The 72,089-nt window shown below is 46.6% G+C and overlaps 4 protein-coding genes across 4 annotated transcripts; 1 reads left to right on the top strand and 3 right to left on the bottom strand.

The window, feature by feature from the left end:
- Window positions 1-13,696: 13,696 nt before the first annotated feature.
- Window positions 13,697-13,867, bottom strand: PtA15_4A756 (uncharacterized protein; the record flags this gene model as incomplete). Its single annotated transcript, XM_053168672.1, has 1 exon — window positions 13,697-13,867. One exon carries the CDS (start codon window positions 13,865-13,867, stop codon window positions 13,697-13,699), a length of 171 nt encoding a protein of 56 aa, XP_053019858.1.
- Window positions 13,868-13,950: 83 nt separating this feature from the next.
- On the top strand, window positions 13,951-14,980 carry PtA15_4A755 (uncharacterized protein; the record flags this gene model as incomplete). The annotated part of the gene is made up of 2 exons (XM_053168671.1): window positions 13,951-14,577; window positions 14,654-14,980. 2 exons carry the CDS (start codon window positions 13,951-13,953, stop codon window positions 14,978-14,980), a joined length of 954 nt encoding a protein of 317 aa, XP_053019857.1.
- A 29,628-nt stretch (window positions 14,981-44,608) lies between these two features.
- PtA15_4A754 (uncharacterized protein) lies at window positions 44,609-46,007 on the bottom strand (the record flags this gene model as incomplete). Its single annotated transcript, XM_053168670.1, has 5 exons — window positions 44,609-44,905; window positions 44,976-45,040; window positions 45,118-45,187; window positions 45,525-45,839; window positions 45,930-46,007. The coding sequence occupies 5 exons, from the start codon at window positions 46,005-46,007 to the stop codon at window positions 44,609-44,611; spliced, it is 825 nt and encodes a 274-aa protein (XP_053019856.1).
- A 7,427-nt stretch (window positions 46,008-53,434) lies between these two features.
- Window positions 53,435-53,701, bottom strand: PtA15_4A753 (uncharacterized protein; the record flags this gene model as incomplete). Its single annotated transcript, XM_053168669.1, has 2 exons — window positions 53,435-53,467; window positions 53,561-53,701. 2 exons carry the CDS (start codon window positions 53,699-53,701, stop codon window positions 53,435-53,437), a joined length of 174 nt encoding a protein of 57 aa, XP_053019855.1.
- Window positions 53,702-72,089: the final 18,388 nt, after the last annotated feature.

The raw sequence follows: 72,089 nt of genomic DNA, 5'->3' as shown, positions 1-72,089 counted from the left end.
CTCGCGGGTCGATTTCACCGGTTCCAGAAACACCGAGAGAAGCAAGAGTCTTGTTTCCTGCAGGTTTAGTTTGCTTCCTCAAACATCAACCGGCGTGGGTGAGGAGGTTACTGCACAATGAGTCATATGCCGGTTGATTGATTGCTTTACCACATCTAGCAAGTATAAATTTAAGCTAGCTATGGTCAGTTTTTGTCACCCTACAAGACAAAAGGAAAATAAAGCTCACGTCTTACATGGCCACGCAATCATACAACGGTTATACTTATCTAATTGATTGGAAAGCTTGGGCATGTTGTACAAAGAGTAGGCTGAACTGATCTTATTCTGTGCAAGTTTCCTTGCATGTTCTAAGAGCACCAAGTTATAAAATGAGTGTTTTTTTAAACCAAAAAAATCAAAAAATCAAAAATAAGCTTTTATCAATCATCTTACCAAGACGCAGCTCATCGGTAGATTGGCTCCCCGCGGGTGTGTTACTTGGGTCAGTTGTCTTGCCATCTTTGGCTTTGTCGTTGGATGGGGATTTGTCTTCTTGTGCCGACTGCTGTCGGGCCCGCTTAAGTGATCGAGACATTGGTTGTTGGCTGAAGTCAATGAGTGCACGTATATATCGGATCCCATCTGATATGTACGAGCCCGGACTGCGTCGGAGGATGGGTGGTCCGCAGCCTGCACAGCTCAGCTATATCCATGAGCGGGTGTGGGAAAAAATACCCGGATACCCGCTTGGTTTTTGGCAGAATCTCACACATCCGCACCCGCACCCGCACCCGCTGGCGGGTATCCGCTCGCAGGCAGCTGGTACCCGCCAACGGATACAGGGTACCCGCAACGGGTTTGTTTTGACCAGCTCTAGAGATGGAGTTTGGTGAGAAGATGTCGTAGCCATAGTCATTCCTTGCATAAGTCTGACAAGGCTTTATATTTGGCTTTGGTGCTTGAAAGTGAAACCGTTGCTTGCTTTTGGGACTTCCATGAGATTGATCCATCACTGATGCAATATGTGTAGGCCGACGTTGACCGTTGATTGTTGCGGTCTTCAGCCCAGTCAGAATCAGAGTACCCAGAACATTTGAGAGATCTGCCCAGCCAAAGTTTCAGATCTTTGGTTGTTACTAGGTAGTTGAGAATGCGCACGGCGCCGTACCAATTAGACAGGGAGGGATCACGGAGATACTGAGACAGTTGGTTGACCGCAAAGGATATGTCGGGACGGGTGCATTGAGAGATCCAGAGCAGGGAACCAATGATTTGTGGATATGGGCCGGGTGACAATGGGTCAGAGGGAGATCGGTGAGTTAGGTTTTTGAAATAGGAGTCTGTGGGAGTAGAAACGGAATGGGGGTTACCCTCCAGAAAACAGTCACAAATTTCCTCGATGTAATGTGATTGGTTGAGGAAGACATGCTGGTTTGGTTTGTCGCGGGTGATTTTGATAGACAGCAAATGGTTTAGTTCCTCGTCTTCCCCAATAACAAACCGCTATCCAACTGCTGAGATAAGAGTGTTGACAAAGGAGGGATCACCAACAATGGCCAGATCATCGACATGGGTAGTAAGAGCACCAACCAGTTGGCCCGCTTGAATCTTAAAATAGAGTGTTGGATCATAGGCGGAATTGGTGAGTCCGAGATCAAGTAGTGCTTTGTGTAACTCAATGTTCCACTGACAGGGCGACTGTTTGAGACCGTAGAGTGATTGGTTGACCTCGCAAACCCAATCAGGATGCTGGGAATCCTCAAATTCCGGTGGTTGTTCCATGAACACGGGGGTTTTGAGGTGTCCCTTCAAGAAGGCGGTTTTGAAGTCGACTTGTTGGCCTTTCCAGTTGCAGCTGCCAAGTAGAGTGAGAATAAGTCGCAGTGTTTCAAGTCGGAGGGTTGGAGAGAAAACTTCGTCGTAATCAATGCCTTGCATTTGGGAGTATCCCATGGCAACTAGACAAGCTTTGAGTTTTTGAATTGTGTGGTCAGGGCGGCGTTTGATTTTAAACACCCATTTAGATTTAATGATTTTTTGTTTTGCGGGACGGGGAACCAACCTCCACGTTTGCATGCCCAGGAGCGAGGCAAATTTATCTTCAGCTGCTTTCAACCAGCGCGCCTTGCTGGGTGATTTCAGGACCTGTCACCAAGTTTTAGGAGTGTCAAGATCAGCCTCAACATTGATGGGTTTTGCCCATTGTCCAAGACAATCTGGAGGCTTACGCTGGCGAGAAGATTTACGTTGTGGAAGATTGGCAGGGGGAGAAGAAGCGGGAGGTGATTCTGGAAGGGGAGGAAGATCAGGGAGAGAGATAAAGGACAAGTCGTTGACAGATGATGAACCGGTGGTGACGGGGACGTGTCTTTATCCTCTTTGATCGGGGTGGGAGAAGGGGAGGGAGTGAGAGAAGGGGGATAGAGGGGAGTGAGAGGAGGTTGTGTCGCAATCGGCCAAGAGATTTCTATAGACAATTGTTTCGGAGAAGAAGACAGTGGCAAGCCGTACGGAAATACTTGTTTGACAAAAACAATGTCTCTTGATTTGATGACCGATTGCTTATCCAAGTCCCATAAGCGGTATCCATTCCCGTCTGTGAGGTGTGAGAGAAGAATGGAAGAACAAGCTTTAGGGTTGAGTTTGTTGCGGTCGGGTTCTGGGACTTTGTACCAGGTGAGGCATCCGAACGGGCAAATGATGGATAAGTTTGCGGGAGGGAGATTGAGGATGGAATTGGGGGATTTGAATCCTGCTGGAGTGTGGCAAGGAAAGGAATTGTATGCAAAAAGGGAATGGTGGTGGGCATCTACCCAGAAGGATTTGGGGAGGTGTGCGGTCAGTAGCGAGGATTGGACAAAGTTGTGGATGGTGCGGTTTGTCCGTTCAGCTACGCCGTTTAGTTGAGGGGAGTGTGGAGGGCCTGGATCATGCTTGATACCGGAAGCGGTGAGATAGGAGTTGAATTTGTGTGACATGTACTCGCCACCGTTGTCGGTCCGGTGAGCTTGGATCGTGTGTAGGCCGTTTTTTTCAAAGAATGCTCGATAGATTTTGAAGCAGGAAAAGGAGTTGGATTTGTTTTTCATTGGGTAGACGGTGAGGGATTTTGAGTAATCATCCACGAAAGTGATGAAGTATTTATATCCTTCACGTGAATTGACCTCGTACGAAGCAATGTCGCAGTGTATGAGTTCGCCAGGTTTAGAAGAACGGTAAAGAGAACGAGATCGGAAAGGTCGACGGTGCATCTTAGTTTGAACGCATATTGGGCATTGCTGGACGTCGATGTCGTTGGAAATAGAGGGGGTGATGTTGTTTAGTTTGAGAAGCAGCTTGAGTGCTTTAAGACCTAAGTGTGAGAATTGGATGTGATATCTGAGAAGAGAAGAGTCAGAATATGGAAGGGAAGTCGCAACAGATGAACAGCGGCTCACTGGGTTGGATGGGAGATAGTACAGGTTTCCCCGACGATATCCCCTGCCAGCCAGTGTGCCGGTGCATTCGAGATCTGTTGACCAAAAGATGTCGCACAAACATTTCTTGAAGATGACAGTTAATCCTTTGTTGCAGAGGTTCGCAATTGAGAGAAGGGGTTCGTGAAGTGATGGAACTACCAGCGCTTTAACGGACGTGGAACCGTCGATGGGAAGCTGCAACAAGCCTTTATGCGAGGATTCGACTACCGAGTCATCGGCTAGATGCACTGGCGTGTTGTCTGGAATCGGATTTTCAACTGACTTAAGATCGGGTGTCATCGACATAGAACATCCCGAATCCAGATTTGGGTCACCAGACGCTCGCGAGTTCGAAGGAATAGAGAGAGAGACTATGGCGCTCCTTGCGGTGACACCGTTCGATCCCAAGTAGTCCGATTCGTCTTCCCCAGCTTCAACTTTGGCATAAGTAGTCGGGGGAGCGGCAGTCGTTCGACCAGCGCGGGTGTGTGGTTTGGAAGGGGCCGGCGTATCCGGTTGGGAAGCCTTCCAGCGAGCCTTTTGGGCCGCTTTGTGCTTGAGTATTAGGTTTCTCGTGTTGTTACAGGAGTTGAGGTTGTGAGTGTCGCTGTTGCAAAGGAGGCACCGTTGTGGTTTGGATGTCTCGTCCTCGCGCGATTTGCCTTTGGCAAGGGGTTGGGTTGATTTGACCGGTTTGGGTTTTATCGAGGAAACCAAGATAATATTGTCCTGAGACTCTCGACGAATGGCTTCGTTTTTTAGAGCTTTGACGATTGTCTCGGTTTTTACTCCTTCTTGATTCATCAAAGCAGATACACAATGAATCCAATCAGGAGGGATGGAACTTAGGAGGGCAGCCGTGTGAACATCGTCCAGGGTGAGTGGTTTTTATGGCGTGACGAGGGAATTAAGTCGCTCGTGTGACTGAGCTAACGAGTCGATATGAGCATCGATGTTGTCGCCTTCCATCCGCGTATTGACGAGCTTTTGGATCCAGTAGACTCTACCACCGGTGGATGAGTCTTCATGCGCCGTGGAGAGTGCTCCCCACAAGCCTGCCGCATCGTCGGCGTGTTCACGAAAGTAGCGAAGATTGCTTCAATCGACAATTTGGACTAGGATGGCGCAAACGGTGTTGTTGTTGTCTTCCCAATTGGCCGGCCGAGCAGCCGGTTCCATGGCGGTAAGGACGTAGCGGACCTTAGCCGATTTGAACACTTGGTTCACCACAAGCTTCCAGTCGAGATAATTCGATTGTGGGCCTGGAGCTTCGAGTATCGGGAGTCGTGCCGTAGAGATTTTTGGGGAAGAGGTGGACATGGTCGGCTTAACGTCAAGGGTGAGATGAGCAGGAGGGTCTTTTGTTGGGTTGCTCCCGCGATCAGTTGACATGAGAACTGAGAGATTGTGAATAGGCGATCCAACCTAATTCACGTCGTGCCTGATTGACCTTGAAATTGCGTCTTATTAGCTGGAGGCTAAATGGAGCTCATAACCTGATGAGCGAGACAAGGGGTCTGAGGGACGAGTGAGTAGTGAGCAGAATGGATCATTATTGCATTAGTCAATGGAATACATGAGAGAGAACAGTCAGAGAGAATGAGAAAGGAAAAAGAGATGGGACTATGCCTGAGGGACAAGTGAGTAGTGAGCAGAATGGATGAGGAATCCATTCTGTCACCAGCAGTTCCTCAGGTATAGTCCACTATGTGTGACACCTGTGTAACAGGTATGTAGCATCTGTAGAGAGGGCTAGAGGTCTAGCTCAACAATACTAATAACTGTACTAGTATTGGCCCTTGCTGCAAGTGGCCAGTATAGTATTCTGTGGTTTTTCTCTGAAACAAAAAATACAGGTATAGTAACTTTTTTTGCCCCTGGTTACTGCAATAACGCACTTAACCAGGTGTAAACATAATGCAATGACATGTGGGCTCCTGATGATTGTACAGGCAAACCATGCTACGTACCTGGTCCTTGAGGTAATAGCAAGGGCTGATTTAGGAACACCGGGTAGGTCTTGTTCTGTTGAGAGATTGTTCTCTGTGGCTCCAGACGTGGTTGTCTGTTCCCTTCAACTACTTCAAAATCCTCCAGCAGCCTTATGTGGCTTTGTGAGGATTTTCCCCTCTCAGGGGACTTTGCTGAGGCCGGAAAGGCTTTGGGTGCTCTGATTCCAAAGCCCAAGAAATAGATAGAGTTTCATCCCTACTGATTAGTGGTACTGGCCACATCTGGCCAGTATAGTATTGAGATTTTTTTTATTTCTTCCTTCATTTGGATATAGTATTTTCAAAAAATAAAAAAACCTCATGCAATTGGATATATATAGTGTCAGCCTTAGAGTCAACACAGCTGACCTAAAAGCTGCCTTTTCTACCTTTTTACATATGAATTACTTCATATCTTTTTCATCTTAAGAGATAACTTTGTTTTGACTTCATATTCTGTTTTCCCATGCAATTTTAACCCTAGTTACAACTTATCACTTCTTTGTAACTCTACTCCTTCCCTGAGTTCTTGAGTTATGGCGCGCATGCGCAGTTGTGACGTGGCAGCGCTACCAGGCGCGCCAACCACTTGTACATATGTAATTATGTAAGCAAACTCTAAAAATTTTCGAATTCAGGATCCCCCACAGCCTGAGGAGGATCTACAGACTTCAGCACACCAGAACCATACCCCAGAGACACCCAGGATCACTAACCAGAGGCCACTTCACTCCCAGTATCACTACAGGATATTGACAGTAAGTACCCTCTTCTACTGACCTTGTTTATCTCAGAGGAAACTCTGTTGCTCTTGACTGCTCTCTCCCTGCTTCTGTTTCTCTCTTCTGCTACAAAAGATCCACAGGTTATCTCTTGTTAAGACCTTTAAAACCAGAGCAGAGTAGTCAACCTACTTCTGAATCCCACCACCGTTTCCTTGGTGTGAGTGGAGACTGTTGCATCTCTAGCACAGTTGGCAGCCTACTTTTCCAGGTAGAGCTTGGCCCATATTAAATCATAATTCAAACAGATCAAGTTTCTCTCTTCTCAGTTTCTCTCTTCTATTCCTCTTCTCTCCACTGCTTGTATTTCTTTATCCCAAGGAATTCAATCAGTGTCCCCCTTTTTCTTGTGTCCTGCTGTCACCTAAGAGACTCAGGCTCACATATAGTATTAAAAATTCATTACAAACAATGGAAATAACAGTACTGTTATTGGACCAAAAACAATACAATAACTATGCTATACCAATATCTGTATAGTAAAGGCCCATTGTTGTGGCTGGGGTTTCACTAGAATATTCTTCAGGCTAAACTATGTACTCTTCAGTTGGGGTGACTAGACTGGATGATGTAATAGTACTAATTATTCCAGATGCTGATGGGGTTATTTATCTAGAGTGATTTTAGCCTTCTTGATTATGTATTTATCTGTTGTCAGCCTTAGAGTCAACTCAGCTGACCTAAAGTCTGCCTTTTTCTACTTTTTACATATGAATTACTTCATATCCTTTTCATCTTAAGAGATAACTTTGTTTTGACTTCATATTCTGTTTCCTCATGCAATTTTGACCCTAGTTACAAATTACCAATTCTTTGTAAATCTACTCCTTCCCTGAGTTATTGAGTTGTAGCGCGTCTGCGCAGTTGTGACGTGTCAGCGCTACCAGGCGCGCCAAACCACATGTACATATGTAAATTTCATAAGCAAACTGTGAAAATTTTTTTAGTCAGGATCCCCCTTGCCTGAGTCGGATCTACAGACTTCAGCACACCAGAAACACACCCCAGATAACCCCAGGATCACCTCCAAAGAGTTTACAACACTCCCAGTATACCTACCGTCACAGGCGCCTAGGATATTGACAGTAAGTAACCTCTTTCACTGAACCTTGTTTATCTCAGAGGTACAACTCTGTTTCTTGCTTGATCTGCTCTTCTTCACTGGCCTTTGCCTCATCCTTGATCACAGGGCTGTCCCTGCTTAAAATCATTCTTTTTCTGTGGTTTTTGCAAGAAACAAACCACATAGGTTTCCCATTAAAGAACCTTGACTATCCAGAAGGAAGCTAAAAAATTGTGGCTGGATTAAACTTGTCTAATCCAGAAGCCCTCCATGTTTCTTTGGTGAGAGGAGGCTGTAGCACTCTCTAGCACAGCTTGGCAGCACTCTTCTGAAGAGGTAGCATTGCCAGTGGACGTGCATTCCCACCAGAATAACCTTGAATATCTGCTTATCTTGAATCTGCTCAGTTTCTCTCTCTCTTTCCCTCTCTCTCTCATATTTGTATTTTCTTTATCCAAAGAAATCCAAATATTCCCCTCTTCTTTCTTGTGTCCTGCTGTCACTATAGAGACTCAGGCTCACAGGAGAGGAGGATTCTCATTTACCTGGTGTTCTGCGCTTCCTGAGTGCAAAATAACATATTGAACTCTTTGATCACGTTGATCAATTCTAGAGTTTCCTGGCCCTCTGGTATCACTTCCATTGGGCCAGAAGTATCCTCCTGGCATGGGATTGGAATGAGCGGAACGAGGGCAATAGCTAGTGGAGCTGTGGGCCTTAATCCCTTGTGGTTGGTAGGCGGTGGGGGCTGTTGATTCTTTGCTGGCGTAGTGCCCGTTGGGCGCAGCTTCTCTCTGTTGGTTGGACAAGGGACAGGAGTAGACCGGTTCAAAGCTAGATCTATCAACTTCTCTATTGATTGGTAGAGAGCCAGTAGGATCCCTGTGTCCGGGGTCTAGGTCTCCCTCTCTGTTAGCTATAGGAAATTCTCTTCTTGCGGCGGCAACGCCGACTTGAGCTCTTGAAAGCCGCTCTTTGTCAGTGGGGCTAAGACAATGGAGGAGGTGTTGCTCTGCTGAGAGATTGCGTCCATTTCTGAGATGGGGAGGCATGGAGGGTAATAATGATCAGGTAGTTTCAGTTTCAAGCTTTGGATCTGTAGAGTTTAAAGTATGAGGTGCTTCAGGTCTTAGTAGGTTTTTCCCTTCTTTTTTTGGTTATATCTTCTTCTGCGCTGTCCTGCTGCACTCAATCAATTTTCTTGGTCAGTATTGGCAATTACAGATGAGAAGCAGAGGAATCTTTTGAGCAGACACCGATCTTTTCTATCTCTTCTTGATCAAAGGATATAGAGGGTTCAAGAGAGGATAAGTCCAACAATGGGATAAAGAGTTCCGTGGAAGAGTTGCAGTTCTGCACTTTCACGAGTACAAGGGACGTAAAAAAAAAATTCAGGGGTTCAGTTAGGGATTTTATCAATATAGAACCAATTTGGAGTTGTTTAGGAAGAATTTTGACGTTAGTAGGATATGTAGAAAGAATTTATTTTAAGTGATTTTTCTAATTTTGTGAATTTATTGTTTTATTTAATCAGGAGGATCAGTCCTTAGCTTTTAAGCAGTCTAGAAGTATGAAAAAGGGAGGATATTTCCCGATGAGGCCCCCAATTGTGAGCCTGTGTCTCTTATGTGACAGCAGGACACAAGAAAAAGAGGGGGGAATAGTTTGGATTTCTTGGGATAAAGAAATACAAACTGAGAGAGAGGAAGAGAAAGAGAGAGAAAGAGAAGATCAGGCCTAGACTTTAAGTCTTTATTAATTGATCTGGGCTATTCTCAACCTGGAAAAGTTGGATGCCAGCTGTGCCAGGCCAAAAAGAGTGCAACAGTCTCCACTCACAACAAGGAAACGTTGGTGGGATTCAGAAGTAGGGTTACTACTCTGCTCTGACTTTATAGGTCTTAATCAGAGACAACCTTTTGATCTTTGATGATTGAAAGAGTGAAAGAAAAGAAGAAACAATCAAGAGCAACAGAGTTTCACTCTGGATAAGCAAGTCTCAGTGAAAGAGTTTACTTACTGTCAATATCCTAGGCGCCTGTGACGGTAGGGGAGCATGGTAATCTCTTTGGTGATGATCCTGGGTTATCTGGGGTGTGGTTCTGGTCTGCTGAAGTCTGTGTATCCTCCAGCTGCAGCCTGCATGGGTGATCCTGACTTCAAAAATTTTCAAAGTTCGATGACATAATCACACATGTACATGTGGTTTGGAGCGCTCAGGTGCTCCTACATGGCGCTGCTGCGGATATGTGTGGCACAAATCACAAAATCTATGAAGGAGCAGAGATATTGAAAAGTAATCAGTGGACACTACGGTCAAAATTGCATGTGAAAGCAGAATCTGAAGTCAAAACAACCTTAAGTCTTAAGGTTGAAAAGATATAAACACATTTGGGTATAAAATGGAGATAAAAGGCAGTTTTAGGTCAACTGCATTGACTCTAAGGCTGACAGGTCCAATGAATAGCCCATGGGCCTTTGAATTCCCAGAAAACCCACCATGAGCCCCCACATAGCTAATGGGCTCTTGGTAGCCCATGAAGATATCCATGGGCCAACAGATACCCTCATGGGCTTTTGGTGGCCCATGAACACCTTAATGGGCCAACATATATCCTCATGGGCTATTGGTGGTCCAAAAAGCTCCCCATGGGCTTTTTGTGGCCCAGAAAGGAAGCAAAATTTTGCATACAATTCCTTTCCTTGCCACACTCCAGCAGGATTCAAATCCCCCAATTCCATCCTCAATCTCCCTCCCGCAAACTTATCCATCATTCTCCCGTTCGGATGCCTCACCTGGTACAAAGTCCCAGAACCCAACCGCAACAAACTCAACCCTAAAGCTTGTTCTTCCATTCTTTTCTCATACCTCATGGACGGGAACGGATACCGCTCATGGGACTTGGATAAGCAATTGGTCATCAAATCAAGAGACGTTGTGTTTGTCAAACAAGTATTTCCATACAGCTTGCCACTGTCTTCTTCTCCAAAACAATTGTCTGTAGAAATCTCTTGGCCGATTGCAACACAACCTCCTCTCACTCCCCTCTCTCCCCCTTCTCTCACTCCCTCCCCTTCTCCCACCCCAATCAAAGAGGATAAAGACACGTCCCCGTCACCAACTTCATCATCTGTCAACAACTTGTCCTTTATCTCTCTCCCTGATCTTCCTCCCCTTCCAGAATCACCTCCCGCTTCTTCTCCCCCTGCCAATCTTACACAACGTAAATCTTCTTGCCAGCGTAAGCCTCCAAATTGTCTTGGACAATGGGCAAAACCTGTCAATGTTGAGGCTGATCTCAACACTCCTAAAACTTGGCGACAGGTCCTGAAATCACCCAACAAGGCGCGCTGGTTGAAAGCAGCCAAAGATGAATTCGCCTCGCTCCTGGGCATGCAAACGTGGAGGTTGGTTCCCCGTCCCGCACACGAGATGGCCTTGTGAGTATAAATAGAGCTCTTCTCTGCATCAGCAACAGAAACCAGGCTAACCAGCTGCTCCGCTCTGCTACTTAGATCAATTTCTCACAGAATCACCTTGCTGCCGTTAGCCACTAGAATCAGTCTTAACAACATTAAGTAGGTGGTGGAGATTCATCCCTAGAACAAACTATTGGAGCACGGTCTGATGCAACTTTGTTGGATTTTCATCTCTTCCCTCTGCCTCCTTTTCCCAATTTCCTTATCCAGACCTCTCACAGAAGCTTGTCTCTCCATGTTATCTTTTAGTTTAGGTTATGCCCTTATCTTTTTCTAAGCCCAGTGACCTTGATCCTTGTCTAGAACTGTCTGTGTGCTCTCCTGTCTACTGATGACCTCGTGTGTGCGTGCTCTGTATGTGATATCTTGAATGTCACTTGTTCTCCTGTTTCTTCTTCCATCCGCTTCCACTCGCTTCCTTGCATATTTGATATGACACTTGACCACAACTTGATGCTTGTACTTAGTCTATATATACCGAGCCTTGTACAAGCAATCAAGAGATCATCGGTTCTTCTCTCTAAAAATCCGCTCCGTCCTTGAGCCGCATCCATTGAGCGTTGTGGTGATCCAGATCTGTTGCGTGCAACAAAACTGTCAAAACCTCAACTTACAGCCTACAATACTAGCATATGATAGAATATTATTAGAGAAATAGATTCTACATACAAACTTAACCCTAGTCACTCACTTCAACTACCCAGCTAGCTCTTTTAGTTTAGAAGTTAGTTACAATTATAGGTTTAGTACAGGCCATACCCAGGTGGAAAGTCATATAAATCATAAAAGGCATGCATATATAGAAGAGTATAGTTAGATTTACTAGTTAGGCAGGCCTCCACTATTAGCTACAGATCACCTCACGCAACCTGCGCGTTGGAAACTGCAGCAACTAGGCCTCCACTCAACAACTCAACAGATTTGTGCGGACCTTACATCGATGCATGCGGTCAGAAAGCCTCCACTTTGGCAGTGCAACCAACCTAGGCAGCCTTTGCCTTAAAAAGTACAAATCACACATTGTCATGCGGAACATCAGTTTAAGTTATGCACCCCTTGCAGAAGGCAGTGCAATCCACAGGGTCACCACCAGCAGAAATGCCTCGAGTGCAGCCCTCACCAGCAAAAATAACTCAGAAAAGAATATATAAGGAGGCCCTCCTCCCACCATTTTTCCATCATCACCCAGGCACCCCAGCTCAGTGGTCACCAGTCATCATTTTGCCATCATCACGGAAGACACAGTCATCATACATTAACATAGAAATCTCATACCACACTCCATCATCATTTCCCTCTGCTGACACCATTAAAAACCCAACAAAACATATTCTCACTTGATCATATTCTTTGCCCATCTTGCCATATAGAGGTTGTATACGCATCTTGTACTTGTTAAAAACTGATCTAGGTCTGATAGAGACTACTACATACAAGTTTTCTCCGTCATAAAAGTCACGCCACAACAATAAATAAATTTGTTGTCAGAATCCTGTAGTATAATAGAGGGGCAGGTCTTTCAAACCACCCGTAACAGTAGTATTACTTAGCTGGAATATCATATTGTTATTTCCCCCTCAAAGAACTGCCAACCCATCCCAAAGGAGTTCTCACAGCGTCCCCATCTCACTGCCCTCCTCTCAAGCCTCTTGGCTCTTCTCATCATGTCCTCCTGAGTGTCCGTGTCCTGAGTCATTACTTGAACAAACTTAATTGATAGGCATTGACTGAACCCATTGTCAAAAAAGGATAAATAGGTTGTACAAAAGAGTCCAGTTATTCTCGTCAACTAAGCAGGTAAGAGCAATCTCCTGCATAGATCTCCACAGAGGGCAGAGAATAGAGAGGACAGATAACAAGAAGCGACAAATGGCAGATCACCCCCAGATTGCTTGCTGTCCTCGGTCAAATTCATTAGCCTAGTCAAATCGGATCACAATTGACATTTTCTTTTTCTATTTTCTCTCTCTCATCAGACTAGTCAGGACCATTGAGGTTCTGCTCTTAGGTAAATTCCTATTTCATATTTCTCTCAGATCAATAATAATATTTCATTTTATTGTAAATAATTTTATAGATTTCTAATCATGGCAATACACTCTTAGTTGCATAAAAATTCACACTAATCACATGGGAGTGGGTGTGATAGGTGAGCTATAGAAAAAATCAAGAAAGTACCCCAAAATTACATTCTTGCTACGCGAGCTTGGGGCACTAGGGTCTAAGTCCCTCCTGCTTCGCGAGTTCAGCCCCGAAGTCTCGAGGGACTTTGTTAAGTTCGGAAGATGGCCATCATACTGGTTTCAACAGGACTGTGCAGGCGAGTTTGGTAGATACATAAATTCAAAACTGGGAATGCTGGCTATTCTACATGCCCTTAGATATATACACACATAGTCAAAGACTAGACTCTTTCCAGACAAACACACCCACTCTGTGAGGAAACACTCTGGAAGTGGCCCACTATGCTTGGGTAAGATGCTGGTATTTACAGTGTTTTTTCATGTCTTCTTTCGAATAGTGGCAATCAGCCCCAGCCTAGTGTGCAGCTTATTTATACTTCGAATCTCTGAGGCCAGCAACTGCCGTTAACCTTTGCATCCATGCCAATCGACAGACGTAACCCTGTAACTGGACGCTCAGCAACATATGCGCAATTAGTGGAGGACTTCCCGCTGATCTGGAAACCCAGATTTTCCCAGATTTCGCAGGGAAATCTGGGAAGATCTAGGATTTGGGAAGATCGAGCCCAGATTTCCCCGCAAAATCTGGAAAAATCTGGGTTCCCAGATCGACGGGAAGTCCTCCAGTGCTTCGTTGCTCGCCAACAGATAGCCCGTCTGGTTCTTTAATGTCTGTCTATTCTGGCCGTCCATAGGAACCGGGGTCCTCATGATGGGATCTGGCACTTCATTTTGCGCGTGCAGGGCTTCGGGGTCCTCAGGTGTCGCCACGATCCGACATCACTTGGACCTCGTGCACAACCCATGAAGCCTTGGCGCAGCGCCGGCCCGCATCCGTCGGCGAGACAGCCTGGGGGCGGTTCCTCTGGACCAAGCTCGCCCCAGGACAAGTGGCTGCCTCTTCCTCGGCCATGAGCCGCTCCTGCATGTTGCTGTGTGTTTTGGAGGCTGCCAGCCGGGAGTGTTGGCTGTCCGGGCGCGGGTTCCGTGCAGGCCCATCCACTCTTATCTATGAGGAGCGGTGGCCCGGTCCCAGCAGACCGAGCGCACCGCCCCTCGGCCCAGAAACTATCAACCCATCCCACACACCATCCCTTCCCTCCAAGCCGCACCCGCAAGCCTTCAGTCCTCGCCGAACACCGCCACGGAGCCCGGATAGCAGCCAGCGTCCTCTGCAGCCCTCCGCATGGTGGCCGTTTGTCGAGCACAGCCTGGCCCACCGGGCCACCCTCCCACTCCGCCCCGTCCCTCGCCCGCACTGCTCATCCCGCCTTCTGCCTCTCTCTCTGCTGCAGCTCGCTTATCACCCAGCCGCTCGACTGCCGGCTGCGCTTAAGGGCAGCCCGCCCCCCCTTCTCCTACAGACATCCACCGACCCACCCCCTGTTTGGTGCAGATGCGAGGCCGGCCAACGCCGACGGAGTCGCCGTCCGTCCGTCCCCCGCATCCGGCCCGCCGCCCAGCTCCGGCGCCCGCGTCCAGGCCGGGCCCGCCGCCGCCCCGTCGTGCGGCTTCCAAGCCCCCACGTCCGCCTGGTCTCAGTCCCCCGAAAATCGCCCGCAAACCTCTCGCTTCTGCGGCTTTTGGGGAACAGCAGACCGGGCCCTGCACCCCGAGCCGACCCACGCTCCGCGCGTGGTGCGGGTCGCGACATACACACGCTCCGAAAGAAAAAGATTTGATTGCTGATATGCTGCGATGGTGTCGCTTACAGTGCCCATGGCCGGGCCGGCTCGACGGCCGCCCCGCCGCCGCCCCCTCGTCCGTGCATCCTCATCATCCCGCCGCCCCTACGCCCGAAGCGAGCAGGAAGAGACCCGGTCCGGACTCCGCCCGATCAACGAGCTCCACAACCCTGAGAGCCCCGCCGGGCATTGCTCGTCTTCCCGCGCCTGCGGAGCCCCCGCCTCGCCCAAAGCCCCGAGTCGGCCGGCCGTCCAGCTTGGCAGTACGAAGACAACTTACCCAAAGTCGGAACCGATCTGCATCCGTGACAGAAGAAAAGGAGGGCTCTTCAGGTCCTCGAGGTCTTGGATCCTAAGGATGGGGAAGGGGGCCCGCGGGCCGGCGCGATAACCCTTCTACCCGGGTACAACTTCCGTCGTAATTGCCAGGTCGATCCTGTAAGAATTTAGACAACTAAGATTTATTTTGGTGATTAGAGACTATCTTGACTCATGTGAAACTATGTACAAAGAAGAAAAGATTTTGTAAACAATTTGATTTATGGAAACAGTAATCACCTAAGAGCAGGCGAGTTTGCCGTGCTATTTTTTTATGTCTGGGGTTATGAGAGTGGACTGTGAAGTCTAAGGAAAAGGGATTGGCTAGATGAGATAGAGAACAAAATGACAAGTGTCTGTTGCAACATGTTAGCTCGTTGCTCATGATCATGCATATGACTATGCTTAGAGGAAGTACCTCTTCTATTCTGCACGCTGGTGATAACGTCCTAAAGCTATGGAGACAACGAGTCGATGCCGTTGGATCTGGATAACATGCAACATCTGGATTTAGCTAATATTTGCAGTATATGCTATTGCCAGTTAGTTCTGACTGAATGACTTACTCGTAGTTTGGTGAAATTATGCAAGTGCTTAAGTCGTTTGGGATGTTTGATATTCTTTGAGCAAGAGAGCTATGAAGGCAAGTGGCGATTGGTTAGCTGTCTTTGCCTTCCAGCTCTTCACTGTCTCTTAAATACTCACAGATTGGAAGAACCGGAATCTGTGTCTGCTCTGATGTTTCTGGGAGTCTTGCTCTTGTATTGCGCCCTAGGAGTCTTGTCGCTTGTTTCACCTGTTGTAGAAGCAGTAAGACGACGGGGTTAGCAACTAGTGCCTGTTTCTAGGGAGATGAAACTCTGGGGCTTATGAGGCAGTGCATCAAAGCTAGAATCTTCCCTGTGCCTCTTTGCGCCTTGCGCTGCAGGTGCTGTAATCTGACAGATCCCCTGGAGTCCGCTCCAAAAGACACCACAAAGAGCTCAGACTTGTTCACAAGCTTCCGCCCAACACGTCTGAGCTCATCCAAGTGGCCGAGGAAAATGATCACATCCTCACGCCATGGCGGTGTCTTTTTTAGCTGACTCATCCGCCTTACAGCCGCTTGTGAGCCCCCTCCCAAGGTGTCACACACATATCACAAGATACAGATCTGGACCCATATAGTCCTGACTCCTCCTCACCTACCTAGCTCTGCAGAGATACTGATCTCTCATTGCTAGGTATGTACTCTCTTTCTTCCCTCTCTCTCTTTCCTCTCCTTCTCCCTTTTCCCCAGTTGTATATACTGAGAGATACTGATCTCTCATTGCTAGCTCTTCCCTTTTGAAATAAATATCACAGTTGGGCACTAGAAATCCTCAAGACGAGTTTCTCAGCGCCATCTTCAGTCTTTAGTGAAGAGTCCAAACGGGACTCTTACACCGCTCCACCAGGCAATGTCGCAAACTGATACCCTGGTAGATAGGTAATCTGCGCGGTCCACTTTTCCCCTTTCACATCCTCAAGATTCAATATTTTGAGGACCTGAACAGCCCTTCTTTTTCTGTCAAGGATGCAGATGGGCCAGCCTTGCTCAATGGGGATGAAAAATCCCTTGGTAGGTTTTCTTGCACAATACAGTGGTGGTATGGGGCGGTTTTGCGGATGTCTTGCATGTTGACTTTCCGCAAGTGATTCCATCTTCTGTCTGCCAGCCTTCCCACAGCTAATCCCGGTGGGTTCCAAGTTCTGCTGGATGTACTTGCCTGCCTCCAACACATTCTGCTTGTCCCAAAACCACCTTTTGACTGTTGGAATTTCAGGTTGCCAATATCAAGTAGTCAGCAGATGTGTCTTGCAGATCAATTCATGAAGGGTCAGCCTAAATGCACTCCAAACTTTTACTTCATGCACTCCACATTTTTGGCTTTGGGGGGCCAGCACTCCAAAAAATTTGGAGTGCCTTGATTTTGTACTCCCAAAACATGGAGTCCCCAGATGGGCACTCCATGTTTCTTGGAGTACACAACTGGGTACTCCAAAATTGACCAAAATAGGGGGAGTGCAGCTAGATGCACTCCAAAAAAAATGGAGTGCAAGCCCAAGCACTCCACCTTTTCAGTGAAGGATTTTGGCTTTGCACTCCAGCTAGCAAATACCCAATGGAGTGCATTGGGGTGCACTCCAAGTCTCCTTTTTTTTTGGAGTGCCCACAGCAATCACACCTCTTGATGACCGGTCTGGACCGGCCATTGAGGGGACTCACATGACCGGTCATCCAGAGGACTCATACCTCTCAATGACCGGCGCGGACCGGTCATCAGTCACACCTCTCAATGACCGGTGTGTACCGGTCAACGAGGGGAGGTGCTACTCTCGATGACCGGTCTTTACCGGTCATCGAGGGGACTCCCACCTCTTGATGACCGGCGCGGACCGGTCATCAGTCACACCTCCCGATGACCGGTCACCACCGGTCATCAGTCACACCTCCCGATGACCGGTCACCACCGGTCATCAGTCACACCTCCCGATGACCGGTCACCACTGGTCATCGAGAGGACTCACACCTCTCGATGATCGGTCAGACCGGTCATCGAGGGGACTCACACCTCTCAATGACCGGTCATCTCCGGTCATTGAGGTGAGTCACATGTCTTGATGACCGGTCAGACCGGTCATCCAGGGTAATACATAACACCTCTCGATGACCGGTGTACCAGTCATCGAGGGGAGGTGCTACTCTTGATGACCGGTTGGTCTGACCGGTCATCGAGAGGAGATGTTACTCCCCTCGATGACCGGCACAGACCGGTCATCGAGAGATGTAACTCACCTCAATGACCGGTCATCACCGGTCATCGAGTGTTATTACCCTTGATGACCGGTCTGACCGGTCATTGAGTGGTGTGAGCGGTGTGAGCCCTCTCGATGACCGACCGGTCATCGGGAGCATCGAGAGGTGTGAGTCCCTTTGATGACCGGTCTGTACCGGTCACCGAGGGGAGCAGCACCTCCTCTCAATGACCGGTCAGACCGACTGGTCATTGAGAGTAGCGCCTCCCCTCGGTGACTGGTACACACCGGTCATCGAGAGGAGGTGTTATTCCCCTCGATGACCGGTCTGACCGGTCATTGAGGGATGTGACTCACCTCGATGACCGGTCATCACCGGTCATTGAGAGGTGTTATTACCCTCAATGACCGGTCTGACCGGTCATCGAGAGATGTGACTCACCTTGATGACCGGTGATGACTGGTCATCGAGAGGAGGTGTTATTAGCCTCGATGACCGGTGTGACCAATTATCAAGGTGTGAGTCCCCTTGATTACCGGTCTGTGCCGGTCACCGGGAGGTGTGACCGGTCTGCGCCGGTCATCAAGAGGTGTGAGTCCCCTTGGTGACCGGCACAGACCGGTCATCAAGAGGAGATGTTACTCCCCTTGATGACCGGTCTGTACCGGTCATCAAGAGGTGTGATTTCTGTGATTTCCCTCAATGACCGGCGGTCCGGTACAAACTGGTCATTGAGAGGAGATGTTAATCCGCTCAATGCCGGTCTGTACCGGTCATGGATATCAGGAGGATCAAGTGGGGTGTGTTTGTACATAGCCCAGTTGAAGTTGTAGGCATCTGGCTGGAGTGCACAGTACTGCACTCCCCTTTTGAGGAGGAGAAATATCAGGAATGGAGTGCTGGGGGAATGCACTCCAATCTGATGGAGTGAGACTCATGGGCACTCATTACATTTCCTGGCCACTGGAGTTCTTTGTGGTGCACTCCAAAGAGTCTTGAGTCCCCGGTTCTGCACTCCAATTGACTTGGAGTACTCTAGTCTGTACTCCAACAATCATTGGAGTGCACACTCCATACACTCACTTTTGGAGTGCTTTTGGGATTTTTTTGGAGTGCATTTAGGCTGACCCTTCATGAATGTGTTTCACCCACCCTTGGGATCCATCTCAAGCACAACATCATCAGAGCTGGTATTGCCACCTAGCCTGGTGTAGAGATCATCTTTATCTTCAGTGGGTTTGTAAGCTATGACAGAATAAGAGGGGTGAGAAGGTCAGTTGTAAGGTACATATTTTGGCCAAGGTGATTTACTTGCATTTTTCTTCCCAATCTTATTCCAGCGTGGTGTTTTGATTGCACCCACTTTGTTATCTTCTGGATGATTGAGTTGAGCCAGAGAGAATCTGGATTTGAATTTCTCCTTCAAATCTTTTGTTTGTTTGATCATTGGTTCAATAAAAGTCTTAGGGTCAGCCTCAATGCACTCCAAAAAATTCCCAAAATTACTCCAAAAGTGGGTGTATATGGAGTGTGTACTCCAATTGTTATTGGAGTACAGACTGCAGTACTCCAAGTCAATTGGAGTGCAGAACCCAGGACTCACAAGTCTTTTGGAGTGCACAACCAAGAACTCCAATGGCCAGCAAATGTTATGAGTGCCCATGAGTCTCACTCACATAATATTGGAGTGCATACCCCCAGCACTCCATTCCTGATATTAGAGATGGCCCCGACAAACCCGTTGCGGGTACCTGCTATCCACTGGCGGGTACCCGCCCAGGGTTGGCGGGTACCTGCCAGCGTGTGCATGTTTGGGTGCGGATGTTGGGTTTCTGGGAGAAATCCAGCGGGTACCTGCCCTTATTTGGCCATGGGGCAGCTGCCACTGTCCACCACCCAAAGGAATTCCTTCCAATCAAAGAGGTTGTGTAGCCTCTTTGATCAGAAGGAACCCCTTTGGGCCAAGGAGTAACCTCTTTGATTGGAAGGAATGCCTTCCGGTCAAATAGGTTACACACCCTCCTTGGCCAGAAGGAGTCCTTCCAGTCAAAGAGGTTACCCAACCTCCTTGGCCAGAAGGGGTTCCTTCCGATCAAGGAGGCTACACAACCTCTTTGATCAGAAGGAATGCCTTCCGGTCAAAGAGGTTACACACCCTCCTTGGCCGCAAGGAGTCCTTCCAGTCAAAGATGTTACTCAACCTCCTCGGCTGGAAGGGGGTCCTTCCAATCAAAGAGGCTACACAACCTCTTCAATCGGAAGGAATGCCTTCCATTCGCAGAGGCTAAAACAACCTTCCTGGCCGGAACGAATGCCTTCCGGTCCATTTTGAGGGGCGGGTACCTGCAGATACCTGTGCCGGTACCTGCAGGTACCCGCTCTGACCCACTCTGCGGGTGCGGGTGTCCAATTTTTGGCAAAAAGGCTGGTGGGTACCCGCACCCAAACAGGTACCTGGGTTCACAGGGGCCATCTCTACCATATATTGCTCCTCCCCAAAAGGGGAGTGCAGTACAACACAAGAGCAATTTTGGCTCCCTTGGACCAACAACCCAATGCCAAAGGGGCACACGTTGGGCTACCGTGTGAATACAGGGTAGCCCGTTGTCAGGCACTTGCAACGGTCAGGCCGCCATACTTCTTTTGGTCAAGATGTACGGCAGACTGACCTAGGTCAAGCCACCGCCAGTCTGCTGGCCTGTTGCCGGCAGGACACTTGGTGGCTTGACCTGGGTCAATCTGTTGCCCGTCTGCCATGAGAGATTTTCAGCTCATGAGAAAATGAGAAAGTAGAGAATGGAGAGCTGAGAGCGGAGAGGATAGCTGAGGAGGAAAAGCAAGACTGTAAATCTGAGACATTTTCAGCTCATGAGAAAATGAGAAAGTAAGGAGGGGAAAATCCAGAAGGGACTTGGATTGGACCAAGGAGGCTCGAGGTGGTTTGAGTGAAGAAAATCTCTGACTTGATGATTTATTTCAAATCATAGGGGCAGAATATATGTAGTCACAACTAGAGAGCCCCCTTCAAGATCCAAAGGGGGCCTAGGAGACTAAAATAGACAAAACATCTCACATGAGATGGAAGGAAAAACAATACACATATGCTAAAGTAAACTTAACATATGGAAGGAGACATTAACACTTGTCAATGGAATGGAGGAGACATTACAACTAGTAATGGATTATAAGATCAAACATTATTGATGGACTGGAGATACATCACACACTAGTGATGGAAAATGATGGGATGGAAGCCTCTCCAAGGAGGCGCGAAGCGTCTCCGAAGGAGAGGCTTACCTCCAATGTTGCACCATTGGCCCTACAGACTTGAGAATTTCTTGTAAAAAACAGCATATTTCTTTTGAAAATGATTTGAAAAGTGTAGTTTATGGTTTAAAGAAAAACTGAATAGACATACTTGTAGCCTACCATCTCACCTTTCATTCCACATTTTTTTACCCTATTCCCCCCCATAATTACTGCTCCAATCCACTTTTACTGAAGTGGTGTTTCAGGAATTTTTGAACTCACAAAATTTGAAATTTTCTGAGCTCTTGGATCTCCAAACGTTGGATCATGTAGCATCTCACGGGTTTTATTATACATGCATAGTATCAGATAGTATCTGTTCCCCAATAAAAAGGGGCAGGCTAAATCCACACCAAAAAATTACTTCATCCACTCCAAAAATGGAGTGAACAGTAGTCCACTCCAACTTTCATTGGAGTGAAACATAGTCTACTCCAAATTTTGTTGGAGTGAACAAAATTACACTCCAAAAAAGCCTGTTTTTTGGAGTGGAACCATGATGCACTCCAAAAATTTTGGAGTAAACCCAATTCCACTCCAAAAATATTTTTTCCAAGCAATTTTTTTTTTCATTTTTTTTTTTTTTGGAGTGCACAGATGTTCATTCCAAATTTATTGAAGTGGATTAAGGTTTCTCAAATTTAAAAAAATGCAATTTTAAATCTGTACAATTGAAACTTGCATGTAACTTTGAAAAATGTATATTCCAAGTTCTTGGGGTGGAGTACCAGGAAAACTTTAGGGCAGTAGTAGGCAGGTGACATGAATTAACCAAATTTAATCCCCTTGAATTTATTTCTGGTTCAGGTTTTAGTCATTGTAGAAACTGAAAACATCTTACATACATCATTTTTGATGTATTTCAAATACACATATGATGCTGACATAAGGTTTCATTCCTCTTTAAGAACCCTGACTTCTTTTACTGCAATACTGTTGAAAAACACTCCAATAAATTTGGAGTGAAAATCTGTGCACTCCAAAAAAAATGAATCATTTTACCTTAGAGAAAATATTTTTGGAGTGGAATTGGGTTTACTCCAAAATTTTTGGAGTGCATCATGGTTCCACTCCAAAAAACAGGCTTTTTTGGAGTGTAATTTTGTTCACTCCAACAAAATTTGGAGTAGACTATGGGTCACTCCAACACTGCCAGCATATTTGACTGGGATGAAGACATCCCAGTTTAACTGGGATGCACTCAACCAATTTAAAATGGGTTGATCTCATCCAATGAAATATGAAACCAAGGGGGGTACCTTGGATTTATATTTCATCAGTTGAGATCAACCATGTTTAAATTGGTTGAGGTCATCCCAGTTTAACTGGGATAACCTCAACCTAGCCAATTATGTTGGCAGTGCAATGAAAGCTGGAGTGGACTACTGTTCACTCCATTTTTGGAGTGGATGTAGTAATTTTTTGGTGTGGATTTAGCCTGACCCAATAAAAAAAAATGATTGGCTTGCCGTATTATTTTTGTGTGACTGGTAAATCACAACTGTTTGAATCATTTTAAGCGTGGAAGGCCAGCCATCGCGAGTGCCCCAATAACGCCAGCGAAACGCAAGGGTATCATTATCCCCAGTCAGAAACGCCACGATGAACTTCTTTGGTGTCAAATTGTACTTTGACTTGAGGTGGTTACAACATTCCAAGGTTTTGGTTGCTAGCATTTTTGATGGCTCGGGTTCAGGTGATAGGGATTTCTGGGATGGACACAGAGATGAATCAGTGGATGATGATTGCATGTCGTTGTCATCAATTGTCATATTGGTTGATGATCTGCTTGGTGATGATTGAGGGAGGGGTTCGAGAACTTGTGTGTTTGTGTCAATGAAAGGGGTATTTCTGTAGGTACTTGTAAAAATTGTGCAACAATCATGATACTGGAGGGAGAGTATGCGCAAGCAAAGTATGTGCTTATGACCGGTTTTTTGTCCCAAAATATCTGGCCTAAAACGCGGCGGATTTTTTACAGAAATCCTGCACGGAAAAAAATTTACAAGTTGTTTGTTGCCAGAGGGGAGGGATAAAATGGATTTTGAAATGGAGGAAAATTAGCCAAGATCCTGGTGATTCTAATGGTGCCAAAGGCAAGGAGGGAATCAAAAGTCTAGAGGGTGATATTGGGGAAAATGGGGGAGCGTAGGGTCCTCCCTGCCATTTGTCTCAATCCTGTAGGGCGAGACATGCGACTTTAGAGGCAAGTCCCTCCTTCGGAGGTCGCTACGCTCCCTCGAGGAGGGTACTTGTGTTAAGTTCGGTCCCCCCTCCACAACGAGAGGGACTTAGTTAAGTTAGACTCCAACTCCATCGGACATTACCAGTTGGACTGACCGTAGCTTTCCTGACAACGGCGGTAGAGACTGTGTCAAACTTGTTCCAGCCTGTTTGTTGAGAAAGCGGGCCTTCCAGCTTGGTAAACTGAAACAAGTCATACAGCTTGCACATATACATCTTAAGCGCACCCAGAGAAAGATTCCCGATTGCCGCTCAAACTTGGAGTACACAAAACACGTTTAATGGGCATTGTGGTACCTTACCATCAGTCTTCCGACCATGAGGGCTTGAAACTGGCCCACTGTATGTCCAGACTTGCTGTCATTCTGGGAGGATCGGACTTGTGCATATTTAACACGCTGCGCTGCCATTGCGCTGCCATATCCCCGCGAAAAGACACATTTGTTTGAAACCTGAAAATCCTCTCTGACTGTTCGGCGTAGAGGAACCAGCTCGAGACAACAGCCTGGCGATTGCTCGACACTTTCTTTTCGACATCTTTTCCATCTATATTCATCTGCATCACCGCAATCGCGACATCAACATCCGCATCCCTGCAACCGGGACCTAAGCAATTGGCCTCGCTGGTGAGGTCTGTTTGGACGTCAGCTTCTATCACTACTGACATGTTGTGGTCTTCTTTTCTAGTCTTTGTTTGCTTACCGAGACCTAGTACTACCGAGACCGTAGACCCACGTTTTTCACCCGGCACGTAAGCTCAATGTGACAAATCACTCTAAAAGTCCATGTATTCAGCTGGTACAATAGTTAACACCTCTGTACCCCGGCGCGGCAGAAAATGTTATCCCGATCCTGGGCTGTTGCTCTGCTTTGCACCTCCACCCATGTCTGGGGGATGGGTATTAGCGTTGTTCCGATCGATTGCATCAGCCAGATCCGCGAGACCGACCGAATCGACCAATTCCCATTCATGGTTGTCAAGCCTTGCGATGGGGAAAATCTCGCCGTGTATTTCTCGAGGAGCAAGCCACAGGCCGACAGCCCTGACGTAAGGTACAAACGTTTGGACCTGGGCGATGTGAAAGCCGCCTTAATGTTGGAATCAGGCGGGCAACAAGCTATCAAAGCACTGGAACTCTCGCCAAATCGTGAGCTGATAGTGGATCAAAATTTGCGGCGCGATAATCATTGGAAGAATTACTACAAATCCGAGGATCCGATAGGCTGCAGCCAAACTCAAAAAATAGCAAGTCTTATCAATGCGGTCTGTACTCACCGAATACTCGCCGCCCAACCACCAATCATCCTCTTTCCCGTTGAGAACAAGGTCATGATCCAATATCCAGCAATTAACTCGGATCGGGAAGCAGCAACCTTCACACGAACAGAGATGACATTCACGGAGTTGAAGGACGAAATATACACAATAAAACAGGATGAGACAGCACGCGCTTTCCTCGAAATCAGTTCGACTCACGAAAAAAACAATGGCCAGCGTCAAGCGTCAAGCTGGCCTAGAGAATCCATAAACTGTCAGGATTCGGGCTTGTTCCCGAATCAGGGGAAGCGCAAGGCTTCTAAACCTAACCCTACTGGGGATCATGGTGAGCCAGCGCGACCCTCAGGCACATGCATTATGCATGTAGCTCCTAGGCAGAAGGAATACGCGAAAGCTAATTCCTCTGCTCCTTTTCCTGTAGCCACGTCATCAACCGACGCAGAGCCCAAGCGACCCAAATACGACAAGCCACCTACCAGGTAAGCATGCCGATTGGGATCGTCACAGCTAGGAGAAGAGTGGCTGATTAGAGATCCTCTAATATTACAGCTCACCTTCATCCGACGCCGAATCAGACCGACCCGGTTTCAGCCTTCGTGATAGGATTACCAACCCCGCTAGCGGTGGTAAGTCCATCATTGTTGAGCCTTAAGAGCAAGAGATACCGAACTGATAGGTCGTGTATGCTACCAGCATTCGACAGCTGCAGTTCCGGTACTCTCGCAGCTCGCATCGGCGATACTATCGCATCAGGCTCATTGAGCTAAAATCTCTTCAGTAGAACCTTAGGTTCCTCAGCTGCACAGCAGCCAGCTATCTTTAGACTCAAGTACCCGAGCGAATCTGCTCTTAGGTACTTTAATTGTTTCTATTCTTATCATGTTTTCATCTTCATTGTTTCCTAGTCTAATCAGATGAAATACATCTTAGTTGTGTCAATTCTAACAGATTTACAGTCTCGACTGTCTCGACCTCCGACCTCAGGATCAACTAAGAGCAGATCGCTATGGCTGGTACTCGTCAAACTCCCGCCGCTTCCACCTCTGCAACTGCCGTAGCCGCCGCAAACACCTCCTCTAGCAAAGAACGGGATCTCTTCAAATGCCCGATCTTCGATGGCGACAACTTCCCTATCTGGCAGAGGAAGGTTAAGACGTACTTAGCTGTGAAGAGCTTACTCAAATGCATTGAGCAGCCGCTGCCGCAGAACGCAACACAGGACCAGAAGCAAGAATACATTCGTGCCGCAGCCATACTCAGCGGCCATGTCGAGGATGATATCTATAATCACATTATTACCGATGCAAACATCCACGACGCCTTTGCTATCTGGAAGGAACTCAAGAATGAGTACGCCTCGTCATCCGTGCTCGCCATTTATCATGCGTGGCGAAAATGGGAGGATATTCAGTACGACAACGATATTAATCGGTACATTACTCAACTTGAGGCGATGCTCGCGGAATTTGCAGCCATGGGCCTTGATGTTCCAGCAACCATACTCAGTTGCACAATCATTGCTCGGATTTCAAGAAAGCTCCCCTCTCTAATGGAGACACTCATCAGTAACGCGGAACTCTTGGCGAACCCAAAGCATATTATCGCCAAATTGAGAGATATTGCTCACCATGACGCAGTCACCGCAACCATGGACCAAGGCGAGGCATCTTTCAGCAACTCAAACTCATCCACGGCTTTAGCAACTCAAGCTGCGCAATTTGCCAGCAGAGGCTATAATCCGAGAAAACGACGTCCTAATCCAAATGCGTGTCGAGACAACAAGCATAACCCTCTATCTGGTCATCCCGAGGAGGAGTGCTGGACTCTTCACCCGGGTCTGTTCAAGAAATCTCGCCAGAATGCTCCCACCGGCCTCGTTACAACAGCATCTACCGGAGAAAGACCTGCCGCCAACATTGTTCGCCCGGCTTTCGCATATCTGACAGGCGTCAAAGGCGATAGCGAGCGCTTGAGCATGGTCCTCGACTCAGGAGCAAGTCATCACATGCTGAATTCTTTTGAGCTTTTTGACACGTCCTCACCGGTACGAGTCAGTATTGCAACCGGCAATAAATGGGATCAGAATGAACTCTTCGCAGTGGCCAAGGGAAATGCAACCCTAAGATTCTCGAATGGTGCAAAACTTGTACTGAAGGATGCTCTCTACGTTTCAAATCTCACTCGAAGTCTAATCTCCTTCGCGCAGCTGCTGGAGAATCAAGCTACCATATCTCCTTTTCCAAACGGATTCGAAGTGAAGATTGACGATCTGAATGCCCTAACAGTCGACACTTCTAATCACATCTTCGAGATCGTTGGTTTGCGCGACTTGCAGGAGCAACCGATGGCGAACTTCACTCAGGCCGCGTCAGTCCCGAAGATGAGCGAGTTCAAGCTTTGGCATCGCCGCATGGGTCACGCCAGCAGAAAACGCATAGAAACCATGCTCGGTAAACCACTGGCCTCTGAAGAAACAAAGGCATGCGATGCATGTATGAAGGGTAAATTCACCCGTCTGCCCTTCAACAGCCACTTCAAGGCTGCCACTGCGCCCCTGGACACAGTGCACGCCGACTTGGTCGGGCCCATTACTCCAGCCACTAACAATGGAGCACGGTACTTTCTAACCATTGTTGATCAATTTTCCAGTTATATTCACACCAAAATTCTCAAAGAAAAGAGCGGAGCGACATCAGCGATAGTAGAGTACAAGAAATTCTTCGAGACTCAAACCGGCAAGCAAATCAAGAAATTGATTACGGATGGTGGAGGCGAGTTCGTGAGCAAGAATCTTAGCGAGATCTTGAAGGAGGCCGGCATTCAACATCATGTGTCGCCGCCTTACACCCCGCAACACAACGGATTCGCCGAACGTGCTAATCGCACTGTCATCGAGATGACTCGTACTCAGATGATGCAGGCCAACATGGCCCCGGAATGGTGGGGCGAAGCGGTCAAGTCAGCCACAGCGACAACAAACAGCCTGCCCTCGCTTTCTAAAAGTCGAGCATCACCTATTGAGATCATGTTTCAGATGAAGCCTAATCTGAAGTTCTTCCGACCATTTGGCTGTCGTGCGTGGATCGTAAAGCCCAAACAGAACAGAGGTCAGAAGTTTGGACCCATCGCTTGGGACGGGGTGATGCTCGGTTACAACAATGATTTCTCCTCCTATCGCATTTATCGACCCGAGGACAGATCAATCGTCACATCCAAGCAAGTTCATTTCGACGAAGGCACCTTTCCTCAATGTGCAGCAATGCACAAAAGTCTCAACGCCTATGGAGTTAACAAGCTACCCTCTTTTACCACCTCTGAACCGATGCCATTCGCGGAAGAAGATCAAATTGCTGAGCAGCAACGAGCTGAAGATGAAGAGCGGGAGGAGGAGGATGACATCAATCGCATTCTTGATGAAATTGCTCCCGGCCCGAGACTGGAGGATCGTGAGGACGATGAAGAGCAAGTGGACCAAGACCAAGTTGGTTCTCAGTCGGAACTACCACGGACGGCCAGAGTGATCAAGGTTATCGGACCAAGACACCCCACTCAAATCACCAGTGACATCGATCCGGCAAACATCCGTAACTACAGTCGCCGGCAACTGTTCCACACAACTGTCCCCGTGGATCCTGCTAACCATAAGCAGGCCATGCGATCCGGCAAGGCTCTCAACTGGAAGGAGGCTGAACTGAAGGAAGCAGCCAACATGATCCAACATGATGTGTGGCTCCAGCGACTTAGAGAACCGGCTGATGCGCCGATCCCGGCAACGTGGGCGTTTTGAAAGAAACTTGGACCGGACAACCAGGTTACGGAATTCAAAGCCCGGATTTGTGCCCAGGGCTTCCGGCAAACTCACGGCGTCGACTTCGAGTCACGTTTTGCTCCAACGGGTCGGCCGTGCGCGCTGCGACTGTTCATCTCTTTCGCAGTGGACAACAACCTGGCAATACACCAACTGGATGTGCGTAGTGCCTTCCTGACTTGTCCCCTTGAGGACAAAGTAACTCTCTTACCACCGCCGGGTCTCGACTTTCCACCGAACACGGTTCTCGAGCTCAAGAAAGCAATCTACGGATTGCGTCAAGCCCCTTTAGTCTGGTACAACCGGCTGTCGACTTACCTAAAGAAAATCGGATTCTCGATCTCGGTGGCTGACCCCTGCGTTTTCTATCGCCGCGGAGTAACTGGTCGTGAAGATACCTATGTCTTTGCCCATGTAGACGACCTTGTATTTGTCAGCAAGAATCCACTGAAATTCAAAGAAGAGATGGAGGCCGAATTCCGGATAAAATACATGGGTGAAGCGGAATTTTTGCTGGGTATGAACATCAAGCGCACCAATGGTGCAGTTCAAATCAATCAGTCGCAATTTATTCAACGTAAGCTGGAGGAATTCGGCTTCGATAAGCTACATCCGGCCAGCTGCCCGCTCAATCCAAAAGCCTACCTCAGAAAGGCCACTCAGCAAGAAATCGCTGACTTTCGCAAAACCGGGGTGAACTACCGTGCCCTAGTTGGCTCACTCAATTACCTGAGCGTCCTGACACGACCGGACATCGCCTACGCCGTTAGTTCTTTATCTCAATATCTCGAGTCGCCGGGAATCCTCCATTATCATGCGGCTGTTCAAGTGTATCGCTATCTGTCCGGCACCAAGAATCTTAGTCTCACGTACATTAAGAACACAGACAACTCTCTGAAGGCCTACGTTGACGCGGACTGGGGGAATTGTCCCGACACTCGACGCTCATCAACAGGATTCGCCATCATGTCAGGCACTCATTTACTTGCTTGGAAATCTTCCAAGCAGGCCACTGTCTCCTTGTCAACGACGGAGGCCGAGTACAAAGCACTCTCCGACCTCGGCCGAGAACTTGCGTGGCTGTCGAACTTGATTACTGAGGTGAAGACGCGCCCAGAAGTCAATCAAATCCAAGTGCTAGTGGACAACAAAGGCGCAATTGACTTGGCGAAGAGCAAAACGTCACAAAACAGTTTCAGAACCAAGCACATGTCAATCCGACTTCATTTCGTGCGAGAACTAGTGGCTCGAAAACTCATCCAGCTCAGTTACATTCGCTCCGAAGCCAACGCTGCTGATTTCCTCACAAAACCGGTTGGACGCGTTATCATTCGCAGAGCTCTGGATCTCATCGGCATCAAACCCTCGTTTCTAAGTGCTTCCAGCCTACCGGCTCGAAGCATGGCGGGATGTCAGGATTCGGGCTTGTTCCCGAATCAGGGGAAGCGCAAGGCTTCTAAACCTAACCCTACTGGGGATCATGGTGAGCCAGCGCGACCCTCAGGCACATGCATTATGCATGTAGCTCCTAGGCAGAAGGAATACGCGAAAGCTAATTCCTCTGCTCCTTTTCCTGTAGCCACGTCATCAACCGACGCAGAGCCCAAGCGACCCAAATACAACAAGCCACCTACCAGGTAAGCATGCCGATTGGGATCGTCACAGCTAGGAGAAGAGTGGCTGATTAGAGATCCTCTAATATTACAGCTCACCTTCATCCGACGCCGAATCAGACCGACCCGGTTTCAGCCTTCGTGATAGGATTACCAACCCCGCTAGCGGTGGTAAGTCCATCATTGTTGAGCCTTAAGAGCAAGAGATACCGAACTGATAGGTCGTGTATGCTACCAGCATTCGACAGCTGCAGTTCCGGTACTCTTGCAGCTCGCATCGGCGATACTATCGCATCAGGCTCATTGAGCTAAAATCTCTTCAGTAGAACCTTAGGTTCCTCAGCTGCACAGCAGCCAGCTATCTTTAGACTCAAGTACCCGAGCGAATCTGCTCTTAGGTACTTTAATTGTTTCCATTCTTATCATGTTTTCATCTTCATTGTTTCCTAGTCTAATCAGATGAAATACATCTTAGTTGTGTCAATTCTAACATAAACAAGGTTTGGTCACATCAGAACGCCGGGATAAAGCTGATTGAGATGCATCGTAAACATGCATCGATCGTCCGTAAAGCTCTGGGGCGAGTCTTGCGAACCAATCTTCCTGACATCCCTGTGCACCTCGGCCACGTAGTTCTAAAACCAACAGGTATATTTGGCTAATAGATTTCACAAGACTAAGAGATTTTATTTCTTGTGTGAGTATGCAATCTATCCTGACATGCTAGGAGATATGAATAAGAATAAAAACAAGCAAGTACCTTACAAGACTGGCTCTCTATGATGAATAAGATAGATAGATGAGAAATAAAGTCACTGCGGTGCAGGCGAGGACACGAGATCGTGCTGAGGGGCAGAATATTGGAGCGGCTGATGTCTTATCAGCGCCTGGACTCAATCACGAATGAGCTAGATAGTAAGGAAGTCCCTTGGGCTCAGTGGAGCTTTCTATTCAAGGACTCCTAATCCAAGCCGCTAAGGTACTGGAGCAGCTGCCGTCTAACACAAGAGTCTTGCGTGCAGTCAGCTACCAAGCATTCTATACGGTAAGGCTTTACAACAATCGACTTTCCTTCTATGGAGGGGTCTGATATGCAATCAATGAGGCTGGAACCAATACGGTCTAAGCTGGCTTCGGATGTGGGCGTGCTGTTACTAGTACATGAGGTGCTTGTTAAAAGAATGAGAATAACTGAAATATATTCCTTTGTTAGACTCTACAATTGGTCCTGAACCCTGAAAACCTCAGCACGAAGGGATTCCCAATTCATTGGGCCTCTAACCTATCAGTATAGTGAAGATCGTCTGTAAAAAGGACCGTCGTTCAGCCAAAGAGTTAACTCATTCATCCCATTTTTTTTTTGCCTTTCCCAACATTCCCAGCGCCTTCGCTCTACTCACTCCAGCATCTCTGCAATTCACAACCTTTAGAGCTAAAACATAAAAACATTGAAAACATCTTGTCTTCTCTCTATCTCGCCATCACAATCTTGTCTCTACTACTCTATTGGCATACTCTACAGCCTTGTTAATTCTCTGCCAAGGCATTACACTCTAAACTCACGAACTCGTGCTCCCCTAATTTTGATTACACTCAACCTCTTACTTTCATTTTCCATTCCATTGAAGCTACTTCTCATTTACTCTTTCGCCTTTAAAACCGTTCACCTTATTCCAAACTTTACTCATCTCAAGAAGTTCTCGGTTTTCTTACCCTTGCTCTTAGGTAAGAGCAACCGTTGTTTTCCTTTTCTGTTTCTTGCATTTGCACGATCAAAACTCTTATGAAATAAATAACTCTTAGTTCTTCTGATTCTTGCACTTTGGTGCTGCTGTTTGAGTGCCGTCTGATGCGAGGGTTCGAAGATCTATTTCTTCTGGTAGATCTTCGTAGCCCTGAAGGCGCTTCTTGTTGGGTCTCTCGCTCCACCTGAGCCTTGAGTTCCGTTCCAGATCTGGCCAATCCCAGACAACCTTTTTACGGCTGCGGTAGTTTCTGCAAAGAGGTTGGGGCAAAAAGGATTCCTCTCAGCAAAGATTCAGCGGCGAATCGTGGTCGGCGGTGTGTTAGCGGTTCCGAGCCGGTTGCTGTCAGCCGGCACTGGCTGCTCGCCGGCCCGAACTCGACTGCGGAACCCGGTTGTTTGTTTTGGGGAGGCGCACTCCCCTGCTCGCTGGTGTTTCCATCGCGCGCTGGTGCGGAGCGTCGCCTCTCACGTTCGCGCTGCTTGAACTGCAACAACCAAGCTCAAGCAACTGAGATGGGAAAAAATAAAAAGAAAAATTAAGAAAAGATAGAAAGGACCTGTGTTTTGTGTTGGAGAGATGTGAGCAGGGGCAAGCTGATGAAGATACTCTTGGCTAGAGAGCCTTACAAGCAAACAGGTGAGCTGTCTAAAAGTAGCAGCTAGTTACAACTACTGCGCATTACTACATAAAAGTATCAGTTCACCTAACTGTTGATAGAGAGGAAACCACCATATATGCCAATAGTATGAAACAAGAGAGACTGTTCCTAATGAAAAAGTTTAAGAAATTGGTTGCAAATTCCAGTTTTTGGTTTTGGAACTGCGTCCCCAAGGTACAGAGGGATGTCAGGAAGGTTGGTTTGCAAGACTTGATTCAGAGCTTGACGGACTATTGGTTCCGTGCCAGGATGCATCACAAACAGCTTCACCCTGCTTCACCCCAGCGTTTTGATGTGAACAAAGCTCATCAATAGATTCACTGGGCCAGCTTGCTCGTTGACTCTTGCAATTGTTTCCTTTGGCCATGACATAAACTTGATTGATAGCCGATTTTTTTTAACAAATTGCATTTTCGACATTTTGTCTATCATCTCTTTGAATGTTGTCTCTGTTCTTAGGAAGCTTGCTACTGACTGATTTGATTCAATCACGGGATATTGGATGTGTACCTTTTCGTCGACGGGAGAGATGATGATGCTGGGTGATTGGGCGTTGAGTAGCTGAGTACAGACCGCATTGATAAGATTTGCTATCTCTTTATTTTGACTGCGTACAGTGGGTGAGCTGAAATTTTCACCCTCAAACTTTTCATTGCAGAACCTCAGGCAAGTGACCTGAAGTCATGGGGTTGGCTACAGGGAGGGAAAATAAGTCACCAAGAATGATTATGAAAGAAAAAAAATGAACAGTGTGAAGAATTAACAATTTAATGCAAATTGCTCAGAATCTTTATTATTGTTCAAACCAAGAAGAGAAAATCAGAGAGCACAGTATGGCATGTGACAGGAATGATAAAAAAATGAAACCATTTTCAATGACATTTTGGTTGAATGGGATATCCACCAATTTGAAGTAGAATTCAGGTAGCTGTAGGCCAAATCAACACCAACTTGACCAAATGTATTTGACCCAATAAAAATCATTGAAAATGGTTTCAATTTTTTTCAATTTTTATCATTCCTGTCACATTCCATACTGTGCTCTCTGATTTTCTCTTCTTGGTTTGAACAATAATAAAAATTCTGAGCAATTTGCACTAAATTGCGGACTTAATTTGCACACTGCGGAAAACTCTTTGCGCACTGTTTGGGTCGTTGTCTCAACGTCCAGCCCCCAGTGCGCGCTTCTGCCACGGCTCTTCGCGCACGGCGTGTTCCCCCAAAAAAACTCCTCGCCTTTTGTGAGATATTTTTGGATGAATCAATAAAATGACTTTTTGTGATCCCCCAAAAAAATGATCAAGTCAGTTAGGAGTCTCCTTGAGCCTAGAAAAAATTGACATGAAAAAATCATATTTTGACGCGGAAAGCATTAAAAATGCCGCTTCCTGTGACCCAGTAGCCTCAAAAACTTCAAAGTATAATTATAATAGTGCATGTGCAATTTCACATCCTGATGATTTTTAGAATTATCACCCGCTTTCCTGTATGTCAAATAGTTATTGATGCAATTTAACCATGTTGGGGCAGTGATCAACTCCCTGGTCTCCTCAGTGATGGTTCTGATTTTTTTTAGCTTGATTAAAGCTGTGGAATCACTTATTGGCTGTAAGGATTAAAGCTGGGGCCCCTAAAAGAAGTAGATCATTGAAAATGCAAGTGTTTTTTTGGGGGAAAATAGTTTTTATCCAAAGGAGTGTGTATTTCTGAGGGAAATTTTAAAACAACACAAAGAGATCATGAGAAAATTATTTAATGAGTGGTGAAGCATTGGTTATCTAATCTAAGTTCACTAAAACCTGTAACTCATGGAACTGTTTATCAAGGGTTTCCCCTTATGATAAACAGGTTTGAGTATCTCAGATGAGATCCAAAATTTTTAGTGAGTATTAACTCAGTGGGGCTGGCGCGAATACCGCTAACCAGTACCCCAAGCCCCCTTTGCCTTTGACACACCCCCTTTGCGGGTGGTGTTAGTTGGTAAAAAGCATCACTCATGAAGTTTGAGGACATGGGTTTGAATCCCATAGTGCACACCTTACATTTTGGTTTCTGACAGTGCAAAGAGCCGTGGCGGAAGCGCGCACTGGGGCCTGGACATTGGCATGACAACTCCCACAGTGCCCAAAGAGTTTCCGGCAGTGCGCGAAGTAAGTCCGTTAAATTTTTAAATTTTGGGTCAGGCTTTAGGCACGCCAAAGAAATGCCGGATGCACGCCAAAAAAGGCGTGAACTCCGGACCACTCCAAAATTTCTGGAGTGGAGGATTGTTCACTCCAAAACCAGCCCCCATTTGGAGTGCCCAACCCGGCACTCCAGGCTGTTATGGACTGAATACCCTGCCACACCAAAACCAGCCCCCCCTTGATGGCCGGTCTGCGCCGGCCATTGAGGGCAGTATGTACACTTGATGACCGGCACAGGCCAGCCATCAAGGGCAGTACACTCAATGACCGGCACAGGCCGGTCATAGAGCAGACAAACCCCTCTTGATGACCGGCATAGACCGGTCATTGAGAGACACACTCCTCTTGATGACCGGCATAGACTGTTCATTGAGAGACACACTCCTCTTGATGACCGGCATAGACCCGTCATTGAGAGACACACTCCTCTCAATGACCAGCATAGACCGGTCATCAAGAGGGGTGTGTCCTCTTGATGACCGGTGCAAACCGGTCATCGAGAGGGATGGATCCTCTCAATGACTGGTCTATGCCGTTCATTGAGAGGAGTGTGTCTCTTGATGACTGGTCTATGACGGTCATCAAGAGGAGTGTGTCTCTCAATTACCGGTCTATGTCATTCATCAAGAGGAGTGTGTCTCTTGATGACCAGTCTATGCCGGTCATCAAGTGGAGTGTGTCTCTCAATGACCGGTCTATGCCGGTCATCAAGAGGAGTGTGTCCCTCAATGACCGGTCTATGCCGGTCATCAAGAGGAGTGTGTCTCTCAATGACCGGTCTATGCCGGTCATCAAGAGGAGTGTGTCTTTCAATGACCGGTCTATGCCAGGCATTGAGAGGGGTGTGTCTTCTCAATGACCGGCCTGTACTGGTCATTGAGTGTACTGCCCTCAATGGCTGGCCTGTGCCAGTCATTGAGTGTACTTCCCTCAATGGCCAGCCTGTGCTGGTCATTGAGTGTACTTCCCTCAATGGCCGGCCTGTGCCGTTCGTTGAGTGTACTGCCCTCAACGGCCGGCCTGTGCCAGTCATCAGATGTACATACTGCCCTTGATGGCCGGTGCAGACAGGCCATTGAGGAGGGGCTGTTTTTGGCGTGGCAGGGTGTTCACTCCATACCAGCCTGGAGTGCCGGGTCGGGAACTCCAAATGGGGGCTGGTTTTGGAGTGAACAATCCTCCACTCCAAAAATCTTGGAGTGGTCCAGAGTTCACACCTTTTTTGGCGTGCATCCGGCATCTTTTTGGCGTGCCTAAAGCCAGACCCTACATTTTCACACTGTTCATTTTTTCATTTTTTCATTTTTTTTCTTCCATAATCATTCTTGGTGATTTATTCTCCACCCCTTTAGCCAACCCCATGACTTCAGGTCACTTGCCTGAGGTTCTGCAATGAAAATTTTGAGGGTGAACATTTCAGCTCACCCACCGTACGGCTTGGACCGTAGTATTTCTCCCAGGCATTTTTGTCTGACCACTTATCATTTACTGCCAGGAGATTATTTGACAGGCATTTCAGTTCTTCAATAGCTTCTTCCCTGCCTTGTTTTTTCAGCGCTGTTTCCACATCTTCCAGGTCGAAGCGCATGCTCCTTGCGTCAATGTTCTTGACATCTGGTGGCCTCCTTGAAAAAACCATGTAGAGACCTCCATCACGGGAGGGTTTGACTACCATGAACGGGAATCAATTGATCCAATTGGTCTTATTGAACCAAATGATGTGTTGCATTGGAACAATCTAATGATTCATCTCCCAGAAATGGGTGGTGGTGCAAAGCAAAGCAACAACCAAGAATTGAGAAAACATTTTTTGCTGTGCTGTCCACCTGGAATTTCTGGCGGGTACAGAGGTGTTAACTATTGTACCAGCTGAATATATGGATTTTTAGACTAATTTGTCATTGAATTTACAGATTGGGTGGAATACGTGGGTCTTAGTGGGTTTTGGGAAGCAAACAAACACTAGAAAAGACAACCAGAATGTGTTAGTGGTGCTGGAATAATTACGTGTAAGCAACACTGGGTAATTACGTTGCCCTACGTTATCCACATTATCTCAGTAACGTAATGGTTTCAGTTGCCGCCCAGCTACGTTACTGTTATCCGTAATTTGTGATTTCCTGACGCGCCCGTAACGTAATTGTGTGCATGTTTTTTTTTGCATCCTGAAACAGATAATGTAACACTATGAAAAAAACTCGAGAAACTGGTGTCAGTTGACATGCAGCATACTTGAGTTCAGTCTCCCTTAGAACAAGCTTCATACAAAATGAATCCCAGGGTGGTGCACCCTGGAATATTTGGAATTTACTCAACGGTTCAGGCTAAGCAGTATGTTGAGACTCTGCTTAGCCACACTAACTTTGGAGATGCTCAGCTGGCACAGCAGTGGCACCTAAGTACATACACTACCAGTGCCCTTGTCAACTGGGAGGCATCCCTCCAGCAAACACACAAGGCCTTAAGCTCGACATACACCCGGGAGGGATCCCTCCTGGACAACTGCTTCATACACCAGTTGTCCGGGAGGAATCCCTCCCGGACAACAGATACATACAAGAGTCGCCCGGGAGGGATCCCTCCTGGCCAACTGCTTCATACACCAGCCGTCCGGGAGGGATCCCTCCCAGACAACGGCCCCATACAACATTTGCCCGGGAGGGATCCCTCCCGGACAACTGCTTCATACACCAGTTGTCCGGGAGGAATCCCTCCCGGACAACAGATACATACAAGAGTCGCCCGGGAGGGATCCCTCCTGGCCGACTGCTTCGTACAACAGTGGTTCAAGAGGGATCCCTCCCAGGAGACTCTTGCATGTATCTGTCGACCGGGAGGGATCCCTCCCGGGCGACTGCTGCATGGGACCGTCGCTCGGGAGGGATCCCTCCTGGACGGCTGGTGTATGAAGCAGTCGGCCAGGAGGGATCCCTCCCGGGCGACTCTTGTATGAATCTGTCGTCTGGGAGGGATTCCTCCCGGACAACTGGTGTATGAAGCAGTCGTCCGGGAGGGATCCCTCCCGGGGGACTGTTGTATGGGGCCGTTGTTTGGGAGGGATCCCTCCTGGACAACTGGTGTATGAAGCAGTCGGCCAGGAGGGATCCCTCCCGGACAACATTTGTATGAAGCAGTTGTCCGGCAGGTGACAACTGTTATGCAAGGCCATCGTCCTGGAGGGATCTCTCCCGGGCGACTGTTGGAGGGATTCCGCCCGGTCGACTGTTGTGTTATGTTGTCAACCGGGAGGGAGTCCTCCCAGGCAAGACAGTTGCATATAGCTGTTGACCGGGAGGTATTCCGCCCGGTTGACTGTGGTGTTGCGTTGTTGACCAGGGGCAGGAGGGATTCCTCCCGGTCGTGTTATGTTGTTGACCGGGAGGAATCCCTATTCCTCCTGGTCCACGTGGGTGGGTGTATGTGGCCTTGTGTGTAGGAGGGAGGGATGCCTCCCGCTTGAAAGGGTGCTTGTATGTATTCTGCTGTGCCAGCTGAGCAGCTCAAAAAGAACTGTGCACAAAGTTAGTGTGGTGGCTGGTGTGGTTAAGCAGAGTCTGAACATACTGCTTAGCCTGAGCTAATCCATAAAAATACATGGAATCAACCAGGAATAAAGCTGGACAAACTCAGGTATGTGGCATTGTATCAGCCCGGATCTGGCATGTCAACTGACACCAGTTTCTCAAGTTTTTTTCATAGTGTAATGGTAATTTTCCAGGATAGTGCGTTATTGCCGTGAAGCAGATGCTGTACGGTGCTCTGCTCCTGGATACTATGCTTATATAGCACTTCACCCCTGGATAATGTGTTATCTCAATTCCCAGGGGTGAAACAGCCCTAAACCAATGATAGTTTTCACAAGCTCTAGCACACACAGTCATTGTATTGGTCCAGGGGCAACTGTTTGCCTTCAAAAAAATCCCAGCCACATCCTTAGTCACAAATCTTTGCGCTTATCTGGGAGCTCCTGCGCTGTTGAGAGATTATTCTTGGCAGCGTCAGATGTTTGTAGCAGTCGCTGTGAGAGCCTACTCCCCTCAACCATGGCGCACTGTGTTATCAGCCTGATGTGGCTTCGCGAGGATATCCCTTTGACTGGGGAATTTGTGGAGGCTGGGAAGGCATTGAAGGTGATCCTCCCCTCAAAAACAATAATAATATTTATTTTTAACTACATTATCCATGGTATTACAAGTGATTTAATCTGTTCCTGCACTTAAGTAACGTAACGGCGGGCAAAGAATCCCCTCCCGCCGACAGGATGACGTAATTTAAACAAAAAAATAGTGCAAATGGATAATTATAACGTAAAAATTGTCCATTACAGATAACAGTAACGATAATGGTCAAAAAATTGTTACGTTACCATTACGCTACCATTACTGGTAGCGTAATTACCCAGTGTTGGTGTAAGGCACAAAATAGACCTTACCGGCAAGGTCAATTGCTCAGGTCCTGATTGCAGTGATGCAATTATGGAAGTAGAAATTGCAGGGAGATGAAAAAGATGTCAAAATGAAAGTGTTGAAAAATCACTAAGTTGAGAGTTCCCTGGCTATTGCCCAATGCTAGTTTCTTTGCATCAAAATTCAGAAGGTATTTTCAGGTTTGAAACAAATGTGTCTTTTTGTTCAGGGTGGGGGAATAATTTAACCAGGGACATCTTGGTAGCAGCGTGTTACAAGTCCCATGAGCAGGATCCTCCCAGGATGACAGCAAGTCAGGACATACTTTGGGCCAGTTTCAAGCCCTAATGGCTGGAATACTGATATTGATTATTTTGTACATGACACAAAGCCCAAAGGTTTTTCACTGTTATGTGTACATACAAAGGCCCAGGACAGCCCAGGACCAAGCCACTCCCTGACAAGTTTGAGAAGCAGTTAGGATTCTTTCTGGGTGCCCCTTATTAGAAGACAAACAGAACTCTCAGCTCTGCATGTTTCAAGTGTGGTTTTTGACTAACTTAACAAAGTACCACTATTTGAGGGGGGATACCATCCCGCAGGGACCCTCAAAAGGAGGGACTTACACCCAATGTCCAATTTTGGGCTGTCAGAATAGGAACTATGCCTTTTTTTAAACTTTTCTGGCTTCACCCTTTCCCATTGGGCAGCAAAGCTTTAGATTCCCAAGATCAAGGAGAATCTCTCCAAATTTATCTGAAATTTTCAGGCCCTTCAGAACCTCTCAGATCTGTTTTTTGTGACCATCTGTGGTCCGCTTCATGCTATATTACAAAGTTCAAACTGTACTGTCAGCCTGTATGTAACTAACCGTGTCTGAGAGGGTTGTTACTATCAAGATGATGGTGTAAGATGCCAAGGATGGGCCAATGGGTTCGTGGTAAGACCTGTAAAAGGTTTCACTCTATCAGTAATCTTGACTGAGAGGCGTGCTCAATTAAGGCGCATCCAGATCAACACAGAGTGTTAATAGGCATCCAAGGAATAACTCAACTTGGGTTCGTGGTTTTACCTACAGAAAGGTAAGGGTAATCAAGAGTTGAGAGTATTCCTGAATTGAATGATGGGTGAGAATGAAAGCACTGTTTAACTATAGTATGGGTTAAACTTTGCTGTAAATATATTCTAAGGGATAAACAGTCCTGGGGGGCGTGTTTATATAGAGGTGAAAAGAGCAGGAGGGAACATGAGGCGCTTGGAGGCGCTTCAGGACCAGGGGGGAACTGGAAGCGCTCAAGGGAAGCAGATCCTCATGAGGATAAACATTGGAAATGATCAGGGCAGTGTAATGATCAGTACTGATCCTAGATCAGTAGCTGTGCACACTAGCTGATCATAACCAATCAGTGATTCCATTCAGTGCTCTTTGAATTGGATTACATCATGTATTGTTTATGTATTTATATCATAACCAATATATTATGTAAATGGGGACTGAGGCGTAACAGGGGATAAATGAGTGATACGTGTCTTGGGGTGTTTCACGTGTACAGTAATATTAAAATGTATTGTAATCTTACTGTTGCACGTAACTTAACTCTCATAACAACATTACATTATGGTAACTGTATTTAACTATGGTTATCTGTAATGTAATGTATAACAGGAGTACATTCTTAAGCTTGTATCTAATGATATACATATGTAATAAAGGTGTAAAAAGGAATGTACTATATGTAATGTGAACAATTGCAGGTACTTGGTACGTGTAAGGTACTGTGACATGTACTCTGTGGCTGACATGTACAGAATTTAAAACTCATGATGTTACAAGAAACATTGCACATCAAGAAGACAGGGATAGTACATGGATAAAGAAGACTTTGGTCATCATGGAAATCCAAACAATAATCAAATTGGGCAGGAAATTGATGGGTGAGAGCAGTTTTAAAAAATTCCCCACCCACCAAAAAACAAAATTCTGTCAGCCAGTAAGTCCATTTAGCGCGTAAGTCCCTCCCTCCGGTCAGCGCAATGAAACCAGTGTTTTACTACTCCACATGTATAGAGGGTGGGACTTAGTTAAGTTAGGGTTTGATCTGCCTTACTTGACACAATTTTATGAGCTGCGCCCGCGCGCCATAGCCGTCTCAAGGGCATGTCACCAGTTGTACATACATGTCACAGCGCCCTTCCGTAAGGGGGAGCCGGGAGGAGATCCTCAAACTCTGCCCATCCAGCAATTCACTATTTACCTGGAAGACTCAGCGCAGAAGAGACAGAACCACCCCCTCCCCCACAGACAGACCCTTACACACAATTCCCTTGCTTTGGACAGCCTGGGCTGGCCCAAAGCGCAAGACTCCAGAGGAGGGACTTTTGACTAATGTCAAAATTTTGGCCTGAGAGCTTGAGGCGCTGTGGCAGGGAAAAACTTTGCCCACCATTTGCCCCACCTTCCTGGAGTAAATCCGTTCAGCCAAATGAACTGTCCAAAAGGCATGATTTTTCTTCATCTTTCTGCGCTAGACAGATAGCCAGAGGTTGTGTACTTCACTTTTGATAAATTAATGAAATTTCCATTTTTGCCAGCAACAACCCCAGGTTTCTTATTACTCATTCACCTATCTTCCACAATCTTTCCTTTCTAGGAATCTTTCCTTTCTATGCATTATTTAAATAAAGAATGTACCAAATTTTCAATCTGTAGGACTCATACTATAAAGTAAACTACTATTTATGGGATCACTCCAAAATCCAATCTCCAGTGGAGACTCTTGCTATCATCCAAGGATTAAATTGATATTATTTCTTCAAAATATGCAAAAAAATACATAGTTTGCCTATATGGGAAAGCTCAAGGCAGATTGATTGTATTTGTGGTTTGGAAGTTACAACCGCTTTGGTTTCAAAAAGTCCAAAAAAGTCACAAAAAGCCAAAGCTCTCAGGCCACAGCTTGTACTTTGCTCACAAGCCCCTCTTTCAGAGGCTTGCTTTGCAAGGCGCGCTTGGCATGCCGTTTTTGGCCCTGAAACAAGCAGATTGTGCTAAGCTAGTACGGAACAGAGGGTTAGAGGATTTGAATTTGCCGGGTTAAATTGCAGATTTCTGGCAACTTAACCCAACTGGAAATCTCATCAGTCTGGGCTCACTCCCAGGGCAACAAACCCAGGCATGATTTCAGGTTTGGGCTCAGACACCTACAAGAGAGGGATGGAATCTGTTGAAATCTGTTGTTTTCCTTTAATGGTTTGCGGTACGCAGGGGTTTCACAAGTCCTGTCACCCGCTTACATCAGCCCCGACCTGCCACGAGTACTTAGACTCACCTCCTCCCCCTCCTTCCTGGTCCAGCAGAGAGCTCTCCCTCTCTCCGGTCTAGGTAAGCCAGTCATGTTTTTCCTTCTCTTTTTTCTTTCCTAGTGGTACTTACAGAGAGAGCTCTCCCTCTCTGCGGTCTAGATACCTGCAACAAAGCCCCCTGACATTGGATCTAGAACGTTTCACGGCCCTTGTGCCACTCCCCGTGCCCCCTTCAACAATGTTCATGTTGAGGGTAACATAGGTGACACAAGATCTAAGAGAGATGACAAGATGTCATGGACATGGTCCAGCACATTGAGTCAAGGTGTAATTATCATTCAGTGAGAATTGCAGTGAGGGAAACAACTAGACTATATACATGCACAATATAGACTGAGTTGTGGGTGTATAGATGTAAACCCCTCCTCCTCCTTTGGGGTTCACAAGGAACCAAGGCATGTCACAAGGAGCTATGTAGTCTGGTCCCCCTCTCTTCCCTGGTTCAGTAGAGAACTGACCTGCAGTCTCTCTGGACCAGGTAAGCACCTTTCTTCCTTCTCTCTTGTTTTCATCTTCATTCTCACTTCCAGAGAGAACTGACCTGCAGTCTCTCTGGACCAGCGCAATCAAGACTCCCCCCGATTTTGGCCCTAGAATCCTTGTTCCGTGCCGTGCCTCTTCCCCTTTCCCTCCTTCCGCTCAGTGAAGGGATCAAACCCTTACAATAGATTAGAAGCATAATGCATAGTGAGATGCTAATACACTATCTCAACAGTTCAGTGAAGGACTTGACAGAGTCCTTACACAAGGTCCTTGGTCTAGGCAGCTCTTCAACAGGCCCTTATTTCTCTTGTTTCCAATCATCTTCATTCCTGTTGACCACATCAAAATCTAACTTTGTTCTGTTTCTTAGCCTTATAAGACCTAGTGTGTGTGGTGGTAGATAGTGCTCTCATTTGGTGTTCTCATTCACACTTGTTCCTGTTTCATTTTAGGTAACATCTTCTTCTCTCATATTGTTTTCTTTTATTTTTATTTTCAACTGAAATCTATTCTCATTTTAGCCTAAATCTATCAGAATCTTCAACTGCCTTGATAATTTTGGCATGGCTGTTTAGTTCCTCTATTCCCTCTTCAAATATGTCTTCTTCCTTTTGTTGGTCCTTAGATGATATCTGAAGATGGTCTGGAAACCGGCCGTTGGAGGTGTCTGGCAGGAATCAGGACTAAGCCCGGCGCGAAAGAAGCGCAAGGGGCTTCGCCTAAGCCCTATCAAGCAAGGTCAGTGATAGAACTCCTAGCCTATGCATCTGCATGAGGCGAAAAAACAGTTGGGTCAAGCAGGTAGGTGCTAAGAGAATCCACATTTGTTGGCTATATTCTTGGGTCAAGTAAGCCCGGGTTTGTGGGCAGGCTAGCTGACCAAGGCTCCGTTGAGCGGGCAGACGCATTCGTTGGGCCAGCTCCAGGCAAGCCGCGGCGAGCAATGCCGGAGCCTGCGCAGGATTCCAGGCTTAGGCTTGCTGAATATGGCGCTCAAGAAGTGCCAGATCAATCCCAAGATGGGTCCGCACTAAGTGAGAAAATCTGGCTCCCATTCCGGTGCAAGCTCGGACTCCTCGGATGAAAGCAATGCCGAGATCGAACACAGTCTGGTCCCCGCCCCCTCACCAACAACCGTGTCCTCCTCCAAGAGCGTACCTCACAAATCCAGCCGGCGATGGCTCGATGTGTTACAGGGATTATATTGGCACCACAGATTGATTTGCATCGGTACAGTACTGGCCCGGAGATGCTGTGCGCATAATTCCGCATGGTGTGCAAGCAAGCTACGCTGTGTCGATGGGGCTTCAGTATCAGAATGGACGTCGTGGGCTGTCTTCACTGTGGTCAACAACATCAAAGCACGGCAATATATCCGCACTGGATATGTGTTACACGCAACGTATGTTGGGCATGGTGATGCTGGAGATGGCCTGGAAAATCCAGGCTGTGGTCATTGTCAATGAGAAAGGGAGTCCACCCTGCCTGTACTATACCTGTCCATCGAACCATGCATCAATGCATTGCCCATATTATGTGTGCTGGTGCCAAATACGGCCTTGTCTATTTCTTGCTGGAAGGATTGGGTATTAAGCTTATACATATCTTCGAGCTTATGTGATTAGATCATGGAAACAAGAACCAAGAAACCAAAGTGTTGATTAGGATAACAAGCCCCAAGAAGGAAACCGGCTTGAGTGGGGCTGGAGGGCCGCGGCCGGCCATCCCGGCTTCCAAATCCGAAAGCAAGTGGTGATCCAGAAGAGCACGGGGGGAGGAGAGAGGCGATTTCAAGCCGGGGGCGGGGTGGGAGGAGCGGGCAAGAAGCGGTCGAGGGAGGCGCGGATGAGGAGCTCGAGCTCGGCGGCCGACCAGGCATGGTCGAGGTCGGCCATGCTGGAGAAGGCGAGGTTCTCGGGCGCGAAGAGGCCGAGGTCCTGCAGCTGCTGGAAGCCCCTCCGGGCGGCGGGCAGCGGGAAATAGCCGTCCTTGGCCCCGTGCAGCCAGTGCACTATCGTCCCCCGTCGTTCGCCGCCCTTCCGCCCGAAAAGCGCACCCAGATCGCCCGGCATGGGCAGGTACCCGGACTGGTTTTTTTTGGAATCCAGGATGAGGATTAGCGCGCGGTGGCCCAGAGGGAGACTTGGAGGCACGCACTAGCATTATTATCCCCGCTGGCGGCGGGTCCAGGGTCAGGCCGAGCAGCAGCGCCATCACTGCGCCTGCAAACATCGGTTGGGGAGGGTTTGATTGATTGAGTTTGCAGAATACCGTGCGGAGGATGGAGGGGGGGACAGACCCTGGCTGAATCCGGCGACGATAGTGCGGCTGAAGTCGACCCCGTTGCGGGCGAGGAGGTGGCGGAGTCTCTGGGTGTTGAGGCGCAAGCTGGGGACGTCTTCGTCGCGACGGGGGTCGGCCCAATCGCGGATGTCGAACCAGGCGGGGCGCGGGGCGCCGGGGAAGACGGCGACGGGGCGGATTGGCGCGGCGGGGACGACGAAGGCCATGGGCGCGAACAGCGCCGGCCGGGCGGCCAGCAGGGCCGTCCGCAGCCGGTAGGCGTCCGACGCGTGCCGCGCCCCCAGCCCGTGCAGCAGCACGCACGTCCAGTTGTTCGCCGGCGCCAGCGCGGCCAGGTGCTCGTACTCCAGCGCCGGCCCCGCGGGCGCTTCCGTCCGCCAGGCTGCCCGCTCGTCCGCCGACGGCCCTCCCGCTGGCCCGGCCCGCAGGTCGTGCCCGAGCAGAAGCAGCGAGGACTCGAGGTACACGTGGAACGCCAGCAGGGTCGTCGCCGCCGCCGTGATCGCCAGGGTCGTCCACAGCGAAGGCGGGGTGTGCAGTCGGGACATCATCGTTGTAGGGCTGGTCGGTCGAGGTGGGGAGATAGTGGTGTCGGGGGAGAGTGCGGGTTATGTGAGTCCAGGAATGGTGGGGGTTGTTCCCTGGATGCCGAGCGATCTCCTGGATGTGCGGCGGTCTATCTTGGACATGGTTGGGGGGGTGGCCGCCATCGACAAGCTTAGAACATAATCGATTTGGTAAATAAATATGTAGAGTTTGGAGGGTGCGAGACTAGCTGGGCTGTCTTTTCCCTGCAGCCGAGAACACAGTAACAGCAGCAGCAGTCGGCCAGGCCAGCTGCTCGTGCGTTTCGCCCTGGCTACATACCCTACTAGTATAAGGCATGTAGGGGCTGGTTAATGCACGCTTGAAGGTGTTTTTCCAGCAACTCCAACATCCCCAGAACTCCGGACTCCAAAAATCTGGTCACCCAAAAATCATCAAGTCACTGGGGTCATATGAGCCCCGTACACCAACCCATTCATGCACCTCTGAGGGGTTATGACATCATTTGTATCTACTCCCACCAGCTAAAATCCCTCACCCTGTTATCTAGATTAGCAGCTGAAACCCTAACCCACAAGCCCCTTTGGGGCTCCACTTTTGTCTATAAAAGGAGCTCTCTCCACCCCCAGTGGCCTGCTCCCCAGCTCCTCACCCAGAACTCACAAGTCACCCAACACTCATCCACACTCAAATCCTAAAACCCTTATAACAACAATTCAACCCTTATAACAAAGTAATTAAACACTTACACGTTGCCAATCAAACAGATTTCATCTGGAACAGACCAGACCTATCACTTAATAAAACTTGCCAAGCTGAGCTTGGTGGGTCTTGTAGACTGATAACAGAAGGGCAGAGCTTGCAACTCCATCATACCCTTCACCATTCAGCAAAAGGGTTTCATTACCACTTTTGAGTCTTACACCGGGAAGACTCGGAGGCACGCCAGAAAAGGTGTCATCCTGGAGAAGGGCTAGGGAAATGGCTTGCAGTGATTTCAAGAGTTCTGAAAAGAACCTCAGGTAACCATTTTCGAGTGATTGATTGCATGTGGAAAGATGACAATGGAAGAAAAAGGGGAGAGGGATGTGGGCAAAGGCAGGAGGGGAAAAGGAAATTAAATAACAGAGTCCAGCTTGAATTGAAGTATAGGGGAAAAGTACAAAAGGAGGCAGTGAGCCAATTATTGCTGGTAATCGCTTGGCTCTTGCTCGGCGCCAATTGCTTAAAGAGCCAAGCAATCCAGGTGCATTGGGACCTGCAATTTTTTTTTTTTTGGGTGGGGGAAGGGAGAAATGCTGCCATTTTTTTGTTGGTGGGCACGGTGGTCTGCTTAATGTTAAACTGTTAATTCATTGGATTCAAACAAACCAGCAATAAAATAACATTTTACACAGTGTAGCCTGCTAATACATTTATCTGATGTTTTATTTAGAGAGTGTGTTTGTGGGGAGAGAATGGTAGATAGAAAAGAGAGAGAATGGCTGAAAGTGCCACTCAGTATATATCCAAGTCTATTAAAGCCACAGAAATCATGGACCAAAAAAAAAAAAAATTCAAGGGTTCCCCCTACAATTGTACAAAATTTACAAAAAAAATTTAAAGGGTTGTGGCAATTTACTATAAAATTTACAAAAAAAAACCAAAAACTCCGCCAATTTTTGACAGACAAGACACCACATGCAAATCTCAAACAGCCTTCCAACATCAGCAGTGCTGTGCACAGGCTCAGCCCCCAGCCCGCGTCAATTGCACGGGTCAAAAGGACTGGACGTGAAGGCCCCCGGCCCGCAGCAAAAGCTACTTGCCAGTGGGGGGCCCACTCTTTGCAACTCAAACTGTGCAACTGCTACAGCGGAGAAGTCAAGCGCAACGGATATCTGGAATTACAGCATCTCCAACCGCACTGGGGGATAATCAACAAATCACCTCGCCTTTTAAGGAAATCACCCTTTGCCGTCGAACTCCAACCCGCAAGGTATCTAAATTTTGCCCGTGGCAACTCGGCGCTGACTCCCCCGCAAATTACCGCCAACAAAACACTACAACGGCATATTTCAACTCCTACATAGTGCTCCAATCAGATTTGACCAGACAAGCTGCACCCCTGACAACGGTGGAAACCACTACCTCGCTTTCCCCCGGCAAACCACACTCGCGGAAAACCCTGGACTGAACGGATTCCGCAAGTAACAAAGTCGACCAAACCAGCCGCCGCCAAAAGCATCTATCCAGTGCCAGTTGTCCCAGGCCCTTCCTTTCATCAAGGTTGCCTTCGCCAAGCCAAACACTAACGTGTGTGGCCTACTTTACCAAGGAGCCGTCGCTACCACCACTTGCCTTGGCAGTCGCATGACGGGTTGACCTTCTTGCCATCATTTGCCTCAATCCGCATAGCCCAGTCTATGGTTGCAATGCCACGGACATCTGGACTTGAAGTAATCCCTTTGTTCTTCAAGCCAACAACAGGTATGTCCCACAAAACCCATTTCGCAAGTACGGATCGAATGATGAAGATAATCCTGCATATGATGCTCCTTCAGAAAATTATGATATTCTTGGATTACATGTATGTGAAATGGAAGAAGAATTCTGGGATGAAATCAGAAAATCTTATGATACCAATAAGAATACTTCTACCATTAAGGAAATACTACAGAGTAAGTATAAGAATATGGATTTAATTAACTCACTAGAAGAACCCTGGGCTACAGCATTTAAAGAAGACAGATTTTCCATTCTTGATGAATCACTTTACCATAGAACCAAACATACTAGTGTGGTAGTACTGGTGCAAAGAGAACATATCAATTTTTTTCTTAGAGAATGCCATGATAATATCACTGCTGGGCATTTCTCTGTAGAGCGCACTACAGAGAGAGTAAAGCACATTGCATGGTGGCCAAACTTTAAGAATGAAACCAAGGACTACTGTGAATCTTGTGAAAAGTGCCAAAAAGCCAACAAAGCTACAGGAAAGAGATATGGACTATTACAGGAAATTGAAGAACCTACTGAAAGATGGTCTGTCATTAATATGGATTTTGTTACAGGATTACCTCCTGCAGGACAAGATAACTATAATTCAGGACTAGTGGTAGTAGACAGATTTTCCAAAAGAACCAAATTCCTTCCATGTCATAAAGAGAATACAGCCTTTGATATAGCTATGTTGTTTTGGCAAAAGATAATTGCTGATGTAGGATGCCCAAGATACATCATTACAGACAGAGATCCTAAATTTACGTCAGAATTCTGGAGAGGACTTTATGATCGATGTGGTACACAATTAAATTTCTCCACAGCTTACCACCCACAGACTGATGGATTGGCTGAAAGGATGATTCAAACTCTTGAAGATATGATCAGAAGATATTGTGCCTATGGATTGGAATTTAAGGACAAAGATAATTATACTCATGATTGGTGCTCACTCTTACCAGCCCTTGAGTTTGCCTACAATTCCGGCAAACATAGCTCTACAAATATTACGCCTTTTGAATTGGAAAGAGGATGGATTCCATGGTTCCCCAGAGACTTAGTTTTATCTAAATTTGTAACAATACATCCTAATGCAGCAGACTTCCATCAAATGATGACTAAGACAGCTAATTACGCCGCAGAATGTATTAAAAAATCTTTTGAATACAATAAGACTAGATGGGACAAGACTCATAAACCTCACCAGTTCAAAGTTGGAGAAGAAGTTCTTATTTCTACATTTAACTTTACCAACCTTACTGGCCCTAGAAAATTGAGAGACTCATTTGTAGGACAATTTGTTATCAAAGCCTTACACGGAATGAATGCTGTTGAATTTATACTGACAGGTGAATTAGAAAGAAAACATCCTACTTTTCCTGTTAGCTTAATCAAACCTTACGTACCTAGTAACAATGAAAATTTCCCTTTGAGGAAAGACAATATTAAAGTTGTAATTCCAAGACTAGAGAAAGAAGTTGTGAAAATCAAGAAGGTTCTGCAACACAGAAAAATCAGAAAAAACAATGTGAACATTAAAAAATATCTAGTTAGATACAGTGGTTCTAAAGAAGATGAATGGCTCACTACTGACCAAATTGCAGACTCTGAAAAAGTCCTTAGACAATACAGAGCTGATAAAAGAAATCTTTAATTCTTTGATCAGCCTTTTTTGGAGGGAGGAAGTGTCAGCCACAGAGTACATGTCACAGTACCTTACACGTACCAAGTACCTGCAATTGTTCACATTATTCATAGTACATTCCTTTTACACCTTTATTACATATGTATATCATTAGATACAGGCTTAAGAATGTACTCTTGTTATACATCACATTACAGATAACCATAGTTAAATACAGTTACCATAATGTACTGTTGTTATAAGAGCTAACTTACGCGCAAACAGTAAGGTTACAATACATTGTAATATTACTGTACACGTGAAATACCCCAAGACAAGTATCACTCATTTATCCCCTGTTACGCCTCAGTTCCTATTTACATAAAATATTGGTTATGATATAAATACATAAACAATACATGATGTAATCCAATTCAAAGAGCACTGAATGGAATCAATGATTGGTTATGATCAGCTAGTGTGCACAGCTACTGATCCAGGATCAGTACTGATCATTACACTGCCCTGATCATTTCCAATGTTGATCCTCATGAGGATCTGCTTCCCTTGAGCGCTTCCAGTCCCCCCCTGGTCCTGAAGCGCCTCCAAGCGCATCATATTCCCTCCTGCTCTTTTCCCCTCTATATAAACACGCCCCCCAGGACTGTTTATCCCTCAGAATATATTTACAGCAAAGTTTAACCCATACTATAGTTAAACAGTGCTTTCATTCTCACCCATCATTCAATTCAGGAATACTCTCAACTCTTGATTACCCTTACCTTTCTGTAGGTAAAACCACGAACCCAAGTTGAGTTATTCCTTGGATGCCTATTAACACCCTGTGTTGATCTGGATGCGCCTTAATTGAGCAAGCCTCTCAGTCAAGATTACTGATAGAGTGAAAACTTTTACAGGTCTTACCACGAACCCATTGGCCCATCCTTGGCATATTACACTATCATCTTGCTAGTAACAACCCTCTCAGACACGGTTAGTTACCTACAGGCTGACAAATGTGGTACATAAGTCAATTTTTAAACACCTTCCTTCAAGGTATTTGTTCATTTTCCTACTGATTTGTGTGCAAATATTAACTAACTCTGCAATACATTTGAAGATATCCCATAGTCAATAGTGACGCTGAACGCTTGCATGACATGATGGCTCAACAAGATGGCTCATTGGAATAAATCAATCCCTAATCTCGGTTGTTGTCTCATAATGAGTATCATTTTTGTTTAGGTATACTTGAAGCTTGCTTGTGTTGAGCTGATAATACACGAATCATGCATAATTTCATGTTACATTTAAGCTAAATCTATGGATAAAGCAGATGTCTTAACAAGGTGGAAAAAATTGAAGCTTAGTCTTACTCGCATGACAGGAGTTAGCCCTAATCTACGGATCACATTCACGCATTGTTTGATTTGTTTGAGTAAAGTTCATATTTGTGTAACCGTCGGTTGTGTGTTTACTGAACAAACTGATACCCGTGGCATGAAGGCGAGGATGATGAGGGCGCCTATGGCTTTGAGATTGGGATCGCTGTCGCAGAGTGGTTACCTAACTTGCGGTTGAGGCTACAACTCAAGGTTTACTTGTGCAACGGTTGTCAAAGAGAAGATCCTTGTGTTTGAACCAAACACGCGTAGCCAACGACCACTCTAAGGGTCAAGTCTGGCGTAACCTACACCGCCTTGGCAAGTTCCGCTGCTACGGCGATGTATCACACTTTGCCTAGGCGTTTCTTTCGACTAGCTGGTCAATTCATGTATAAAGCCTGAGGTATTCACTGCTATTTTGACGCTCAACTGCTCCCAAACTTCATTTAGCCGACATAAGACAATAAACTTTTGACTTCGCTTCGACGCCCAGGAAAATCACTCAAATAGAACAAATATGTCACAAAACAATCTTTGCGTTGCGCTGACGACAGCTCAAGGTCCCATTTGCGATAGGTTATGTTTCAGAGGGCAGGTGGTGATTACAGGCGACGTGAGTTGCTTACCTGTTAGTGCGGTTAATTCGCCGTTAACCTATTCTTGATCATTTGTTTGGAGGCTTTGGAGGAAGATGATAACCACGGTATAGCCAAGACTAATCTACTTGGAAGCTGGCTTGCTTGTAACGGGCAAGATACGGAAGGTCAACGTGTATTTTGGGTTAACTTGCGGTCAAACATTTTTGAAGGAAGAAACCTCACCGTTGGATACACCTATTCGATGCGGGGATCTATTGTAAGGTCGGATACGAGCTCCGTTGTCGAGTTGAGGTTCTACACAGCAGTATTGGCGTTGAGGTTATTGCTGAGTCCTGCTAGGCCTCCGTCAGCTCTGATTGTAAACGCAGTGGGAACAATTGTCAACATCTGGCAATTTGAGTAAGGTTTGGATGGAGAGTATACTTAATGGTTAATATTGGCCCATGTAATGGAGGTGAGAGTAATTGATCTTTTTCTTCAATTTTGTTTTATTTGACTTAATGATGGTGAATGAGTTAGGACCCTTGGACTGAGTTGACCACAAAGTTCATTATAAGGCTATCGGCGTGTCCTGACATATACTTGGGAGATGATGTGGTCAGCCGTTGAGAGTGGTTTACCGGCCGTCTGAACGGCAGCAATCTTGTCACAGGTCAACCTGTAATACATGTAAGTTAATTTGGTTAGCAACACTTGCATGCTGAACTTATAGTTGGGACTTGTTCTATTTAGGTGACGTCGGGCTGGGTTGAGTCAGCTTCTATTGATATTTAGGATTTAGATTGCCTTAATTGACCTTGGTAATTGTGGCAAATATGTGTCTGATGAAGCTTAGTGTTTGGTGTTTCTGCGTCATTTTGTTGGATAAGCTGAGGTGTGAGCTTATGGACTTTTATTTGGTATGTGAAGTGGGTCCTTCCATCCGTAAAAGCCTGCGTTGTACTGTTATGATTTCCGCTTGGCTTCTGGTGAAAGTCTTACTCGTGAGTGTGAAATTCTACTTAAGTAATTATTATCTGTTGCACATTTGCATTTGGAGAACAAACCTGTTATATAAAACTGGTTAGCCCTGGAGTGTGACCCGACATCAGTCAGCGTAGTCTGGTCTGATGTGGAGCCCTCGCAATGCCTGAGCATTTGCTTTTGTTGTTGGTAAACCAGGAGCATGTGGTGACTTCAAAAGGTCACAGTCTTATTGAAATGATGAGGAGTTTTCATGGGATTGGCTTGAGGCAAGGAAAATTACTGTTGTTAGTTTTGCCTGATTGGCTGGGGTGCTTGTTTGTCCTTGTTGTGAGGGTGTGCGCTTTAATGTGGCCCTTGACATCGCAGCGGCGGAGCCGCCGTGGACTCTAGTTGTTTAATATGTGAAAGAAGTGGAGAGATAGGGGGGAGCAAGGGAGAGAGATGATCAGGGAGGTCATCAGACTAGTCAACATCAACCTGCTCGCGGCGCTGCGCATTGATGATTGCCGGGAAGGTGGTGATGTCTGATTGGTCCCCAATGGGTAATATTTGCTCTTGAGTTGATCTCATCCAACTTGCCCACCATTATGAGGCTGCAACATCTATTTAGGTTTTTGTGTGCAAGCCAGGTTTGAGATGGTGTCAGTGAAACAGCAGAAAATTAGGGGGCTTTGACCATATAGGATTACTTACCTTGATATATAGAAGTGTTCAAACTGGGGCCAGTTGACGGTGATGTTTCAGCTAATCCGGAGAAGCCCAAATTGTTTTCAGCCCCAATAAACATAAGGGTTGATCAACAAGACTACAGGCTGATCCATAACAGATAAAACTTACATGTTGATACAAGGCGGCGTGATTGATTGGGGAGGGAGTGGTGATTTGACGGATTGAAGAGGCCGGAAACAGTGGATGGAAGAGTGCAAGAAATTGAAGGTTCCAATCAAGTTGGATTAAAAAAGGAATGTTCTGGAACATGCTGCAGACTGTGCAGGTTGAGGGTCAGCTTCAAATATTTATCAAAACACTTTTGAATATCCTTTGGTGGGCAACCTTGAGGACAACTCTCCAGAAATCTCCTAAAGATATTCAAAATTTCTTTGGAGGGCGGGTTGCGACCTCAAAGGTTTTTCAAAGGATATTTGGCTGCAAAGTTTTAAGATTTGATCCAGCCGTATCCGCTTTCTAAACCAATCTCTTCCGGATAAAAACCTTAAAATTCAAACATTTGAAAGGCATTCAAGGTTATCAAAAAAACTCAGAAAAAGTTTGAACAATTCTCAAAAATTAACCAAGGGGCGCGACCTTGGGGATTTTTTGAAGAAACCCTCACTCCAAAGGTCATCCGGCAAAAAAGCTTAAAAGTGCGTCCACTGTGTAAATTAGCAATCAGGGCGTTGTGACAGCAACATGTGCAATTGGGTGGCTGGTACAAGTCATGCAGTGGGTCAGGAGAGCGGAAAGTCAATGGTCTTTGACAGTTGAAAGGTAATATGCATATCTAACTGCCTCACTAAGAGATCAACAGCCAGGGTGTTTGTTGTGGTGAATTGCAAGCTTTGGAGAGCTTGTGGTTACTGTAGTGGTTTTGCGTGGTAAGTCAGCTGGCCTAGCATGGAAAGGGTTACAATTGATGGTCAGGGGGGAAGCCAGTGGTGGTGGCGGTGGACAAGTGTTTGCTTATTTAAAGTAGGTATTGCCCATGAGGTTGTCCCCCCAGGGGCTCAGGTTTTGTCCTAACCCCTCCCTGGGAGCCCACTAATCACTTGATTAGGGCCTTCCTGGACTACTCTAACAACTGGCCCACTTTTGCTCGTTGCTGCGGCACAGCTGGAGGGTTATCCATAGGGCCTTTGGGCCTTTGGGGATTTAACTTTTGCCTGTCTTTATTTGTTGTGTGAGCTATTTTTTGCTGTAACTTTGTATATAAAACACCCCAAAACTGAGATCCAGAAGTCTAGTCGAATTCTGTGGATTAAAGAAAGTGGGATAATAATGGCTAAGAACAAAAAAAGGACATGTAGGTCTGCATCTTCAATGAAAAATGTTTACTAGATACACTCCATGCATTTTATTTTTTTCAGAGTTGTTACTATGCACATAATGATACATTTGTGATGCCTACAAAATATAGCAATTTTCTCATCTATTCTGCTTACATCCTGATATCTCAGCTCTTCACTACCCACCTAGCTTGGCAGAGAGCCCAAGGTGAGTTATGCTTTTCCTTTCTCTCTCTTCTATCTTCCTGGTTCCTAAAGAATTATGAAATGAAATAACACTGAGAGACCCAGACCAACTTCTCTCTCTGATATGGCAAGGAATTAATCCCTCCCACTGTTGGACCTAGAAACATAGGCTCTTGGCCCTGCTCCCCTTGTGTCACCAACAACTCCACTGAAGAGATCTTTGATCACTTACACTGGGTAGGCAGCGCTTATTTAGCTGCTTGAAGAAAATAGGTCCTGTACTGTATCTAGAAGATTCACAAGAAAATAAGTCCCTCATCCTGGACTGCACTCCTCATGAATCATGGAGCTCTGGGACTTTCCAGGCCTTGGTAATTGGCAATGGTCTGTGGTTATATGTACCTGTGTTTACCCTTTTTCCGATGGGGAAGGCTTTGGCTGCTTGATTTTTTGTGTATACCCGGTATGGACTCCTGTCAGGTCTGAGCCTGAGGCAGTCTGTTGAGGGGAAGGTGCTGAGTGCTGCCCTCGTCGGTGGTCCTGCAAAAGTATCGGATGCGGGTCGAAAAGTGTGATAGCGGTGGGGGAGGATTTGTTTGAGAAGGAACGAGGTGGATGGAATTCCCTCGGCGGTTTGGTTGGATGGAAAACTCAGGAAAGAACATCAGAGGGAAGCCGACGCGGTCGTCGGAAAACTCGGATAGTGCTCTAAAGAAATAAACTCAGGAAGCTCGGGTACTCAAAACTCAAAAAGGATACGGAGATGAATCGACACGATCCGGGATCAATAAACTCTCAAAACTGTGATGATATCTTTCTTGGGGGAAGAGAGTACCATGCGGATCCTTCCTCCAAGTTCAATTGAACTTGGATTCAGGCCCGCGACATGCCGCGCGACGAGCCCTCGTGCCCGCCGCGCCCCTACAACTAAGATGAGCAGAGGAAAAAAAAAAAAAGAGAACAACCAAAGAGACGAAACAGCAACAGAGGTCGAGGAAACAAACAAAACCAAAACAAACCCACCACCAACTCAACCATCCGACGCGCGCAAGGAAGAAACATAAAAAAGAAAAAAAAAACATATGTAAAGAAATAATAAAAAGAAAGAGGAATCAAAGACAAAACAACCAACAAAAAGAAAAGAAAAGAAAAGTAAAGGAAAAGAAAGGAAGGAAAAGAGAGAGAGAGAAATGAGAACAGGAGCCTGGAAAGATCTTGAGGATGTTGCTCGCGCCGCCCACCGGGTATTGAAGGTCTTGATGATCTTGAGGCCTTGTTCCTAGTGTCTTGACCCTGAGTACGCGCCAGGACTCCACACCGGGGGAAGGGTGTCAGGACTCAAAGTGGTGGGTAAATGCAGAGTCAAGTACCCATGGCTGGAGATTCTATAAAACGCTGCGCTGCGTGTGCATTTTTTGCCTGTGCTATTGCTGGTGGGAATGCAGTCAACTTGTTCCCATATAAACCACCACACTGCTCTGATATCATAAACACCTCACTAAAAAGTTCTCTAATTCTTGGTGCAATATTCATATTGGGCCACCCCAGTAACAATGTCAATAACAGCCAGAAATTGTTACATTATTGTGAAACTATGTCACACAACAAATAATGGTCCGACTATTTAGGCAAAAGGACAACTCATTTTCTTTAAAAGTGGTGTTTGGCCAATAACCAGTCTTTGGCCGTTCACAGTCATCTTCAAGCAGTACTTGGGTGTTTTTGGTGGTAGCCTGTCGTACTTTTTTTGTAGCCTGCTCACAAAGTTTGAACTAAGCTCTTGGCGGGCTTGTTTATGTATACCTGCCACCAAGAGAGGTATCTTGCCAAGAGAATATAACTGCTACGCAAGAGGAATTCCTCTTGCCCAGCTGACGGACAGGCATATCTCAAGTGCATACAATATGTGCAAGTGTGGGCGGGTATCAGACCCCGGTACCCAGGTACCTGTCTGAGAATGTCTGAAAAATAGGCACCTGTACTCTTACGTTTTTGCGGGTGCCTGCTGAGAGCCTGCTGGCAGGTGCCGGGTAGCCAATATTGTTATGATAAACAGATATAGAACATTTTAATTTTTAGGAGAACAAGAAGAGTGATGGATGTGGAAGAAGTACTGATATTGGAAAGATCTTTTTTTCTCTTAATTTTTTTTCCTGTATATCAAAAAGATTCTAGTCAGCTTGTATTATCAAAAGAAAAAAATGTTAAACCAAATATAACATTTGTGAAAAAGAAAGGTGTGAGAAAAATAAGCAAAAAGAACTTACATTCTTCTTTTGAAGAAAGAAAACTAGCTGAGTGAGATTGAATTTTGTCTTGAAGTAGTTTGAGATGTTCATATCTTTTGAGGAAATATGATCTCCATGGAAATATTCTCATTTGATTCATCTTTGGAAAATCTTTCAGCATGAATTTCTGGTGATACCTACTCAGTTCAGTCCTGTTTGCAATTCGTATCAAGCATGAAATGAAAATTTGTTGGTTCAAGAAAACCTCAAGAAATTTTGCTGGATTGCATTTTGAGTAGTAAGATAGCATGACTTCCACTGCAGCCTTTGTAATCATGGTGAGCTTCTTTGATGCATTTTGCCTGACATCAAAGTTCAATGCTTCTAGGATCATCTTTTGAGTGGGATTATGTGTCATATAATCAGGACCAGCAGGGTAAAATGTATTTGTCTGGTAGTTGTCTGAGCAAGTTAGAAGATGATAAAACTCATTTTGAAGGCCAGTTTGCTCATCCAAAAACACATCATCATTTGCATGGTATCCCAAGCTGTACATCAATCTAGAATTGATCTTCCAAATTTTATCAAGGAGGTTTTTTATTTCATGATGGTACCAGTGCAAGAACATCCATCTAGGATATGAGCTTTTTGCAGTTTTTATTCTTTTTGTCTCTGAATGTCTCCAGTCAGTTAGTTTTGATATGATTGTTTGATCTATTCTCAAATCTGACAGTTTGATGTGTTTTTCATAATGGATACCAAATTTTGAAATGATCTGCCAGCTGCTTTCATCAAAGTTTCCAGAAAGCTTACTGTGAATTTTGATATCAAAAAAATTTCTTGGGTTTCCAAGATCTTGATCAGTTTTATTTTCCTCTATTGGAATTTTCTTCACCATTTTTTCAATGTAATTACCTTTTCGTTTTGCAAAATCAATTGGAAAATGTGGGTCATCAATCTCATTTTCTAGCAATTCTTGATTCCATTCTTTATTCCATGGGAAGAAATTGATTTTCTTGATTTTATTTTGGAATATTCTCAAAGGTATTTGGTATGAGTAGCGCCGTACATGCCAATATTGTAGTTTTATTAACCAGGTTAGGAAATTCTCATCTTTATTATTGAACAGGAATTTCCACTGGGTTATTTTGAACTTCTGACATTCAGGAACAATGAGATGATGCAATGGCTTATAGTAAGAAGCCATAATGTTAACAACAGCTTTAGAAATCAAGATTTGATTTGGACAGACTGATGCAAGTAAGATACTGTATTCAGGTATTGAAATGTTATGAGTTGGATGTGTATATTTTTCAGAAAGTGCTCTGACAATGAGACTGGTAATTGAACTTCCATAATAATTTTGGTTTCTCGATTGGATAAAAAGATTCAAAACATGTTGATGTAGATTGATTTGTTCTTGGTAATATTCCTCATCTCCTGGATTTAGACTTTTCAGAAACTCAGCATTTACACACCAGAGAAGATGGGCTAATTCTTTGAAGCTGTTACATGATTTTGGATCTGTCAATTCTTCAATAGCAAACAATGCTTCATTTTTTATCAGTGGATAGACATATGAAGCAAGCAACCTGATGAAGCTTGCAAGTTCTTCCTGTTTATGCTCTGTGATTTCTAAATAAATTGAATCAGAGATGTCCAGCTTCATTGTGTATATCCATGCCCAGACTTCAGGCTCAACATTTTCAAAAATCACTGTATCCTTTGGTGAATAATTATCTTTTTGGTTTTCAATTGGTTCATCTTTTGATTCCTGACATCTTTTTCCCTTATCCTCAAGCTTGATCAAAGTATTAGCATCACTATCTCCTTTCAACTCATCATTTTCCAATAAATTCTTTCCATGAGGCTTGAATTGCGCTTGTCTTTGTAAGCTCCCAATTGTGTATCTGTATCCATTTTGTGAGAGACCAGGTGATGATATGGTTGCAACATCTGCCTTCATGGATTCAAAAAGTGATTTTGGCTGTTCCTGTCTGCTGGACATAGTGCTCATACTGTGGGTTTGAAAATTGGTTTTAGTAGGTAGATTTGTACCTGCACATAATATAAAATTTAATCACAATAGAAAACATTAAGAAGAAATCTTGGAATAAAATTAGAGTAAAAACTAGCAAAAAAATTTATTCGGACTTGGACTCAAGCTCAAGGTTAACCAATCTTGATCAGCACTCTTTTCATCCTTTTCCACACCACTTGTGCCAGAGTACGCCTGATTCCCTTTAATCTTTTTGTTTAGATGATAGGGATCACATTGATAATCTATTTTTCTTTTGGGTGACTTTCCTGGATCTGCTGATAAAGTTACCATCTCAAAGCTTCTCTCCTCAGGCAAGTCATCTGCCCAAAAGCCTATATCCATGGTCAGGGATTGTGGTGTCAGTATCCATGCATCTTACTCTTGTGGTTTGTGGGCTTAGTTTGAGGCACTTGGTTTCAGAGGCCACAATGAAAATAATCACCCAGGAAGTCAATTTCATGGTGTATATCTTCCTCGTTTTTGGGATTCACAACGCCTCTGCGATGAATCCTATGATGAGTTGAGTTTTGGACCGATATGTTGCTTGATCTGTGTAAATATAAGCATTCCTCATGAATAATTCAGCAAGATTCCAGCCTAAGATAGGTGTGTAATTCCTTTATTTTATCACCTAACCTTGCAATTGCAACAGCCTTCCCCGTGGGACTCAGTGCTTGTGCGGATAATGTTACTAACGACTTGCAGACCAAATAACCTTGGATTATTGGTCTGAGAAAATTGAAAGCCATTGATTTTTTCATTTCTACAAGTCAGTGGTCCCGTAAAATGATTGAAAAGATGGCTAGTGGTGACTGCAATGTTTTGGAAGCAGGAAAGGGTGTTCAGTCCTGACCAAGTCAATAGATAAGTTTCATACACAAGATATGTCGACTTGTCCCGCAGCATGTTCTGATCCTGGAAGCAGCAGCGTGTCTCAAACAAGCCACGCCGACGGATTATTTTAATGCCTCACAAGCACTGCGTGGTTTTTTAACTTGTTTTACAAAACTTTCTGTTTCTGGGAGCTTTGACCAGACTTGTTACATGGTTTATAAGGGGGACCAGCTTATTTGCAAATTCAAAGAAGGGTGGCCAATGACTGCGGGAGGTCCAAAGTAGGTTCAAACTATAATGGGGAAACTAAGGAAGTCTGAACTCAAAAATTTGGAATGCACCATTTATGCACTCCAAAGAAGTTGAAGTGCAGCATTCTTGCACTCCAATTTCTTTGGAGTGACAAATTCTGCACTCCAATTTTGACCCTCTGTACTCCTGAGCTTAAATAAGCCTCTCCGAGGAGGCGCGAAGCGTCTCCAAAGGAGAGGCTTGCGTGTAAAGTTGGGGTCGTGGCCTGAGAACAACGGTTTTTTTTTGTGATATCTTATTGTATTTTGACTTCAAAATCCTGTAGCGTCTACAAGGGAGCATCTTATAAAAGAATAAAAAATGGGGAATTGGGTCGTACCTTCCTTCCTATCATTCCTAAAAAAACTGTGTCAAAGGTGACACTATTGAGGTTTGTATGTGTGTTTCAAGAAACCAGTTTTTTTTTTGTATATTCTCAAGGGGCTTTGAGGCATGTGAAAGGGGTGTGATGGTTCTGCCCCCGCAAGCAATCTCATCACTGTGACCTATTGGCAAAATTTACAAGTGATTTCAACCTGATGGCTTGTTTTTTGGAATTTTAAAATTCCAGAATATGTAGGAAATCATCAAGATTCGTGAGGTGCCATTGGCTTCACAAATTTTGGAGAGTTTGGGGGGAACCTGAGGGGTTTTATGGTCTTTCCAGCCATTTGGCTGGTACTGCTCACGCAAGAACCTCAACATTGTGTGCAAGTCCCTCCCTGGCAGGTTGCTTGCACCCCACAAGCACAGGAGGGACTTGTGTTAAGTTTGTGCACTTCAAAGGGTAGAGTACAAAAGTGCGCTCCCAATGGTGGAATACAAAAGTGCACTCCAAAGGGTAGAGTAAGCAAGTGCACTCCAAAGGGTCGAGTGCACAAGTGCACTCCAAAGGGTCGAGTACACAAGTGCACTCCAAAGGGTGGAGGACACAAGTGCACTCCAAAGGGTGGAGTACACAAGTGCACTCCAAAGGGTGGAGTACACAAGTGCACTCCAAAGGGTGGAGTACACAAGTGCACACCAAAGGGTGGAGTACAAAAGTGCACTCCAAACTTGGCCTTTCACATCAGACTACAAACAGCAAGTGTTCAATAACTTATAGAGATGGCCAAACAAACCCGCGGGCGGGTACCTGCTATCCGCTGGCGGGTACCTGCTATCTGTTGGAGGGTACCCGCGTGGGCCGTCGGTTACCCGCCAAAAGGTGCGGATGCGGATGTGGATGTCTAGGATTCCAAGGAAAATGTGGCAGGTACCTGGGTATTTACTGCCACACCCGCCCACACCCGCCCATAGGTGTATGTCTTGTTGGCTCGAAGCCGCACAGCACAGTATCTCTGGCCCCTACCGGGCCTCCTGTCTCCCTTTTCATATCCGTCAAGGCCCTCCCCCCTTTTTTACTGTCTCCTCCATCCTGTACCAACTACCCAACGCTGACACAAACCCGTAAAAGGCTCCAAAGTTGGCAAGAATCCAAAGAACACACCAATTGCCCCCTTGTGGATTCAAACAACAAACAGGAAGATGTGGACTCAGTGACCCCCAGTAACACACATTTGGGAACTGAAACAACTGACAAGCAGCGCCTAGGTACTTTGATTTGGTATTATTTCTTTTGGTTTATTTTGCTGATCAAACTTGTTATTTGGAATTTTTAGAGCACGCAAAGAAACTCGCATCCAACCAAGTTAGTTCTGCGTACACATCCTGCGATTCACCCACCCTTTCTGATCAGCTGGATAAATTCAAATGTTGGATGATTTCATGGAAGTATAAAACGTGGGTATAACTTCCTCCATTAGTTTCAAGAAATAAAGTTGCCGTATAGTAATCCTATTCAAAATGTTTCTAGATGTGCTAAAGATATTAATTGCCCAGCATATGACTCTTTGTGCAGTAATCTTCTTACGCACACAGGCCGATGCCTGAGGAAGCATCAGAAACCCTCAAATCACCAGACTCTTGAATCAGTTGGTATATTGGGAACAGGCAAGATTGAACGGCAGGAGGCAAGTCACCCCATTCATTTAATTATCTGTGGTTTTTAAGACTCATCTGACTCTCTTGAATTGCCTACTCCCTCTAGGTCTTACTATAAGAGCCCGCTACAGGGGGCAGGGCTCTTCACTGGGACAGGGGACTCTAAGGCACGGAGGCAGGGCCTCGAGCGGTTTCTAGAACCACAGTGGGGTGGATTACTGACTCAGGAGAGATGTCAAGACAATCTCTATTAGTCTAAATACACGACACAGGGAGGAAGAAGTGATAGATGGAAACTGAGCTTACCTGACTTGGGAGAGATGTCAAGATTATCTCTGCCAAGTCAGGAGGGGCGTGGGAAGGACAAGACTATATACGGGATCGTTTGGGATCCTTTGACCCCGCTTGTGACACCTCCAAAGGGAGGGGTTACAATCTCCTCCCCTATGGCAAAATCCGGAGCCATGAAGCGGGCCGTGTGTTTTCAGGGTCATAGAGTGAAAGGGAGGCAGGGGGAAACTTCCGGGCAGAGGGGCGGTCTGGATGACGCGGGTTGTGTGCAAATGACGAGGCGGGGCCGTCTCATCTGACTGCAGCGGTAACAGAGCCGTGGGGCGTCGTAGTGTCTGATTGACTGTGGCGGGGGCACATAGAAGGAAGAGAGGGGTAGGGGAGTGGAGGGGAATCAGAAAAAATGGGTGTGAAGTGGTGGGGCGCGGAGTCTGTTCCCAATTAGGTGATGTTTGATGGGTCTGTGGGCGGTTTGCTGGGGGTTGAGGGGGTCGGACGTATGAACGCGTCCCCGTAAGCACCTGCCCTTGTGCATTAAGTGGAGCTTGCGCGTGGGGGACAGTGAGGGGTGTACGTACTGCTCATCTGACAGGGGGCTAAGGATGGCCACTACGTGGGCTTCGAGGGCGGCGGCAAAACACTACCAACATGGATGAATTTGTGATGTTGTATATTGATCAGTATAGCGTATATTGATCAGATTATATTGATCATTTTTTTTTTATTCCTCTTGATACTTTTGTCTGTGTTCCATGTCTCCTTAATACTCTTTGATGATCTCTCAACTTCCCCCTGTGTTAGCTTCAAGCCAAAGGAATATTTTATTTTTTTTGCCTGATAAAATACATGAATTTCTACAAGTAAAGAAAACAATTCAAAATTTTTGAGACCCCTCAGCCACCCTGGATTAATCCTAAAACTTTCAATGTCTTTTTTTCAGGAAGAACAGAATGGTGTGTGTAGCATTGATGTTATCAGAAGTCTCCAAATCTACTTTTTTTCAAAAAAGGAAAAACATTTACCCCTCACCTCTCTCATAAGACCATCCTTCATGCATTGTTAATTTGGTGTGACCTAATATTTCCTGAAGATATTGCACATCATCCTTGATATGCTACATGCATACAAGGCCTTTTGAAATTAGTTTAGCTTGGTTTAGCATATTTTTGTCAGGGTCTTTTTCTTTATCTAACTAGAGGCCAAGGCGGCTGCGCCGCTGCGGGGTCTCAAGAAAAATAGTTGTGTTGCTGCAACAGTATATAATTGCCAAAACCACTGGGAAACCCAGAATCAATTCTGCAATCTCCACAATCAATGAAGAAGTTTTCCCCATGTTGTTTGTGTATTTATGTAAAAAGTTATATGGTTTGCTGTCATTAAAAATTATGTCAAGCCTTTCCTTATCACCACTTGCTTCTTCAAACTCAAAGTTGTACAAACATTGAGCACAGCCCACACTCATCTTCATCTCAATCAGGTCACAATGCAAGCACCACCTACGGATCAATGAATTGATTTTGCAAAGGATGGGGGACATAGCTCAATTGTCCACTTGATCCATTCATTCTACGAAAGGCGGGTTGATTTTTTTATTGATTTTCAACAAATCAGTGAACGCAAGTGTTTGAGGATTGGTATAACAAAATTCTAAATTAATTAATTGTTGAGGACAATAGATCATTTTCAGTTAGACGGCAGTAAAAAACAAATTTAATGATGATTGAACATGTGTTGACCAGTTTATTCACCACCGGGATCACAAATCCCAGGCGCAGTTTTTGTAATGAACGATGACAGCGGAGGACCAAGTGGAGAAGGGAGGAAGCAGTGGGAGAGAGAAGGTCAAGAAGACTTGCGGCCGGGGGAGCGCGATGCCGCGGGAGCAGGAGACGGAGTGGCGACAAGGAAGTGATCCGCGGGTTTGGCGGGCGAGAGGAGGGGCGATTTGGGGCCGACAGCAGCGACGGGGGTCCGAGCGGCGGTTCTGATAGTCTTCGCGGGGCTGGGCGAGGGCGTGCCGGAGGAAGAGGACCACAGGGTGCCAGCGCCGTCGCCTCCCGCCGCCGTAGGAGTCCGACCCTTGCTGCCCATGCCGACGCCCGACCCGCTGCGCACCGGCGTGCTTCCCCCTGCGCCCGCACTCGTCATCACGTTGCTACTGCTACTGGGCCCCGCGCTGGTCATCGGGGGCAGGCCGACCTCCTCGGCCAGCTTCTTGTACGCTGTCCCAGAACCCACGGGTCAGCCAGAACAACAAAAAAAGAGGGGGGCTGGGAGAGGGAAGCGTACCAGGGATGTGCTGGAAGCGCAAGGTGACGAGCATGTCTTTGACCTTCTCGGCCATCGCGGGCCTCCGGGAGCCCTCGAGGGCGGCAGCGGGTCCGGCGGGAGTTTTGGAGATGAGGGCCACGCCATGGGCTTGGTCTGCGAGGATCTCCTCGAGCACTTGTTTCCTGGGGCCGGAGAAGATGGCGTCAAGCAGGATGGTGGAGGCGGCGGGGTCGAAGTTCTGGTTGATGATCCTGAGCACGGTGACGGGGGCGAGTTTGTGGGTGCACAGGTGGGCGAGATGCAGGCGCGGGGCTAGCAGCCGATATCTCCCCGGGAGCCCCCACGAGTTGAGCAGCCAGGTCAGCAGTAAGGTCCCGTTCGGGTTCGTGGCCAGCGGGATCGAGTTTAGGATCACCACGATCGCGACTCGTTTGATTTCGAGCGGCAAGGCGTGCTTGGAGGTGCGGACGGAGCGGGCGCCGAAGCGGGTCTGGGCGACCTCCCAACACCAATGGACGATCGCATTAAACACAAAGTCGTTGTATGTAGGGCGCGCCGAAGCGCAGACAGCATTGCATCACGTAGTTGCCAAGAGAGTCGAGCAGGAGCGGGGGGCCGAAGGGACGCAGGTTCTGGGAGATCAGCCGCATCTCCTCGGCGCTGCTCGCACATTTGATCATCTTCTGCGCCGCCCTGGTCCCGTTCTTGTGGCAGCCGATGATTGCCAGATGGGGCGCATAGCGTTCGAGCATGAGCATCTTGATCGGGTGCGAGCATTCTTGAAGAGCTTCTGGGCCGATGTAGTCCGAGGAGAGGTAGATGATCTGCTCGAGCAGCTCGCTCGCGATCTGGCCCAGGCCCATCTCTTCCTGGCTGAGCGTGTTGGAGTCGAACCGTTTGCGGATTTCTCTCAATTGGGGCGGGTCGGAGACCGCACTGACCAGTCTTCGGTGCGGGTCCAGCTGGTTGGTCGGCGGCGGGACGGTGGTGTAGTAGGTCACTGGTGGACGGAACTCGGCCGCCGCCAGCTGCTGGTCCTTCTCCTCGTACTGCTGGTGCTGCTTCTCATCTTCCGTCATCGGCTCAAGAGAGAGCTCTTTCAGCAGGAGTTGCATCTCCGTCATCGGAGGCAGAGGGGCTGTGCATGTTGTCGAGCCGGCTTTGCGGTCAAGCGAGGTGCCGCCGGACTCGTTAGCAACCATTGCGGTGGGGACCAGGGGGAAGCCGGCAGCCGTGTTCGGGATGCTCCCGCCCAGGGGAAGCCCGTTGAGCGCATGGATCCCATTGGGAATGAAGCTCATGGCCAGGTTGGAGCAGTAGTCCTGGATGCTGCCACTCAAGATCTGCTGGTCGAGCGAGACGGCCGAGGCGCCTTTGATCCGGGCAAGGGTCTCGTAGGCAAGCTGTTGCTGGGCCAGCTGCTGGTCTTGTGACAGCCCGTCGAGTTGGCCCGAGGGCGAGAAGGTGCCAGGGGCTTTGACCGGAACGTTGGCGTAACCAATCTTGACTGCGCCCACTTCACTGCCAAGGATCCCTTGTCCACTGAGAGCTTTGCGGGCACGGACGGCATCATCAAGATGTTCAAAGTTGATGACTGGAAAAACAAGTCAGCACAAGATAGAAACACAGCAGCTGGCAGGTTGGGAGCACTCACATCCGCAATTCTTATGCGACAGAACACGGACTGATTCGATGGCGCCGTAGGGAGAGAAGATGTCCATGAGCAGATTAGTAGTAGTTTGGGAGGGGATGCTGCCGACCCAGAGGGCGCGGGTGGGGCTAGACTGGAGGACGGGGTCGCCGTTAGGGCCGAGCATGACGCCGCCGACGCTAGTGAAGCCTGCAGGGCTGGGACAGAGGTTGTTGATCTGGGTGGAGGAGACGATGCCATTGGGCCCGGGGATGTTGGTGAGGGAGAGCATCATCATCGCTTGCGAGAGCCCGTTCACCAAGCCTCCTCCTGCTCCTGCTCCTCCGCTGCTGCTGCCGGCTCGGGCACTCCCGATCGGCGTCGTCAGAAGGGTTGCGGGCGTTTGCGGGGCTGATTCGGGCTTGCCAAAGCCGATCCGGATGCACGTCGGCCCGTTCTTGAGGTTGATCTGGTCCTCCAATTGGTTCACGATGTGGTCCTTGGCATGCACTGCATCATGGATCGACAGGAAGTTGATGAACCCGCATTCCTGGTGACCCCAAAATAAAGAAGTTAGTATTGGTTGAAGGGGAAAGGGGAAGAAAGCAACTTACTTTGTCCGGCAGCAGACGCAGGCTCTCGATGGGGCTGATACCAGGTCTCCGGTGCCATGAGAGATGAGAATGCTATTGTTGCTGGTGGTGGTGATTATGTTGGAGGAGGAGGAGGCACAAAGGTCTTGCCAAGAGATGTCGGCGCGCATGATAGAGGCAAAGGCGGCGCTGTGGAGCCGGTTGATGATCCGCTGGCCTGTGATGTGCATGAGGATGATTCGGAAACTGTTAGGGCCTGAGCCAACAAGGAACAGGCCGGTGAGCAGGCCGACGACGGTGGGCAGGGAGCTCAAGAAGGCGCTGAGCTGTTTGGGGCTGGTGAACATGTCGATGAACCGGCCCCACAGGAAGGACTTTGACAGAATGACGGTCGATGAGATGGCCAGGAGGCCGCCGGCGATTGACAGCATCTGTGAATCTGGCCTGGCCAGTGGGTTGAGTCGCCGGAGGTCCGAGATCATGGCTTTTTTTGGGTGTTGCTGTCGTTGCTGTTACTGATGGTTTTTGGGGTTGGCTGCTGGTCAGAAGGGTGTGAGTTTTGAATGAGTGGGATGGCCGCGCCGCACTCACATCAAGGAAAAGGTGAAGCTGTTGAGTTGTAGTCAGTGCCGCGTCAGATATACATCAGGGGTGTGGCGGTGGCGTTGTTGTCAAGAAGCATGCAGGGCGGAGTTGAGGCAAGCTTGCTGGTGGAACGCATATAAAAGGGGGTGCCCTTGTGTGTTCGGATAATCCCCCAGGCGTCCTCTGCCGCTGTACTTCCAGCGTGCGGTTCGTCCTCAACCCCCTCCGCTGTTGCACTTGCACAGTTTGAGGGGCTCTACTCGGTGGCCCCCCTTTGCATAATGCCTTCAATGCGGCGCGCTGGGGGCCATCCACCCACTATTTTAACCCCTGCTAGACAGGGATGGATAGTGGGTCCAGTTTGTGATGTTTGGATTTTGTGTTTAGAAGGCTTGTTTTTGTAATTGGTTTTTTTGAAAGAGGGAACCCTTGCATTTTTTTTTTTGTAATTTGGTTGATTTGTAGGGGGAACCCTTGATCTTTGTTTCTGTGTTTCTCTGGCTTTAATAAACTTGGATTTTGCTATCAACCACCAATTAATGAGGTAGATTTCCACAAATGATTTCAATGGAGAGTTTTTCTGCATATAAATCTTGAAATATTATATTTGGGGTCACTTCCGTTATGAAACAGCTACAATCTGAGTGATTGCCAAATCTTACTACTTTGTTAGTTTCTTGGTGTTGCTGCAACTATATCTGAATGCAGCGCGGGGGTTCTTCCATGATATTGGTACAAAAATGATCTAAAGCCCCCAAGAATTTATTTTGTACCTTGAATGACCACAAAACCCCCAAATGTAGCAGCCACAATGTGATCAGTTGCCAAATATCACTAATTTGGTAGTTTCTTGGTGTTTTTGGCCGCAATGAGGGTTTTCTTCCATAATATTTGCACCAAAATGCTCAAAGGCCCCCAAGGGTTCATTGTGTACCTTCACTGACCACAAAAACCCCAAATGAAGCAGCTACAATGTGATTGGTTGCCAAATATCACTCATTTGGTAGTTTCTTGGTATATCTGCCACTATATCTCAGCGCAGTGTGGGAGTTCTTCCATGATATTGGTACCAAAATACTCATATGCCTTTGATGATTCATTGTGTACCTTGAATGGCCACAAAACGGCCAAATGTAGCAGCCACAATGTGATCAGTTGCCAAATATCACTAATTTGGTAGTTTCTTGGTGTTTCTGCCACTATATCTCAGCGCAGTGTGGGAGTTCTTCAATGATATTGGTACCAAAATGATTCAATGCCCTCAATGATTCATTGTGTACCTTGAATGGCCACAAAGCCCCCAAATGCAGCAGTTACAATGTGATTGGTTGCCAAATATCCCCAATTTGGTAGTTTCTTGGTGTTTTGGCCACTATATCTCAGCGGGGAGTTGGAGTTCTTCCATTATATTTGTACCAAAATAATTTAATGCCCTCAATGATTCATTGCATACCTTCAATGGCCACAAAAACACCAAATGTAGCAGATACAATGTGATCAGTTGCCAAATATCACTGATTTGGTAGTTTCTTGGTGTTTTTGCCACTGTATCTCACTGCAGGGTGGGATTTCCTCCATTATATTGGTATCAAAATAATCAAAAGGCCCCAATGGTTCATTGTGTACCTTGAATGGCCACAAAACCCCCAAATGCAGCAGATACAATGTGATCGGCTGCCAAATATCACTCATTTGTTAGTTTCTTGGTGTTTCTGCAACCATATCTAAGCACAGTGTGGGAGTTCTTCCATGATATTGTTACCAAAATAATCAAATGCACTCAAAGTTTCATTGAGTAGCTTGGCTGACCACAAAACCCCCAAATGAAGCCGCTACAATGGCCAAATATCACTAATTTGGTAGTTTCATGGTATTTCTGCCACTATATTTCAACACAGTATTGGAGTTCCTCCATGATATTGGTACTAAAATCATCAAATGCACACAATGAATCATTTTCTGCCTTGCATCAACACAAAACACCCAAATGTAGCAGCTACAATGTGATTGGTTGCCAAATAATACTAATTTGGTAGTTTCTTGGTGTTTCTGCCACTATATCTCAGCGCAGTATGGGATTTCTTCCATGATATTGGTACCAAAATAATTAAATGCCCTCAAAGTTGCATTTTGTTCCTTGACTGACCACAAAACCCCCAAATGAAGCAGCTACAATGTTATTGGTTGCCAAATATCACTAATTTGGTAGTTTCCTGGTGTTTCTGCCACTGTATGTGGGAGTTCTTCCAATATATTGGTACCAAAATAATTGAATGCCCTCAATGTCTCACTGTGTACATTGAATGGCCACGAAACTGCCAAATGTAGCAGCTACAATGTGATTGGTTGCCAAATATCACTAATTTAGCAGTTTCTTGGTGTTTCTGCCACTGTATCTCAGCGCAGGGTGGAAGTTGTTCCATGATATTGATACCAAAATATTCAAATGCCCTCAATGAATTATTTCGTACCTTCAGTGGCCCCAAAACGGCCAAATGTAGCAGCTCCAATGTGATCGGTTGCCAAATATCTATAATTTCGTAGTTTCTTGGTGTTTCTGCCACTGTATCTCACCGCAGAGTAGGAGGTTTTCCATGATTTTGGTATCAAATTGACCAAATGCCCCCAAAAATTCATTGTGTACCTTGAATGGCCACAAAACCACCAAATTCAGCAGCTACAATGTGATCGGTTGCCAAACATCACGAATTTGATAGCTGCCACTATATCACAGCGCAGCATGGGAGTTCTCCCATGATATTGGTACTAAAATAATCAAATGCCCTCAATTAATCATTTTATGCCTTGAATCAACAAAAAAAACGCCCAAATGTAGCAGCTATAATGTGATGGGTTGCCATATATAGAGATGGCCACGCGCACCCGGGTACGGGTACCCAGGACATATTTTCAGTAAACTCCCACACCCCAACCCGCACCCGCACCTGCCAGGCGGGTGCCCGGGTGCAGAAGGCGGGTACTTGCAGGTGTGGCCCATTTTTGCTCAGAAGAATATGTATGTATGTGGTGTAAGGATGATCATTGGTACCCGGCACCAGCCAGCCCGGTACCGCGGGAGGGGCAACCTGTCTGTTTGCGTGCAAACGGACAGGACAGAGCCGATGTTTTGTGTTTTGTCCTGTCCGTTTGCGTGCAAATGGACAGGACAGAGCCGATGTTTTGTCCTGTCTGTTTGCGTGCAAATGGACAGGACAGAGCCGCTGTTTTGGGACAGGTACCCGCTAATTTTCTCCTGGCAAAACAAAACACCCGCACCCGCCGAGCGGGTACCCGCCCACGGGTGTTGGGTACCCGCCAATGGGTACCCGTGGCCATCTCTAGCCATATATCACTAATTTGGTAGTTTCTTGGTGTTTTTGCCACAATATCTCAGCGCAGCATGGGAGTTCTCCCATGATATTGGTATCAAAATGTTCACACGCTCCCAAGGGCTAATTGTGTACCTTGGATGACCCTAAAACCTCCAGATGTAGCAGCTACAATGTGATTTGTTGCCAAATATCACTAATTTGGTAGTTTCTTGGTGTTGCTGCCACTATATCTCAGGGCAGGGTGGGAGTTTGTCCATGATATCTGGACCAAAATAATCAAATTTCCTCAAAGATTCTTCGTGTACCTTGACTGACCACAAAACCCCCAAATGTAGCAGCCACAATGTGATCAGTTGCCAAATATCACTAATTCTTCAGTTTCTTGGTGTTTCCACCACTATATTTCACCCCAGTGTGGGAATTCTATCAAGACATTAGTACCAAAATGATCAAAAGATCCCAAAGTTACATTACGTAAATCCATTGCCCATGAAAATACCCAAATGCAGTCAAAACTGCTTTGAATTATAGTAGCAGAAACACCAAGAAACTACAAAATTAGTGATACTAGAGGCCAAGGCGGCTGCGCCGCTGCAGGGCATTCATTTCCTCCTTTGCAATTCTGCACAATTTACATGACTGAGTTCTGGAGAGGGGGATCTGGTTCTGTTGGAATTGATGGAATATGTGCTTCATGCCCAATATGTGTGGCTGAGACTTATCATTGTATCATCCAACAGTTACCTGTAAGACCAATGTGTTTTTAGCTCAGTGGTATTAGAGCAGCTCTCATGAATGTAGAAGGTCATGGGTTCAAATCTCATAACACACAATTCTTTTCACTTCATGGAACATTTACAGGTTCTGAGTAAAAGATCTTGTGTGTATATTGCAAGTTGCAGAGGAATTGGGTTCTCTCTCCAGCATGGCTATATAGAGATGAGCCATGACATGTACATGCATAGAGCCCTCATGGCTCATAACAACAATTCCCATTACCCTGAAACTCAACAAACCCTCAACACAAAAAAACTGTGTCTCACCATCACTTCTCTCCCCAAGGAAAGCAGTTGTGAGCTTCCCCATTGATCTACTGTG

This window comes from Puccinia triticina, chromosome 4A, assembly GCF_026914185.1.
Source record: "Puccinia triticina chromosome 4A, complete sequence".
Taxonomy (NCBI): Eukaryota; Fungi; Basidiomycota; class Pucciniomycetes; order Pucciniales; family Pucciniaceae; genus Puccinia; species Puccinia triticina.
This window is presented reverse-complemented; position numbering and strand designations above follow the sequence as displayed.